Source organism: Phoenix dactylifera, chromosome 14 (assembly GCF_051530095.1).
Source record: "Phoenix dactylifera cultivar Ajwa chromosome 14, Ajwa_hap1_PhDact_Kaust_v1.1, whole genome shotgun sequence".
Classification (NCBI taxonomy): domain Eukaryota; kingdom Viridiplantae; phylum Streptophyta; class Magnoliopsida; order Arecales; family Arecaceae; genus Phoenix; species Phoenix dactylifera.
This window is the reverse complement of record NC_143203.1, coordinates 307,000-379,088: the sequence shown is the minus strand read 5'-3', so window position 1 is coordinate 379,088 and position 72,089 is coordinate 307,000. Positions and strand designations below refer to the sequence as shown.

General features: G+C 38.9%; 1 protein-coding gene and 2 long non-coding RNA genes across 7 annotated transcripts; 1 reads left to right on the top strand and 2 right to left on the bottom strand.

Moving 5' to 3' along the window:
• Positions 1-18,215: 18,215 nt before the first annotated feature.
• Positions 18,216-19,976, top strand: LOC148700007 (uncharacterized). Its single transcript, XR_015973140.2, has 3 exons — positions 18,216-18,405; positions 18,929-18,983; positions 19,843-19,976. It is a non-coding gene; the product is annotated as an uncharacterized LOC148700007 (long non-coding RNA).
• Positions 19,977-20,763: 787 nt separating this feature from the next.
• On the bottom strand, positions 20,764-56,049 carry LOC103713299 (kinesin-like protein KIN-14J). 5 transcript variants are annotated; one of them, XM_089927094.1, is made up of 8 exons: positions 55,558-56,049; positions 22,525-22,804; positions 22,248-22,398; positions 21,857-22,083; positions 21,753-21,790; positions 21,483-21,646; positions 21,285-21,398; positions 20,764-21,086 (listed from the first exon to the last, which is right to left on the bottom strand). In XM_089927094.1, exons 1-8 carry the CDS (start codon positions 55,910-55,912, stop codon positions 20,967-20,969), a joined length of 1,449 nt encoding a protein of 482 aa, XP_089783220.1. In that variant the 5' UTR covers positions 55,913-56,049; the 3' UTR covers positions 20,764-20,966. The 5 variants fall into 5 exon arrangements, with proteins under 5 accessions (XP_089783220.1, XP_089783223.1, XP_089783219.1 ...); XM_089927097.1 differs by lacking the exon at positions 55,558-56,049 and adding an exon at positions 23,188-23,345; XM_089927093.1 differs by having other exon boundaries at positions 21,753-22,083; positions 55,558-56,046.
• On the bottom strand, positions 45,746-46,937 carry LOC148699961 (uncharacterized). Its single transcript, XR_015973042.2, has 3 exons — positions 46,681-46,937; positions 46,486-46,578; positions 45,746-46,396 (listed from the first exon to the last, which is right to left on the bottom strand). It is a non-coding gene; the product is annotated as an uncharacterized LOC148699961 (long non-coding RNA).
• Positions 56,050-72,089: the final 16,040 nt, after the last annotated feature.

The following is a 72,089-nucleotide window of genomic DNA, read 5'->3' as shown; positions in this document are numbered from 1 at the left end:
CAAAGAAGAAGAGGAAGCAAGAAGAAAGGAAGAAAGAGATAAAAAGCAAGAAAGCCTTGACCAAGGAAGAGTCAAGCAAGAAAATAAAAGTGAGAAGCAACAATAATGATACTAGCTCCAAAGAACTACAAGAGGTAACTAACTTATGCTTTATGGCACAAGAAGATAAGGTAAAATCTGAATCTGATTTCACACCTAATGAATTTCAAGAAGAATTCTCTTATGATGAACTATTAAATGCTTTTCATGATTTGTATGGTGAATGTAGAAAATTAGCTACGAAAAATAAAAATTTTAAAAAGCTAAATCTGGAAATGTCAGAAGAAAGAAATTCTTCCGCTAAAATGAGAGACAAATTAAACTCTGAGAATGAACGCTTAAGATTAAATTCGGAAGAATTGATTCAGAAAAATCAGAATTTAATTAAAGAAAATCAAAACTTAAGTGAAGAAGTTAACCAATTGAAATCTTTTATTAACAAATTCACTGTAAGTTTAGAAAGATTAAAAATGATGTTTGAAAGCCAACATGCTGTTTTTGATAAATCAAGACTTGGTTGGATTCCTTTGCTCAATAATAAACCCCTAAAGAAAAAGGTTATCAATTCGCCAAGCAAACCATCAAATAAGATAACTTATTTCAAACATAAAAATATTGGGCATAAAAACTTTACCTATGGTTCTAATACGAATAAATCAAATGGTAAAGTTATTGCAATTAAACAGATTTGGATTTCAAAAGGAACCATATGCACTAACCCTCAAGGACCCGAGCAAGCTTGGGTACCCAAAATGAAAATATGAGGGTATAGATGTAGGTGTGCCAAGCTACCCATGGAACAAATGAAATTTTCATACAAATGGGTGCATTGACACATAATTAAAGATAAGTCTAAATTTATTCATTAGATCTAGTATAAGATTTAACATTCTACATCGTGTATCAAAATTATCCTTTTATAAAATTACGATACTCTCTGCATCAAAGTTTTTAAATGCCTCATATGTTAAATCTTATCTCAACGATTTTAGCATGAAACTTTCTAGTGCTTGCATCATGATAAGAAAACAATGAATGGATATATATATAACCTTCTTCTTCAAGTTTACAAAATCTAAATTCCCTCTATAGTATAAACTCTTGATGCTGATTTCATACCTTCATGTTAAAACTTTATTGAGCATAATACTTATGAAATCTTATTTCATTATTTGTGAAGGTATGAGTATAATTTATCATTATATCACTCATTCCTTATGTGATTATTTGAAATATATTATGATTTACTCCATAAGTCGCATGTATGCATCATATGTTTCAATCATAAATGATTAATGTGTCGTGATCATAATGGGAATTCTACTAAAAAGTTTTATAACAATGGATTGTTTTTCCTTTATAAGTAATTCTCAAGACTATTCTAAAAATCTAAGATTAATAAATCTGATCTTTAAAGTGTTTCATTTAGTATAATCATTGTATCCTTGATTGAATGATTAATATCCTTACAGAAAATTATCTCAAATACTACTGATTAATGTTAACACGTCATGTTTAATCTGAGCATAAAAATATTCTAAAAGTATGAATATTAATTCCTTTGAACCATCTCCTATAAGTCAAATATAAAATCTTAATAAATCTAAAAGAAAATTGCCTATCTTTCTGAAACAAGATTATTTGTATTGAAAGCCGAACCATAACCAGAATTGTGATAGAAACAACTATTTAAGATAATTTGATTAAAACTTAACTGGTATATCTTATTGATAATTATCTTAAGCAAATAGAATCTAAGCTAAATTGCTTCTGAAAATAAGAAATTGGTTTGACTTTGATAAATCTTCTTATTGCCTCACATGGGTGTCCTTGAACCATATTATTTAATAAAATTATCTCTTTAGTTCAAGTGACTTGTGCCTGCTTATATTTAGGCAATCTCTTGAAGTAAAGTGACTCAAATTCAATTATTGTTATGTCTTATGTTGAGTCATCTAGTTAAGAAATATGTTGTATGAATGTTTTTGTATCCTAGAGAACCTAATGAATTGCCTTCAAGAAAAGAAAAAGATTTTGCTAATGATACAGGATTTGTGAGCAAGAAATTTCAACTTGAAGGACACCTCGATGAAAGATACAATAAACATTCTCTTGGAAACAAAAAAAAAGAGGAAGATTTTCTTCAGCCAAGGGTGTAAAGAATCTAAAAGGTATTTGGCTTGAAGAATGCTAAATGCACTGGTAATCTAAACTCTTCTCTTGTGAGTTAGTTGAGCAAAATCAATAGTCTGAAATTATATGGTAGCATGATTAAACCCTTAATTGCTGATCATCTTGATATCATGCTTCATTCTCATGCTAGTGATGATTGTTTCATGGTGTGATTAAATTGAAGTTTACTTTTTCCTATATAATGCATAACCATGAAATACACAAGTTTATGCCTCAAATCTCTAATTCAAAATAACTTGTGATAAGCTATGAATCATTGGGCATAATGAAAATGCTGTTTGCATGATATACATGCATATGCAGCATATAAGATTATTTCTTTATTCTGCTCTTTCATGTAAATTACTTGAGAATAACAAAAAGAGAGAGGGATAAAGAAAAAAAAATGGATATTATTCAAGAGAAGTAAAATCTAAGTAAAGACAAATACTTCAATCTTAAGAAAAAGCAAAACAAGCATAATACATTCGGCACAATTGTGAGACTAATATGAACATTTCTTTGGAAGAGATAAAATCCGTAATTAATTACAGAAAAAGTTTGAAGTGAACATTTTAAACCTTCTATATTGCTCATCATAGGGATGGTGTCAATGGGGAGGCTAGTAGTAGTACCCGACACTATTTGACCCAACTATTCGGTGTAGGGCATATTAGGGACGGCACAAGAGGGAGGCTAGTGGTAGTACCTCGTGCCCCTTCCAACTCCACCGGATAGGGAGCAAATAGAGTATAGAGCATAGAAAAGTAATACCAAAAGAAATGAAGATTAGAATGTTCACTAAATGGTTAAATGAAGAAATTCAAAAATAAGAAAATGAAAGACAAGATAAATGAAAGTATATAAAAAGCTTGTGAAAAGCCAAATGAAGTTTCGATCACTTGAAAACACACCTTAAGGATAAAATCAGTGTAGAATTATATATAAATAGGGAGAGTTTATTTGAAAAGAATAAATTTTGATCCTTGACATGCTTGCTCTTAATGTTTTAATACATGATGTTATGACTTAATGCATATTATGTTTTGCATGTGACATGATATTTTGAATTATGTGTCTTCAATATTCAAATAACAAAGATCTTTCCTAAATATAACTGGTAATGCTTCAGGCCTATAAAATTTGATTGAAACATGGTATTACCAACAACAACATCATTCTGTTTTAATGAATATATTTTGAAAAATAAAAGAAAAGCATAATTTGAATTTGCAAATTAGGCAAAATGAATTGATTCTGATTTATCTTTTATCTTGCCTAACATTAGAACATCATGTCCTCCAATTTGTACCAAAATTCAATATGAATTACAAAGATTCTGGATGTGCTCTAATGTTCTTGAAATATGTATTTTCAATCGTAATGATTTAAGATGAGCTACAATGAGAAGATACATATCTCAAATTACAACTTTGAAAGCCTCCTTGAGAATCTTTATGAAATTCAGAATCTGATTTTATATAAAAGCTTAAACTCAATATGAATTTCTAGATAAAATTACAGCTTAAGAAAAATAGAATAATTCCGATGCCTTGATTGCTTGCCCCGATACGCATCTGAAACATATCATTTCTTATCTTCAAAGTGTACTAATATTGGTCTGAATGATGTGTCTTTTGATGATCTTGATTGCAAACAAATATTTTTAATATATGATTTTATTTTGATATTGAAAAGATTTATTGTGCTTCATATATACATTGCTGAAAAACCTTAATTAAGAAATTGAGTTCTATAAATACATATACTTCAATGATCATCTATATATTTTTTCCTCTTCTACATTGTTAAAGACTTTCATCAAAATATATATGTATATATATTATTAAAAGAGTGAATGATCTCAAGTCTAGAAATATTTCAGCTCACTCAAATGATTCTTCAAAGAAAGAAAATGTAAATGCTTTTGAAAGAATTTGAGCTTCAAATGAATCATTTTCTGATTAATATTTCAGTACATTTTCTCAAAGATTAAGAGGAAGCATAACTTGTTCTTAAAAGATTAAAAAGAGTGATTGCTATAAATTTTGAATAATTCTAGATCACTCTACATTCTTGATATCATAAAGGTTCAGTTTTATTCACGTTTATCATTAAAATCTGAAATTCAACAAAAGATAAGAATAATTAAAGAAGAATGCATCTTTTAAGGGGGAGCTTTAGATATATCCTAAAGTTACTTTAATTTGATGCATACCTTGAATTTTATGGATTGATTAATTAAGGGGGAGAAAGAAAATTTCAGAGGGAGAGATCATATAGAACTTAATCATGTAAATTCACAACTAAAGATAAGAGAAAGAATACTAAATGTAAAGTGGTATTAAACTTTGTGCTTCATTGAATATCTTTTGAAAGTTGGATTTTTATCTGTACTTAATTGGTAAATCACTTGTTTTGAAAACTAAGTGAAAAGGATTCCATTTGTCTTAGTATTGGAAATTTACTTTGGAATCTACTAATGAGCTCTTATTGGCTTGCACTTTAATGTTTCAATCATGAGCCAATTCATTTTAATTGATTTTGATGCTATGATCTTTAAAGGAGTAAAAGAAAGTCCTTAAGAGAGCTTTAAAAGAATCTTCAAAGCCCTGAATTTTATGTATCCTACATTGCATAAATTCATGTTTTGGTATCTATGTCCCAATACTTTTATATCATGAAAGAACCTTGAAGTCATTAAGAATTAACGATTCAACATAATTTTATATTTTTCGAGTATATAAGTTTTGATCTTTATCTGCTCTTATACTATACTCTGAAAATTAATTAGATTGCTCTCATTTTGCAAATACTTAATATATTTAAAAAAAAGTTGGATTTTCATTCGTGCCTTTCCTTGAATATTATTCTTGATACTCCTTGAAATAACTTGAAAAAGATTCCACCTACACTTGATTTCAAAACTATCTTTGGAATCTACATTTAGAGATCACTTACGGCTTACATCCTAAATATCTCATTCCTAAAGCCAAACAAATAGAAATAAGATATCACTTTATTAGGGATCATGTGCAAAATGAAAATATATGTATTGAGCATATATGCACTGAAAAACAATTAGCCGACATATTCACAAAACCCTTGAGTGAAGATAGATTCTGCACGCTAAGGAGAGAATTAGGCATATGTGATCCTTTTTATTGAAGAAATATAAAAGGGAACTAGTAGTCTCATGATACATTCTTCCAATTTCTAAAATCCCATGAAACATGAGTCAAACTTATTATCTATAGATTCCTTACTCATGTATCATTGTCCCATAAAGAGTTTATAAGGATTGGAAGCAAAGAAAACTTTTTAGAAGCAAAAAGGAAGAGAAAAGAAAAATTCTGCACTTGGGTCGACCCAACCCAGAATAGGGTCGACCCAACGTTGAGTCGACCCAAGAAATTTCTTGAGTCGACCCAACGTCGGGACCCGAGAGAGCCGTAGCCAAGCGATCCGGGAGAGTCTCACGATCTTGTTTAGAGCCTAGGATATGTATCTAGTTCTCATGTGTATTTTGTGTTTATCATGCATCTTTAAACTTTGATTGAGGAACATTGTATTTGCTTTTGCTTTTGATATATTAAAATGTTCCTATTTTGATCAATGAAGATTGAAGGTTGTTGTTTGTTGCATCTTTCCCATGTATCTTTTTGATGATAACAAAAAGGAGGAGAAGAAAAGAAAGAGTATTTAATTTGAGAAGAAAAGAAAGAGTATTTAATTTAAGAAGTAAAGAAAGAGTATCAATTTTAGGAGAAGTGAAGATCTTAGGGGAGAAGTAAAGAAGATATTGTTCAGAGTAAACAAAGTAATAAAAAGGAGAGAAGTAAAGATATCTTTAGAGCAAAAGTAAAGAAAGTTAAAGAAAAGAGAAGTAGAGAAAAAGAAATAAGAATTTATGCAAGAAAAGAGAAATAATTGGGCAAACAAATTAAAAATCATATAAGAAAGCTTATACATCTAAGGGGGAGCAATGTGTAACAATGAAATTGATTAAATCAAAAATTTCTATCAAATTTCAGAATTTGGCACATATAAATTCAGAATTTGGCACGCACCTCTCGCACCCCGATACATAACCTGAAACTCATATTTTATCTCAAATTTTTGAAGTTTCATCGCTAATGAATTATAAATGAAAGGGGGAGCAATTCAAAGAGTCAAATTGGCAACATTTAAATGATATAGGGGGAGATTTCACTCTTATATATGAAAAGCTGAAATTCAGCAATTTAAACCCTTTTATAAACTGTTTTTAAAGACAAGTATCAATAGGCTTATACTCTTTATTTTGTAATCATCAAAAAGGGGGAGATTGAGGATGATAGTGTTATTTTGATGATTAACAAGCAACTATCTAGAGTATATTATAAGTTAAATTGATACTTCATAAGTTCATTACTCTCAGTATATTTGTATGAATTGATATAGAGACATGTCTTTGTTCATTTGAATGAATCTAACCTTGAGAATGCAGCAAAGTGTGGATTGAGTCGACCCAAAAGTTGATTGGGTCGACCCCGGCACATCAAGAAGTCATTTGGCACACTTCTGCAAAATTGGCACAGATGAACAGTGAGTTGGGTCGACTCAAGGAAAGCATGAGTCGACCCAAACATGAAGAACCCCAAAACAAGACAGAAAAATGGTTCTCTGGATTTACTGAGAGGGTCGACCCAAGAAGAAGTTGAGTCGACCCAAGTAAACCTTGAGTCGACCCAAAGAAAGGTTGAGTCGACCCAAGTGAAGAAAAGCTGAAATTCAAGATTCTGAATTTTCTGAAAGTTGGGTCGACCCAAGAAAAGTTTGAGCTGACCCAAGGTTGGGTCGACCCAAGAAAAGTTTGAGCTGACCCAAGGTTGAGTCGACCCAAAGAAAGGTTGGGTCGACCCAAGGGAAGGAAGGCTGAATTTCAAGTTTCTGTATTTTCTGAGAGGGTCGACCCAAGGAATGTTTGAGTCGACCCAAGTGAAGGTTGGGTCGACCCAAGGACAGGTTGAGCCGACCCAAACACGGGCTGAACATAACGGCTAGTTGTGCAGAAATGCTTTTTGGACTCCCAACGGCTATAAACGGCTAGTTTCTTCAATCCAACGGTCAGAAAGGACTATTTGGAGGTTGGAGAAGTATTTAAGAGGGAGTATTCATCAGAGGAAGCAAGCCTTTGGGAAAAATACATCAAGTGCATTCAAGAGAGAACCCTAGCAAGGCAAGCTTCATCCAAGTGCTTCATTCAAGAATCAAATGAAAGGGGTTGAGCAGATTCAAAGAGGCATCAAGAGCTCTATCCTCCCTTGAAGAGTGAAGCATCCTTGACAAAAGAAGAGAGAAGCCACTTCAAAGCGATAAATATCTTCTAACTCTTCTTTGTAGTTTATATTGTTTCATTTGCTCATTTAGGAGTTTGAATCTTTCTTTTTGTTTGTCAAACTACTTGTTGTAAGGTTTGTTGGTAAGCCCGTAAAACCAACATTGTAGGTTGTTGGTAAGCCCGTAAAACCAACGTAGGTTGTTGGTAAGCCCGTAAAACCAACGTGGTTGTTGGTAACCCCGTAAAACCAACGTAGGTTGTTGGTAAGCCCGTAAAACCAACGTAGGTTGTTGGTAACCCCGTAAAACCAACATAGGTTCTTGGTAAGCCCGTAAAACCAATTGTGAAGGTTCGTTGGTGAGCCCGTAAAACCAACATAGGTTCTTGGTGATCCCGGAAAACCAAATTGTAAAGGTTTTGGATTGTGAGCCCGGAAAACAATCCTACTGTAATACGAGGGGTTATAGTAAAATTCCCAAGGGGACGCTTGGGGAGTGGACGTAGGTGCCTTGGGGTGCACCGAACCACTATATATCGCTGTGTTTGTGTTGTGCTTGTTCTTATGCTTATTCTTGCTTTATCTTTCATCTTTACTCTAGTTTAATTCATTCAAGTAATTTATGAAAGCATTCACCGCTCTTAATTAAGAAAGCATTTAAAGCACCAAAAATTTAGAAAAACCCAATTCACCCCCCCCCCCCTCTTGGATTGTCACCTTGGGCAACTGTCTCGTATCTTCCTTAATGGCTTGAAGGCTCAAATACTGACCCTGGACCAAGTTCCTCATGTGAGACATCTCCTCTCTAACCTCTGCAATCATCATCGATACGGCTGCTGTGGAGGGGATGACATCAGTGGAATGAGCACTAAGTGGACCTCGCAGCTCTCTCACTATCTCATCTCTCAGCTCCCGAAGCTGCTCAGGGCTGATCCTGACCTCTAGGGGCTGCTGAGGTGGTGGAGCTGTAGATGGTCCAGCTAAAGTGGATGGTTCAGTTGGGAATGAGAGACCAGAAGTGGATGGAAAAGTAAGAGGAGCTGTGTAGTGGTCCTGGTCATGGTCAAGGCTAGGTGAATGGTGAGTAGTAGGGTCAGATGGTGTGGATGAAGATGTTTTCCTAACCCAGACACCCTCTACTTTATGGAAGCCCATTCTGTGAAGAGTCCCCTCACCTATATGATCAGTGTACCTGAGGGAGCGTGTGGGTTCTTCCTCAAGGATAGGAACCTCTAATTTCCTAAAGATAAGTGTAAAGAGCATACCGTAGGGAAGACTTAGCCTAGGCTTATCTAAGGGTTCATAGAGATACCTATAGATTAGCTTTGGAATGTTTAGGGGAATGTTATGTAGAATGTAGAACATCAATGCTAGGTCCTTTTCTGAGACAAAGTCAAACCGACCAGTCTTAGGAAAAAGGGTCCTAGATATGATGCTCAGGAGGAGTCGCATTTCAGCCGAAAGCTGATTTGCAGACACCTCCTCTATGGGGAATTGGGGTGGTCTCTCTAAAATGGCCGTAAGGGCCTCTGTCCTGTCTGTGGGATGTGTGGGAGCGATCCCATCGCGAGACAAGTGGAGGACCCTAGCAATGAGATCTTCTGAAATGAGAATGGGGACATTGGCTACTACCCCTTGGACACCACGGCCACCCCTTGTGACGGTCCAATAAAATTTTCTAACTAACCCTGGGTAGGTAGGGAGGTCAAGAAAACAAAAATATTCTAAGTTTTGGGCTCTAAGGTGATGCTCTAGGTTGAACCCTTTCCGGGAGAGGAAGTCAAAGTTGACTCATCTTCCAGTAGAGACAACCCTCCCGGCGCACGGTTGCGAGGAAACCGTCCTCGGCGGAGAAGGAACCGGAGGTGGTGGCCTCACGGGTTCGTTTCTCGCCTTGGACCGTCTCTCGACGCCGCTCGCAGAGAGAGATCTCTTCCGGCTCGGGACAACTGCTTTTCTAAGCATTTTTGACCAATATGGAAGGATGGACTCGAAGGATGGAAGAAAACAAGAAAGAAATGATGGGAAAAAAGGTCGGGGACGATGTAGGAGACGACTTTAGGTTTTTGAACAGTGGCGGCCAAGAATAGAAGTGGAGAAAATGATATTTCACTTAGGGTTAAAAGTCGGATTTCCGACCTCGAGTCGACTCCTGAATATGCGCGAGTTGACTCGACCTCGAGTCGACTCCTAAACATGTGCGAGTCGACTCGCCCACGAGCCGACTCTAAAATTTATTCGAGTCGACTTGAACTCTGGCACATAACCAAAAACTCAGTTAATTCCATGCCAGAGGAGAGAGATATGAAAATTTTTTGAACTTAAGGAATGATTTGATGACCATAGACGAGAAATCCTATATCCAACTTAAACTAATCATCAAAATCAATGAATTATAGCAGAGTATCACAAAAATGGATCAATCACTCCTAACCCTCTTCTAAGGATACAAAATCGATCTTCACTCAAGAGTTTTGTGAGGATATCAGCAAGTTGATCATCAGTACAAACAAATTCAAGCATCACATCACCATTTAACACATGATCTCTTATGAAGTGATGTCTTATCTCAATATGTTTAGTTCTTGAGTGTTGAATTAGATTTTTAGTTAGATTTATGGCACTTGTATTATCGCAATTTATGGAAATCTTATCTTGTTTAATGCCATAATCTTCAATTTGTTGCTTGATCCATAAAATTTGAGCACAACAACTCCCGGCAGCAACATATTCGGCTTCCGCCGTGGATAGTGCAACTGAGTTTTGTTTCTTGCTAAACCATGAGATTAAGTTCTCTCCTAAGAATTGACATGACCCGCTGGTGCTTTTTCTATCAAGTTTACACCCAGCGAAGTCAGAATCAGTGTACCCTATTAAGTTTATGCTTGATTCTTTAGAGTACCATAGACCTATGTTTTTTGTTCCTATTAGATATTTAAAAATTCTCTTAACTGCAATTAGGTGTGATTCCTTAGGATTAGATTGATATCTAGCACACATGCATATACTAAACATGATATCAGGTCTACTTGCTGTAAGATATAATAATGATCCTATCATACCTCTATACAGCTTTTGATCTACTGATTTACCTGATTCATCTTTGTCTAGTTTGCATGATGAGCTCATGGGAGTGCCAATTGACTTGTTTCCATCCATATCAAACTTCTTTAGCATTTTCTTGATGTATTTAGCTTGATTGATGAAAATTCCTTCCTTGGATTGTTTGATTTGAAGTCCGAGGAAGTAGTTCAATTCTCCCATCATGCTCATCTCAAATTCACTCTGCATTAATTCAGCAAACTCTTCGCAAAGACGATTGTTAGTAGCACCGAAAATAATATCATCTACATAAATCTGCACTACTAACATATTTTTGTTTTTCTTTTTCAAAAATAGGGTTGTATCAACATTTCCTCTAGAAAATTTATGGTCTAATAGAAATTTGCTAAGTCTTTCATACCATACTCTAGGGGCTTATTTTAGACCATAAAGAGCTTTATTTAGTTTATAAACATGATTGGGGTATTGATGATTCTCAAAACCAGGAAGTTGTTCTACATAAACCTCCTCATAAATATATCCATTCAAGAAGACACTTTTTACATCCATTTGAAATAATTTAAAATCTTTATAACATGCAAATGCTAGTAACAATCTAATTGCCTCAAGTCTAGCCATAGGAACAAAAGTTTCATCAAAGTCTATACCTTCTTCTTGATTATAGCCCTTTGCTACTAGTCTAGTCTTGTTCCTAACCACAACTCCATTTTCATCAAGTTTATTTTTGTATATCCATTTAGTTCCTATTATTGAGTATTCAGTGAGTCTTTCAACTAAGTTCCATACTTTATTTCTTGTAAATTGGTTAAGTTCCTCTTGCATAACATTTATCCAATTTACATCATTTTCAGCTTCTTCAATATTTTTAGGTTCTAAATGTGAAACAAATGCAAGATGATTATTTAAGTTTCTGAGAGAGGCTCTAGTTCTAACAGGTTGAGATGGATCATCTAAGATTAACTCTTTAGGGTGACCATGAGCATACCTCCAAGCTTTTGTAAGCCCATGTTCGGCAATTACCTCTTGGCTTGTTGAAGTTTCTTCAACTTGCTTGGGTTCATCCTCTTGTAGAGTCATGTGATCCATCTTTTCTTCAATTATTCCTGCATCATCATCAAATACTACTCTCTTCCGGAGGAAGCATCATTAGACTCATCAAAAACAACATGAATGGATTCTTCAATAACAAGGGTTCTTTTGTTGAATACTCTATAAGCCTTACTCGATGTAGAATATCCCAAGAAGATACCTTCATCAGATTTGGAATCAAATTTACCTAAGTTATCTTTGCCATTATTATGAATGAAACACCTACAACCAAACACATGAAAGTAGTTTACTTTGGGCTTTCTATCTCTCCAAAGTTCGTAAGGTGTTTTCTTTATAATTGGTCTTAATAGAACTCTATTTATTATATGACATGATGTGTTAATGGCTTCTTCCCAAAAATACTTTGGGAGGTCACTTTCACACAACGTGGTCCTAGCCATTTTCTCTAGGATTCTATTCTTTCTTTCCACAACTCCATTTTATTGTGGTGTCCTAGGTGCAGAGAAATTATGAGTTGTCCCCTTTTTACTACAGAATTCATCAAATAAATGATTTTCAAATTCCGTTCCATGATCACTCCTAATTGCTATAACTGAACTATTTTTTGTATTTGTTACTTCCTTGTGGAATTTCTTAAAAACAGAAAATGTTTCATCCTTATGAGCTAAAAATATGACCCATGTGTATCTAGAAAAATTATCAAATATGACAAGTCCATACTTGTTTCCACCAAGGCTTGTGGTCTTAGTTGGTCTAAAAAGGTCCATGTGAAGTAGCTCAAGGGGTCTAGTTGTAGAGACACAATTTATGGACTTAAAAGAGCTTCAAGATTGTTTGCCAAATTGACATGCTTTACAGATTTTGTTTTTCTCAAATTTCAGCTTTGGTAAACCAATCACGGAATCTCTTTTAACTAATTTAGATAATGTGTCCATGCTTGCATGACCTAATTTACGATGTCATAACCAACTTGCATCACTAAGCTTAGTATCATTAGCTACTAAGCAGTGGTTGTTTTTAGCAAGATCATCAAGATCTACTACATAAACATTGCCATGTCTTAGTCCTTTAAAAACTAAACTATTGTTAGTTGAGTTGGTTATGATGCACATAGATGGCTTAAACAATACATCAAAATCTTTATCACATAGTTGACTAATGCTAAGTAAATTGTGCTTAAGACCATCTACAAACCGAACATTATCAATAAAGGTTGAAGGTGTGATTTGTATCTTACCAATACCCATGATGTGACCTTGGTTATCATCTCCAAAAGTCACCACACCTCCTTTCTTAGGTTCTAGGATGAAGAATTGCTCCTTGTCACCCGTCATATGTCTTGACCAGCCACTATCCAAGTACCAACAGTTTTTATTGAGCTTGGCTGCAGGACACTCCTACACAAGAAAATCATATAGTCTTAGGTACCCAAGTTTTCTTGGATCCTTCAAGGTTAGCTTTGTTGGTTCCTTTTGGAACCCAAACCTTTTTAATTTTTCTTTTAGCTTTTATTTTTCTATGGTCACATACATTAGCTTTATGTCCTACTTTTCCACAATAGAAACAAGTTACATTTTTAGTTTTACTTTCTCCGACTTTTATAAAAAAGTTTTTAAGAAATTTTTGATTATTCTTTGGCTTATACCCTAAACCAGCTCTATTAAACACATCTCTTTGATTATTAAGAATCATTTCTAATTTTTCAGAGCTATAAGTGAACTTCTCAACAATAGGTTTATATTTTTCAAGTTCTTTTGTTAAGTTTAGTTTTTCTGTTTTTAGTAAGCTTAAATCTTTTGTAAGGTTTTCTTTTAGAGTTTGATTATTGTTTTTAAGTTCTGAAATTTCTTTAGTTAGTCTTTCTTTGTCTTTAATTAGGGTACAGTTCTTTTGAGTTAGCAATTGGTTGCTTGTTTTAAGTTCTAAGTTCTCCTTAATAATGGAATCCTTTTCCATAATCAGATTGTCATTTTTATGACTGTAGGATTAATTAGTTAGCCTCAAATCTTTGTTTTAAAGATTTATTGATTTATACTCATCCATTAGCTCATTAAAGGCATCATACAATTCTTCAAAAGTAAAATCTAAATGAGTTTCAGATGTTACCTCATTTTCATTTGCCATAAAGCAAAGATTGGCCTTTTCCTCTTGTTCCTCATCTGATGATGATGATGATTGATCGGAGTCTGTCAAAGTGGAGACAAGAGCTTTCTTCTTCTTGTATTTGCTGCCCTTCTTCAGTAAGGGACAGTCGACTCTGAAATGTCCCGGCTTCTTGCATTCATAGCATCCGATTCCCTCACTTTTCTTTTCCTTACCTTTATCCTTGTTGTAGGAACTTGAGGAACCTCTCTTCTGATGAAAGGACTTCTTCCGGTTGATGAATCTTCTGAACTTTCGCACGAGAAGAGCCTCATCTTCATCTCCCTCATTGTCTTCTTCTTTGCTGCTGCTACTGCAAGATAGATCCTTATTAGAAGAAGTAGATTTGAGGGCCATTACCTTTTTCTTATGAGAGGATTCTTCTTCGCTATGTTGTTTCATTGTGAGCTCATGCGTCATTAGGGATCTAAGAAGCTCCTCGAGTGGCAGCTTGTTCAAGTTCCTTGCTTCTTGGATTGCCATGACTTTGGCTTCCCATGATCTTCGTAAAAAGCGAAGAATTTTCCTGACAAGATCACTGTTAATATAACTTTTGCGAAGCCTTTTTAGTCCATTGACAATATCAGTAAATCGAGTAAACATGCAAGAGATGGTTTCATTAGACTCCATTTTAAATAGTTTATATTTATGAACTAGCATGTTTATTTTTGATTCTTTAACTTGATTTGTGCCCTTGTGGGTCACTTCAAGTCTATCCCATATCTCTTTTGCAGAATTGCAAGTAGAGATTCTATTGAATTCATTAGGATCTAAGGCACAATAAAGTACATTCATTGCTTTGGCATTTAGTTGTGCCTTCCTTCTATCGTTATCATCCCAATCTTTTTCTAGTTTGGGTATGGCGATGTTATCTACATAAATAGAAGGAGTATATGATCCATTAACTATGATGCTCCAAACATCATAGTCTTGGGCTTTGATAAATATCCTCATCCTAACCTTCCAATAGGTGTAGTTAGTTCCATTGAACAATGGAGGCCTATTGGTGGATTGCCCCTCACTAAGGAAAGATTCAGAAGGGGTTGTCATTTTAATCTTTTACTCTTTTGGAGATTGGAACACTAATCGATATAAGAGCACCTACTCTGATACCACTTGTTGCCCAAGGAGACAACCCAAGAGGGGGGGTGAATTGGGTTTTAATTAATTATTGACAAATTAAAAACTTAATGAGTAATTAATTAAATCTATTGCAAGCAGGTTAAATAGATTACTAAATGTAGTGAATGGAGAGAGGGGAAGAGACAATTAATCAATACAAACTCAAAAGACTTTATAGTAGTTCGGAGCCAACTCATGCTCCTACGTCCACTCCCCAAGCCGCACTTGGAAGTTCACTATAATCCCTAGGATTACAGTCGGTTGTTTTACAAGTTCACAACCCAACTTGTTGTTTTTGCGAGACCGCAACGAATTCGGTCGGTTTTCATAGGCTCACCGACTAAAACCACCCGATTGTTTTTCCGGGATTACAATCAAACCCTTACACCGTTGGTTTTAACTTTAGATCACTAACAAACCTTACAACCCTTGATTCAATCCCCTGATTGAACCAAATAAGAAAAACAGTTTAGGAAAAGATACAAGGAAAGCTTCTTAAAAAGCAAATATGAAACAATATGAATAGAGTAAAGTTAGAAGCCCTCAAACAGATTTCGGAAGAGGAAGAAAGAGCTTCTCGAACTCTGAGTCTCCCCTTTGAGTGCACTAAAGATTTGATGTCAGAAGAAGAGCCTTGAATGCGAAGGAAAAACTTCTAGGAATGAATTGAATGCGTTTCTTCCTTCTTTTGCTTGCCTTTTCTCTCAATGGACTCTTGGTAGTTGGAAATGCCTTAATGCACAGATGGAGTAACTCTCTTATTGTCTACTACTGTTTACTCTGGCTATTTAAATAGTCCCTTTTAAAAAATAGCTGTTAGACACTGATTTGTAGTCGTTCTGCATAGTCTGCACCTCCTAACAATGTATCCGTTGGGGTTGGAGTCGACTCGCTCGATCTGGAGTCGACTCGGCTGTTGTTGGAGTCGACTTATGCTTTACTGGAGACGACTCACCCACTGTTCAGGATTTGAATTAAAGTGCCATCCCAACCATGGGTCGACTCGGTCCAAGCCTGGAGTCGACTCGCCAAGATCTGGAGATGACTCGGCATTTTGGAGACGGCTCGTTCTCAGGATTCCAGAATCTATTTTTCTGCATTTCTCTCTTGAGTCGACTCGAATCCTCTTGGAGTCGACTCGTACTTTGTTGGGGTCGACTTAACTGACTTGGGAGTCGACTCTGGAACACTTGGAGTCGACTCGTTCACAGGGTCTCCGAAAATAGTTCTTTGCCTTTTGGACTTGCTTTCCTCTGGGAGTCGACTCGGACATAACTGGGAGTCGACTTGCCAAATATCAGAGTCGACTCGTAACCTTTTGGAGTCGACTCGGTAACAGGGTCTAAAAACCATCGTTCTGTCTTTCTGTCTGTTACCCTTTGGAGTTGACTCGGAACCGTCGGGAGTCGACTCGTCAAGCATCGGAGTCGACTCGAAGCCTTTTGGAGTCGGCTCCTGACAGGGTCTGAAAACCATCTTTCTGCCTTTCTTTCTGTTCTCAGTCGGAGTCGACTCGTAGAGTATCGGAGTCGACTCGAGCTCGTGCCAGAAACTCTGAACCATTTGGAGTCGACTCGTAATCTTCCGGAGTCGACTCGAGAATCAGCCCTTGGTTCAAATTGGGTTCAATACTTGTCAAACCTATTTTGAACCAAAGCTTGAGGCATTTAATTGAAAATATACAAATATATGCCTGAAATACTAGATTGAATTCATTAGTATAACATAAAATATACTCAAATGCTTTGAGCTCATCAAAATCAAATAGAGGTTTAATCAATCACTCCATACATAGTTTTTCTTTTTTTAAAAAAAAATAGAACAATGTATGATTTAGGTTGGGGGGTATAAGTTGGAATTTTTGATTTTTGATTTTTTATTCTAAAAGAAGTTTTACTTCAATTAGAAAAATAAAAATAAATGAAAGTCTAATTTCTATGCATTAGTACTAGAATGATAATACACAAAGTATATAAAATCTAAAAAACTCAATGGCTAGTCGGAAGTAAGACAATTTTAAGTTCTTTTTATTAAAAATTCTTTTAGTAAGTTGTAAGATAATTTTTACTTTAACATTTCGCAATACACATAGCCTGCACTTCTAAGAGTTAGGTTCAATATTATGTTGTTAAATCTGGTAGCAACCTTGAGTCCTGATGAATCATCCACAACTCATGAGTAAACTAGAATATTACAGATAAAACCCATAATGTATTAAAATAAACATCCACAACTCTCGAAATCCTGCAAGATAGGATAATTTTAAATCAGTGATTATGTTCTATCAGACCAATTCTTGAAAACTACTAGCTTTAGCAGTATTTTGGAGATCCAAAGCCTTAGTTTGTGTATGGTCCAGATTTTACCGAGCACTCAAGTATAAATAAGTCTTACAACTTCCTAATAGAAACTTAATGACTTCAACTTAAATTGCATACTACCCTAGAATTTGGGCTGACTTAATAATTAAAACTTTATGTACTTTTGAAATTTTTGTCATTTATGCATTTGAAATTAGATTTTAGAAAAAAGATAAAATAAATTTTTGGGTAGAGATAGAAGTTTGTGGGTATCTTCGCTAAAAACCCTCACGAGACAAAACTCGTCTACTAGGGTCACCTAGAGGTTTAAAGGCTTATTGCATACGGTAAATTCAATCGCGATTCCTGCGAAAATGAGTTAATTTTTTTTTTAAAGTTTCTATTTTTAGTTTGCTCAACTAGCAAAATGTAGATTAAGGGGTATGATAAGTGCTAAATAATACATAAGAGAGGAGTAAAAAAGGAGGAGAAGCTAGTCTTGATAGAAGAATCCCTCTACGCTGCTGTTGCCCACATCTACATGGAAGACTAACCTCTTCACTAGGGCAGGATGAAGCCCTAACAAAGGGACAAGAGTTTTGTATCTTTAATTTTGTTTCTTGAAGTTGTATGGATTTTTTGTTCTTAATGAATATCTTCTTTTATCTCATATTTAATTTATGTGATCTTAAGTATGATATTTATACAACTATTTTTCATGATCACTAAGTAAATATAAGATAATCCATGCTTAAAGAAGATGCAATATCCTACCATATTAGTTTAGAATAGACATCTCATACCAACTAAAGATGGATTTTTCTAAGTTTTTATTTTATTGCTTATGTGAGACCCTGGAACTAGGCCCGGTCCACTTGACCGGCCCAGTCCCAACACTTGGCCTCACGTGCAACGCACGTGAGGCAGCAACGGGATGGATTCTCTCCATCCCGAAGAAGAAGGAGGAGCCCTGTTTTAGGGCTTCCTTCTCCTTCTTATTCTCCTTTGAGCCCACCGAAGGAGAGCCGCCGCACGCAAAGGGGGGGAGGGTCTTCTTCGTGTGGCCACCGAGAGAGAGGGAGAGAGAGAGAGAGGGAGAGAGGGAGAGAGAGAGGAGCCACGGCACCGGGTGGCGGGTGGTCTCCTTCTTCTTTTCCGTCGGAGAGGGGGAGGCACCGGTCTTCGTCGGGGCTGAGGTAAGAATCTCTCACCTTCTTCTCCTTTTCTTCTGAAGCTTGGCCACGATGTGTGGTGGGTTGGGGCCGGCCGATCGCCGGATTTGGCTCCAAAACGGCTGCCCTAGCCGTCGGCGTGTTCGCCGCCGCCAGTCGCCGGGGGTGGCCGGGCTTGCTCCGCCACCTCCTGCTGCTGCCAAGGCCAGCCACCGCGGCCGCCTTGGGTCCGACCGAGAGGGAAGAAGAAGAGGGGGCGGGGGCTCACGGGTCCCCTGTCTCGCCGAAGAAGAAGAGGGGATTCGGGAGAAGAAGGGAAAAGAAAAAAAAAGGAAAGAAGAAGGAAAAAAAAAGAAAAGAAAAGAAAGAAAGAAAAAAAATAAAATATATAAAAGAAGGGTGGTTTACGGGTATGAACCCGGATCCGAACCTGAACCCGGGGTGCTAGACACTTCGGCAGGGTCGGCCCTGGGAGAATGTTAAAATTTAGGTTTTATATATATATTGTGATGAATTTTAAAAGAAAATTATGGTTTTTGAATATTAGGTGCTGCGAGGGATTTGCGGAATTAATTGGATTTGTTGTGGATCGCGTTCGCAAGGTAAGTGATGTAACCTCTTTACTAGATTTATCGGCAAAGTAAATATCTGTTTTACGAATCGAATTATTTGTGATTACGAATTTGATGCATGGATTATATGTATATTTTTAGAATATTGTATGACTCTGATTGGACGTGTTTGCTTCTGGTTTGAATTATGTATATTTTTAGAATATTGTATGACTCTGATTGGACGTATTTGCTTCTGGTTGAATTGTATTTAATTTCTCTGACATTGTATTTTTCGGCTTGAAACACTGAACATAATGTAAGAAAAGATAATGACTTGAGATAGATTCATACTTGCAGTCGAGCTATGTTGAGGACCCTGCCAATGGGGGCTAATACATTGGTACCGCAAGAAGAATAGTCGGTGATATGACCCTGCCACAGGAAACATGTGGTCATAGTCCTTGGCTGTTGAGTTGAATCTGGTAAATTGAAAGAGGTTAAGATATGAACGATATTTGGTTTTGACACTGTATGTTTTTATAACTGAAATATGAAATAGAGAACTAATTGAACTATCGACCTGGCTATGTTGAGGACCCCGCCAATGGGGGCAGATACGTTGGCAATTGACTATCCTGAAGGACTCACCGCAAGAAGATTAGTCGGTGTTGATGACCCTGCCACAGGGAACATGTGGTCATAGCCCAGGATCGACAAGATGAATTGAATATGTGAAAGAATCTTGAAGCCGCGAAAAGAATCTTATGAATTTAAGAAATATTTGACTTATACTTTGGAACTGCATATCTATTTATTTTCCACATATTATTGCTTAATTTATCTAGCTAGGGTGTTCATTACTTACTGGGCTGTCTAGCTCATTATACCCTCTCTTGTTGTTTTACAGATTTCGAGAACTAGTCTATTGGGGATTCAAATTGGGAGAGCGACTAGAAGGATTGTGGCACAAGTTATCTTAGATTAGGATTATTTAAGTTGATTTGTTATTATGGACATTTATTATGATTGGTGGACTTTTATTATTTTAAGCACTAGGTTTTCGCATGTTGGGAAATGATTATTCCGCTGCATATTTAGACTTGTGAGACATTATGACTTGAGTTAGTCAATGGAATAAGATTTCAATTTATTCTGTTAAATTATTTTGAAATTTCATAATTGAGGTGTTTGGTTTAGATGCCTTGCATGCTCGTGAGGAGAGTTTCCTACGAGTGTGCGGCGGTTGGCGCGACCCCCGACCCGCGATCTCGGGACGGGGGCGTGACAGCTTATAAAGCTTGTAGCCAATTTACATGTTAATCCACGAACGAATTAAAATAAAATTAATCATTATAGCTATATTAGTGGTAAATTCCTTGCCCTAAGTTCTTCTGTTCATATCATTTTCAATTGCATTTTTTATTAGATTATCGTAGTTTAATCTTCTTCACAAACTCTTCTTTACATTTTTAAGAAACCAACTGTTTCCCAATTTCTGTGGATCGATACTCGTAATTAGCCACTATCCTACAAAATACGTGCTATTAAATCGTCTTTAAAGTTGACTATCACAAATGTAATTGTCCAAATAAATTTTATAAGAATCTTTTTTGGGTTCCATCATCTTTGCCAAGTTAAAAATCACAACTAAAATATTCCATTCCATAGTGAGGAGGAAGCCGGGTTGCATAATTAGATATCCCATGTTAATCACCTACTTTTGAAATCATTATTTTAAATCATTATTTAGCACTAACGGTTGCATGTGCAATACATGTGGGCAACCCATGGGAAATGGAGGCCGCACTGGGTTGGAGTTATGGAGAGCTTACAACAGAAATGTGGTATGATTTTTTTTCATCATTGTGACTTTAGAGGCAATTAAAAGCAATATTTAAACATATAGAGGTGATGGAAGATAAAAGAATATGATGTGATATTTTTATCCCTTAAATGGGTCATCTGATCTCCACACAAGGAGCAAGTTTGGAGGTAATCTAGGTTGCCTGACTGATCTGAACCACTTCTTTCTTAACGTGGCAAACGGTTAGTGATTTTGCTCAAAGGAGGCCTCTCCTTGATGGGAGCCGGTGGTGGCTTGGAGAATTTGGCAGTCTGTCTGGAGGCCCTCAGGTTCTCAAGATCTCTAACCTGCCACCATTCATCCAAAAAATTCATCCAAAAGAAAATAAATTCCCCTATATCCACACAAAACTTAAAACACCAAGTAAATAAAATTCATTTCAACAGAATCTTTAAAGTGATCCTTCCGATAGTGCATCAGAAGGTTGACACGGGAGAACTTTAAAATATGTTAAAATTAAGTTTTGTTCTTCTATTGGAGATTACGTTTTCTTGAAGAGTTTGAATGACATACTCCTGTGATGCATATTTGAGCTGCATCGACTGCAAGCTTTCATTTAATCTTGCTGTTTCCTTTTCTTCCTGTCGGAGCTTCTCTGCCTGTACAAAAACTATTCAGATCAACTACTCTAGCTTAAAGTAAACCCCCTTCTATCTCACTTCATTAGAACATATAAGAACTACCATCTGTTTAAGCTTGAAACTTTCTGCTGGATCTGATTGTTTACGGGCAGGGCCATGCTCAACTCCCCGGACTCGACTAGCAAAATTTAATAAGCAGAGTGTTTCTCCCAAATCTGCTGAGCTTGGGCTGATCTGTGCAAACATAAGAGTCTTGCAATCTCCTCCTGTTGTAATTTACATTGCCAGTGCATTCAATGTGCATGCATTATTTTGTCATGCAAACCATAAAACTGGTATCTAGATTTTAAGAAACATTAACATGCATCTTACCTAGAGAGCTTTGGAGCAGACGGGTAAGCTTTGAGTTCCTGTATTTGTGAACAAAAGAGAGGAGTGAGAGAGAGAGTGAGCGAGTGAGAGAGAGAGAGAGAGACCTGTATGGAATATGGGGGTTCTTTGAGGCAAGAGCAGAGATAACATCTCCTAATGCCAAGAGTGACTTATCGATGAACTGACACTCTTTCAACCTCTGGCCCTCAACTTCAGTCTTTGCAACACGTTCACTTCCAGCTATATCCACAAGCCACATGTGGCTCCTGCTCCTCTGCCCACTCACCAAATTCTCACTCTTGATAGTCACCCGAACCATGCTGCAATGAAGCTAATGTCGTCGTAATGTGAATATTTCAGAGAGAGCTAACATGCAACACAGCATTTTTCTCTATAAATAATCACAAATCTTCACTTCCAGTCAGCAAGAAGGAATGTTCACTTTTAGAAACTAGGCCTCAATGGATGCATTTAAAAAATGCAGTAGAATCTCACCAGTGAGAGCTTGTTTGCATTGGTTGACCCAACCGATCTGTTCCTTGCTCCAGTTTTAAGCATCTCCCACACCTCATCTATGCTGCAGATCTGAGCTTCAACCAACCCAGGCACATCCTGTATTCCGGCTGCCACTTGCTTTATCTCCAATCTTCATGAAATTTATTAAAAAAATAACCAGAATAAAGTTACAATCTTATTTCAGGTTAGAGAATTATAGTCCAAATAACAATCAAGCACTCCATGATATTTTCTAGCACAAGAAAGGAATTTTTACTTCTTCACAGGTTGATCTGCATTGTCTACCAGAGGATCTCTGATCTTCTCATTATAGACCTCCAACATGCTCACAGAAAGTTCATATCTGATTATGGAGCTGCTTTCCTTGGAACACTTGAGCAGTTCCTCCAAAGCTTTGTAGTTAACACCCCCGTTCTCTGTTGTTCCTTCCATCGTAAATGTATTCCCACTACCTGTCTGCCCATATCCGAAAATGCACATATTGTACCCATCTAGTACTGATTTCACAATTGGCAAGGTCTCCACAAAGACAGCCTCTGCACAGACAACATATCAATCATTAGATCAAAACTCTAAACTGAACTGAACATTTGAAACTAAAAAGACGATCACGGCTTTGTTTCTGGAGAAAACATGCAGTTTGAGGATTTAATTTGTTATACAAGGAATCTGCTGCATGTAATTTTTCTTTCATCTTTGGAATCTTTTTTCATACAAATAAGGAATTGAGGAATGACTACGATAACCAATCACTTTCTACCAAAAACATACATGGAAACTATCTACATGAAACAGTGCACGAACCACGAGGAATCCAATAATAAATTTTAAATTATTTCTTTTACATTTCAGGTGTCCATAGCAATCGTGTGATTCATATGAATACTCATTACCTTAATCATCTACAGAGAAACATTGCCTTGATCATCTTTAGGTCCAAAAACATGATCAAATTTAAACTGCTTTTTGGAGGAGTCTAAACAGATGATCTGCAATTCAGTATCCTGTGATGGGTCAAGCTCTACCACAAAAGAATAACCTTTAGAGATCTCTTCTGAGCTTAATGGCCTGCATCTGCAAAAAAACCCTTATGTTGCCCTTCAGCTTGATCAGTTCATTATGTAGGCACTTCCTTTCAGCGCACTCTTCTGAGTACTTCTGCTTCAAGGTTTCGTATTTAGGCTCGCACTCCTCCAGGAACTTATTTTTTAGCATTTCATAATTATCCCGTAGTTTTACAAGTTTATCACTCTGTTCGTGGTGTCTCTTCATCAGACTGTTATACTTAGACCCCACACAAAAGAGAGAATTTGAATTTGAACTGATTAGTAGGTGATCATCCAAAACTTTACCAGTCCTTCAGAAAAGGGAAAAGAAAGTGGCCGAGATACCAAGAAGCTGAAGAGTAGAAGAGAGATCAAGAACAGAAATTCCCTTCAGAATAGGAGATGCGATGAGGCAATCATCATCCTTAAGCATCTGGAATAAGACAAGGAATTCAAGAAAAAGGACTTAAAATATAGAAAAGAAAAGGAAAAATAAGAAATTGCTGTTGCGCTGCTCCAATTACTAGGGAGAGGAGATCAATCACCTGATCCAGGAGATTAATGCAGGAATCAGAGTGGGCTTCTAAGGTTCGATCTCAAAAAGATTACAAGGTTCTTAGATAAATCTAAAAAAAGAAGATAACGAAAGAAAGAAAGGGGATTCGGGATTGAAGGATCGAAACCTTGAATTTCTTGAAGGGGTTTGGATTTCTCTTCCACTGCGTTCGGTGCTGCTTCGATCGATCGCAGGGGAGACATTGCGGGCAAAGCTCCATCGCCCATCATTGTGGCCCGGAAAAAAATCCTCAGATCTTTCCAAGGGACAGAAGAAAACCCTCCTCGAAGCTTCTAAGCGCGCAAGCGAGTGAGAGAGAGGGAGAGAGAGTTCTAAGCACTTCTAACGGATCACAATAGAAAGCAATATAACGGATGTCCCCATCTACACCCCCAGTAACACGTAAGACATGTAAAATGCACCTAAGAAAAAGAAGCAATACTCCACCCCTATCAAATTGATACAAAAAGATATTTACAGCCAATTTGACTTTTTAGGTTTCAATTCATAAGATATGAATGTACTTCCTTGTATCAAACCTTGCCCTCTTTCCTCTTTATCTGCATTTATTTCATTACTCTTATGAGAACTTGAAGCAATTTCCTATTGCAGGAACTTAAATTGCATAACCAAGTCTCCTTACACCTTTCATGTTTCATTCACGCTAAAAACTTACCCGAGATTATCTTGTATAGTCTTTAAGATTCATTGTAGATCAAGGAAATGTTGAGACACAGTTGCTAAATGTTCTCAGGTGAAATCAATCATACTTTAATCCATCAAAGCAAACCAGGGACAAGCTTGTTAGATAAGTTTAAGATAGAATTATCTATTTGGCCTTTGTAGTACACAGCAACAATCAAAGCAACTCTCATGAATGTTAGGATGATGACATCAATTCAAGGAAAAAATCACATAGTAAAGGCACAAGGCAGCTTGCACCTTAAATGGCTTTTATTGAACATACTGGAAGCTAGAATTATGTTAAAAGTGTAACAAAACTTCAAAACATTGTTAAAGCAAGAAAGACAACAGAAACAGGGTAAATCTAATGAAAAAGACCCTACCTGAACAAGTTCATACCTTTGGCATTTCCAATGAGGTATCATGATAAGAAGTGGCTTCATTTGTCGTAGTTTCCTTGGGAACATCAACTAAACTACCAATTTCTGCATTTTGTTCCACAAAGGCTTCACTTGTCTTCTGTTCCACATTGGTTTCTGTTTGAGCCACATGCTTATCTATGTTCTGAATGTCTTCATATGGTATTTTTGAATCAACTGATTGCCCAACTAGGACTGAAGCAGCCTCCTGCGAAAGGCTAATTGATTCATTCGGCAAAGGCTCCTCTGCAGGTGCTAGCTCTGGAACTTCCCTCTTGATCTCTGAATCATTAAAATTGCCAGGTTCATCGTGCCTCTCAACAATCTCCATGTCAGCTTTTGATGTGCTCAGTTTTTCATTATTTTGATGAACTGTTTGTTCAACAGAATGCTCGAGAATCTCTGACATTCTCACATTGTTTAGCTTACTAGAATTTAGTGAAGATGCTTTATCTGGAAGTTGAATATCTAAAAAGCCAATTTTGTAAGTTGTCATAACAGCAGCGCCAACAACAACACTGCCAAGGACAATGTTTGAGATATGGTTCCCTGAATTAGGAGTTTCTTTTGCAGGAGCAGGTCTCTGGGTTGAACTTCGGTGAGAAGCATTTGAGTATTCATATCTTGACGAAAGGAAAAAGGGCATCTGCTCTCCATGATAATAAGGATGAGTTAAGCCGATAATACATGAAACTACATCAGCAAATGTCTTATTAATTAAGAAACAAAAATAACCAAACAAAAGAAAGATACAATGAGTAACCAGCAGAAGCATTGAATGGATTCTCACATTATGTATGACAATTTCATTGTGAAAGAGGCAATAAGCTATTACAATAGCAATTTTGGAAGTTCACCATTTTTTGCAACTCCATCCATCAAATCCAAAAGACCCTTGCGCTCACTTTGTACTTAACACTCACCGGAATATATTTGTAACTGTGCCACTTAAGCACCCACCAATCAGTAAACATATCATGACATGCAGATTACATGCCCAAGAATTACATAGAAACAGTTAGCCCTTAGTTTTTCCCAAAATTCAATATAAATTTTTGTGCTTCTTGTTGCATTATGTGTCACAAATCCATGAAAAGATGATGGGAGAAAACACCTTGATTATATGCCCAAGATTAAAATAATTTACATATAAGTGGTCAGCGCTTATTCACGAAGTTCAAAGCATGTTTGTATTGCTTCTGGTCACAATACATGTTTGAAATTTTGAATACTTCTATAGTTCTATATCCTTATATGTTTCATGGCAGTAAACTTTCAATTAAGGCCACGATGACATCTATTGGGATGCATTGTTGCCAAGATTCTAGCTTAACCCCTCATTATCATAGCCCAAAGCCATCCCTTCATACTTTCAACATGCCATCATCTTCACTTAAACCATCACATATGCCTTAACCTCCAAACCACCTCCGTCATACTTTTCCATAAAGCCTCAACATTGTCATAACCTTCTCTAGACTGTGATCTTTTAATTCCCACCAATCTCTGGGCTTAACCCATCCCAATCTGCAAATATTTCCCTACACGCTCTTCATTTCAGTCAACTACCATAGGCATCAGTCCATAATCACCTTGAATACAATGCCAGTAAATCTACAATTCAGCTCAAAGATCTCTTGCTATCATCTTTTCCCTCCATTCAATCACTCAATGCCTGAGGAAGCCAATGCCTAGGGAACCCAATAAGTCTTCTATACGGTCCTCATTTATCTAATATACAAATAAGCAGCCCAAGAAATGTTGCAATGGCATAGAATACCGGTCAACAATGATGAATCTACAAACAATGGGGCGATATCAGAGATACAAGAATGTTGATGGATAAACCAAAGGATGCTTCGGAAAGCATATAGGATAGGATATGGGAATAAAATTAATGGTATTGGCATGTACACAAACAGCCAATAGATGCCCTCATAATGCAAGAAGCTTAATTTTTAAGAAGGCCTAGCAGTAAGTTGAGAGAGAAAGGTTACATCATAAAGCATCAAAAGGAAATGTCACTACTTGGTCCAGATTAGAACCAATTCTTATAGACAAACCCTTACAAATGGGTTAAGAATTGCTAGTTTTGGTTATGTTATGCATCCTATGAGAAGGGAAGAACTGCTTACATCTTGAGCTATTAAATTAGATTACAGGAAAAGAAACTGGTTGCATCTGAACTGCAATTTAGTGTTTTAATGGCTTAATTCTATATGTTAATAATAACTTTTTCTAATCAGTTACATGTCGTTAATATTTCTTTTCAAACAGTGTAGCTTCGGAGATTCGATCCATCATTGATGATGAAAAGACAAAAATTGAGGACAGGTAAGAAAGAAGCACTTTACACATATTCTTTAGTGTTACTTTTGAAAATTATTAGTTTTATGATGTCTTTTGTCTGGATAAAACTGTAGATCAATGATTATTTGATTCTTGTAGTGTCACGCCCCCGGCCCGAGATCGCGAGCCGGGGGTCGCGCCAACCGCCGTACACTCGTAGGAAACTCTCCTCACGAGCATGCAAGGCATCTAAACCAAACACCTCAAATATGAAATTCTAAAATAATTTAACTGAATAAATGCAATCTTATTCCATTGACTAACTCAAGTCATAAGGTCTCACAAGTCTAAGTACGCAGCGGAATAATCATTTACCAACATGCAGAAACCTAGTTCTTAAAATAACAAAAGTCCACCAATCATAATAAATGTCCATAATAACAAATCAACTTAAATAACCCTAATCTAAGATAACTTGTGCCACAATCCTTCTAATCGCTCTCCCATTTTGAATCCCCAATAGACTAGTTCTCGAAATCTGTAAAACAACAAGAGATGGTATAATGAGCTAGACAGCCCAGTAAGTAATGAACACTCGAGCTAGATAAATCAAGCAATAATATGTGGAAAATAAATAAATATGCAGTTCCAAAGTATAAGTCAAATATTTCTTAAATTCATAAGATTCTTTTCGCGGTTTCAAGATTCTTTCACATATTCAATTCATCTTGTCGATCCTGGACTATGACCACATGTTCCCTATGGCAGGGTCATCAACACCGACTATTCTTCTTGCGGTGAGTCCTTCAGGACAGTCAATTGCCAACGTACCCCATTGGCAGGGTCCTCAACATAGCCAGGTCAAAGTTCAGTTTGTTCTCTATTTCATATTTCCGTTATATAAAAGAAAACATACAATGTCCAAACCAAATGTTGTTCATATCTCAATTTCTTTCAATTTATCAGATTCAACTCAACAGCCAGGAACTATGACCACATGTTCCCTGTGGTAGGATCATATTACCGACTATCCTTCTTGCGGTACCAATGTATCAGCCCCCATTGGCAGGGTCCTCAACATAGCCCGACTGCAAGTCTGAATCTATTTCAAGTCATAATCTTTTCTTACATTATGTTTAGTGTTCCAAGCCAAAAGGTACAATATCAGAGCAATTAAACACAATTCAAATCAGAAGAAAATATGTTCAATCAGAATCATACCATATTCTAAAATACACATATAATCCATGCATCAAATTCGAAATCACGAATAATTCGATTCGTAAAACATATATATAGTTTGCCGATAAATTTAGAAAAGAGGTTACATCACTTACCTTGCGAACGCGATCCACAACAAATCCAATTAATTCCGCAAATCCCTCGCAGAACCTAATATTCAAAAACCATATTCTTCTTTTAAAATTCATCCTAATATATATATACAAAGACTTAAATTTTTAATATCCTCCCATGGTTGGCCCTGCTGGAGTGCCTAGCACTCCGAGTTTGGGTTCATGCCCGTAAACCACCCCCTCTTTATTATTATTATCATCATTATTATTCTTTTCTTCTTCTTTTTTTTCTTTCTTCTTTTCTCTTTTCTTTTTTCCTTCTTTTCTTTTTCTTCTTTCTTCTTTTCTCTCTTCTTTTTCCTTCTTTTCTTTTTCTTCTTTCTTCTTTTCTCTCCCGACTCCCCTCTTCTCCTTCGGTGAAACAGGGGACCCCATGACCCCCTGTCGCCGCCCCCTCTTCTCTCCTCTCGATCGAACCCAAGGCGGCCGCGGTGGCCGGCCTTGGCAGCGACAGGAGGTGGCGGAGCAAGCCTGGCCACCCCCGGCGACTGGCGGCGGCGAACAGGCCGACGGCTAGAGCAAGCTGTTTTGGACCCAAATCCGGCGATCGACCGGCTCAAAAACCCCATACACCAAGGCTAAACATCAAAAGAGGAGGAGAAGAAGGCGAGGGACTCTTACCTCAGCCCCGACGAAGACCAGTGGTTCTCCCCCTCTCTGACGGCAATGAAGAAGAAGAAGACGCCCGTACGAACCCAATAGCCCTCTCTCTCCCTCTCACTTTCGGCGGCAACACGAAGAAGACCCTCCCCCTTTCTTCCTTGCGTGCGGCGGCTCTCCTTCGATGGGCTCAAAGGAGAAGGAGAAGGAGAAGGAAGCCCTAAACTAAAACAGGGCTCTTCCTTCTTCGGGATGGAAAGAATCCATCCCGTTGCTGCCTCACGTGCGTTGCACGTGAGGCCAAGTATTGGGACTGGGCCGGTCAAGTGGACCAGGCCCAGTTCCAAGGTCTCACATGTAGTATGCTGAAGTGTGCCGTTATGGGCATGTTAGTATAGTTTTTGGCGCATGCCTTATTTACTTGATAATGACTCTTTGCTCAACTGCTAATATAATGCACAAATTACACATTTTGATCGTACTGATTTGCTTTTTCCATGGGAGCAGGCAGGGTATTCTGAAGGCTCTTTCAAAGATTTCTAAAGAGGTGTTTAAACAATAGTTTGATCAACTATAACATAGATATTAGAAGATTATTTGCAGGAATGATGCTGTTAAGCTTTAGTTAGCAATGGTCTACTAACATGCAAGAAATGCAGTGTGCGAGCTCTCTGAAGAATGAATATGCCAAGTTTCAAGCAGCCTATGAGAACTTTTGCAAGGAAAAAGTGGCACATATGCAGAATTTGAAAGGCAAGTACAAATTCCTCCGTTCAAATAAGCATAACTTCTATGTTTGCTCTTAGCACTTTATCACTTTGTCTTGAACACTCCCAGCAAATGAAATGCTCATGCGACCTTTCATTGTCTGCCTATTATGCCAAATATTTTGACCACCAAATATGTTGTAGTCTGCATTTATCAGAAGGAAATAAAAGTGGCAACATCAAAAGCATTACAGGTCAAAAGATCTGATATATCGCTTGTCATTTTCTACAAATGACTCCGCCAATGCAGTCAAATTGAAGAGGTGGATGGAGGAGAAGAATATTGTAGTATTTTTCACTAAGGAATGAAGAGGACTTTTCTCTATATTAGATTTCTTCAATTCTCTTCATTATAAAATGACTCAAATAACAACCCTTTATAAAGAGGATTTTACAAGCCTTCAAGTAACCTCTATACAAAATACTAAGAGTCATATTTATGAATGACACTTCGGTTTCATTCATGATGAGGAATTCTAAGTAACTTTCATAGATAAGATAAAAGGTCTTTTTGGAAACACAAATGTCTTAAATAATATCTCTTGAATCAATGCACAATTAAGTTTATCTATTTCCAACACCCCCCTTTAAACTTAATTGTCTTCCATCCTTCATACCAAGCAAATCTTTGAATTTGTTGAAGAGATCAACTCCAAGTGGTTTAGTAAAAATGTCCGCAACTTGATCATGAGTCTTCACATAAATAAGCTCCACATCTTTGTTCTTCACATACTCCCGGATTGAGTGAAAACGAACATCTATATGTTTGCTCCTTTGATGATAAACTGGATTCTTCCCTAAAGCAATTGTCGACTTGCTATCAATGTAAATTTGTGTAGCTTCATTTTGATCAATATTAATCTCTTTTAGCAAGCTCCTTAGCCATATTGCATGACTAACACATGAAGATGCCGCAACATATTCTGCTTCACAAGTTGAGAGAGTAACAATCGCTTGCTTCTTAGACATCCATGAGAATGCCGTATTACCCATAAAAAATACAAATCCGGAAGTACTTTTTCGGTCATCCAAGTCTCCACCCCAATCACTATCAGAATAGCCTTCAAGTTGAAAATTATTAGAATAAAAATAGAATAAGCCAAGGCTTAGAGTACCTTGAACATAACGTAGGATCCTCTTTGCCGCCTTCCAATGAGATGATTTTGGTTCCTCCATGAACTGACTCACCAAACCAACGCCATATAGTATGTCCGGTCTTGTACATGTCAAGTATCTCAAACACCCTACCAAGCTTTTGTAGAGTGTAGGATCAATCACCTTGCCTTCATCATTCTTGGACAATTTTACACCACAATCCACTGGTGTGTTAATAGGATTGCAATCTTCCATCTTGAACCTTTTAATCACTTCCTTTGCATAGTGCTCTTGGGAAAGAAAAATTCCATCTTCTAATTGATTCACTTCCAAACCAAGAAAATAGGACATAAGTCCCATGTCGGTCATTTCGAACTCCTTTGCCATTGCTTGTTTGAATTCTTTGATCAATTGTATAGAATTGCCGGTGAAGATAAGATCATCAACATATAATGAGACAAGTAATTTGTTCCCATCCTTCTCTTTGATATAGAGAGCTTGTTCATAGGGGCATTGAACAAACTCATTTGCCTTGAAATAAGCATCAATTCTTGAATTCCAAGCTCTAGATGCTTGCTTCAAATCATAGAGCTCCCTTTTTAATTTCAACACTTTGTCTTCTTGTCCACTTCTGACATAACCTTTGGGTTGCTCAATGTACACTTCTTCATTCAAATAGCCATTAAGAAAGGCTGATTTGACATCAAGTTGAAAAATCTTCCATTTGTTTTGAGCCGCCAAAGAAATCACCAAGCGAATGATCTCCATTCGAGCAACGGGAGCAAAAACCTCCTCATAGTCAATTCCGGCCTTTTGCTTGTAGCCTTTAGCCACAAGCCGTGCTTTGTATTTCTCCACTTCACCTTGTGGATTTCTTTTGACTTTGTAAACCCACTTTACTCCAATTGGTTCAAGCCCACTTGGTAGAGAAGTAAGCTCCCATGTCTCATTTTTTTCTATGGCTTCTATCTCTTCATTCATGGCTTTCCACCACTTCTTATCTTTGATAGCATCTTCAAAAGAAATTATTTCTTCATTAGCAAAAAGACAAATAAGATTTAAGGGAGTTGTCACCTCATATAAATCTTGAATGCTTCTTGTCTTTAATGGTGTTGAAACATCTTCAACCGATGAAGTAGGAGATGAAGGTTGTCACGCCCCGGATCCGGACATGATTTTTTTTTTATTTATATTATGCGCCCCAAATCCGGTTTATGACACGGCCGTGCTATTGTAGGTTGCTTCCCATAATAGCACGAAGCCCATGATAACAATTTTATTTCATGAAATAAGACCAAATCTGATCAAATTTATTTACTAATCATAAAAAAGCAAGTACAGAGCATCTAAATCAAATACTTGAGTTTGCAATATTACAACCCAAACTTATTAACATAGATACTTCTAAGAATCCCTGTAACTATGCTTCAACTCCAATTTTCATTTACTCTTTCCCGCTCTTAATCGCCTTAATTATCTGAAATAAAAAAAAACAACAGGAGGGGTATGAGCTTGCGGCTCAGTAAGTAACCATGTACTATCTTATTAGATCAAGCATAATCTTTCTCATGCCAATGCATCATTTGAAGAATATAACAGTTATAGCAAAATAAAGCATTTCAGAGATGATATATTCAAATCGGGTCATAAACCAATGTATGCTCCAACCATGCAAGTTCATAAACATGATAATGCAAGTCATATAAAAATGTTGCCATTCATCCATACTTTATAAATCTTACTCTCAGACGGATGTGCTGCTATGGTCACTATAATCCCGTGACAGGGCTCGTATTCGTAGTCGACGAGTTTTATAACTTGTTCATATTCGTTACCAACTTTAACCCGTTGGCAGAGGGCCATATTCGTTGGATGCTAGCTCCAGGGGGGTCGACTGACCTCTATTTCTAGAGGTGGGCATAGCTATCTGAGAGTTCATAAATCATTATTCTTTTTCATTAGTCATACTTTCATACATAGGTTGGAAAATGACAAATGGCATCGTAATGTATAAAATTCATGATCATGCCACAAATCTCATTTTCATGCGATTTATCATAACCATAATTCATCGTAATGTATAAAATTCATAATCATGCCACAAATCTCATTTTCATGCAATTTATCATAACCATAATTTATACTAAAATATTTATGAAGGATGCAATTTGATCAAACTTATGAATCATATGCTTGATCCTACTTTTAAGAAAATACATCATAACAAATATATTTTTTTATTATTTTATTCTTACAATTAAACAGTAATTTTTAAATTAATAAGATCAGTGCCAGGGTTACTTACCTCAATTCGCCCACACAATCCTAATCTCGTCCGTCAAATTCTCTGTACCTATCAAACAGTTCTAGATGCATTATTAAATTAAAACTCTAACATAGACCTGAATAAATCTCAAGTCCCAACCGGATAATTTGGACTAAAATCCTACTTATTCACTATTTATTTACGTATTTTCTTTTTTTTTCTTTTCTTTTTCTTTTCTTTTCTTTTCCTTCTTTTTTTTTTATTTTTTCCTTCCCGAAACTTCTTCTCCTTCTTTCTTCTTTCTTTTTTTTTTCTTCTCCTCCTCTTCTCTTCTCCCGACTTCTTCTCCTCCTCCCTTTCTTGTTCTTTCTTCGCTCGTGAAGGGAGGAGGGCGAGCTCGTCGGAATGCTCGGGAGGAACGGGCAGCGGCCGGCGGCACCCCCGGCGGGCCAACGGCACCCGCAGTGCCTGCGGCGCCCGTGGCCACAGCCGCTCCTGGGGCCGCGCTCGCAGCCCGTGGCCATGGCATGCGGCCGGCGGCAGGCGCCTGCAGAAGCATGGTCGTGCCTGCGGCCGGCGCCCACGGTGAGTCTCCACCTTCCCTTTCTTCTTTCTTTCTTTCTTTCTTTCTTTCTTCTTCTATTTGATCTATCCTCCCGAGTGGATCGAGAGGAGGAAAGGCAGTAAAGAAAAGGAGGAATGGATGGATCTTACCTCACTAATGAGAGCAGGGGCGCGGGTGGTGAAGTCCGACGAGGAGAGGCGCCGGTGGAGGATACCGGAGGTAGAACCCAGCATGAGCGAGGACGGTGGCAAACATCAGGCTGCCGGAGTGTCCAGATCTGGCAACATCCTGGTTCGAGGGCAAGGAGAAAATAGGGAGGAGGGGCTTCTCGGATCGGATGAGCTATTGGGGGCTTTTGTAGCCCTCCCCAGGGAAGGAAGAAAATGGCCGTGGCTCGTTCACCGCCGTGATGCTCGCGGCGGTTGAGCGGGATCGGAGGCCATTCAAGAGGCCACGACATTTCCGCTACATTCTCGCCTCCGTTACCCCAAGGAAGAAGACCAGAGGATCGCGTTGCGATCCCTGTCTTGGTCTCTTCTTCAGCCATGAGCTAAAATCGGTGGGGTCCGCCGGCTTCGGCCCGATTGGTCCATTTTGGGCCGGTTATTACAAAGGTGGTGTTGGAACTCTAATTTGCCCCTTGATCTGCTCTTCATCTTGTATCATCACCACATTAGTGTTCCAATTCCAAACGCCGTCTTCTTGAAACTCCACATCTCGGCTTACAATGACTTTCTTCTCCTTTGGTTCATAAAGTTTATAAGCTTTGGATCTTGCATTGTACCCGATGAAGATGCATGGTAAGCTTTTATCATCTAACTTGCTTCTCCTTTGATCCGGAATATGTGCATAAGCTATGCACCCAAACACCTTCAAATGAGAGATATCAGGCTTGTATCCACTCCATGCTTCTTGTGGTGTTACTTCTTCCAAGTTCTTTGTGGGGCATCTATTAAGCAAATAGACCGCACAATTGACAGCCTCGCCCCAAAACTCCTTCGACAACTCCTTTGTTTTAAGCATGCTTCGGACCATGTCAAGTATAGTCCGATTTTTTCTTTCCGCGACGCCATTTTGTTGAGGTGAGTATGGAGCGGTCAAGGGTCTCCAAATACCATGAGTTTTGCAAAAAGCTTCAAACTCCTTGGATGTGAATTCTCCTCCACGATCTGACCGCAACGCCTTAATAGTATAGCCACTTTGATTCTCCACCAAAGTTTTAAACTCCTTGAAAGCTTGAAATGCTTTTGACTTCTCCTTCAAGAGATACACCCATGTTTTCCTGCTGAAATCATCAATAAAAGTTAGAAAATAGCGACGACCTCCAAATGAGCTTGGAGTGATTGGTCCGCAAATGTCGGTGTGGATAAGTTGAAGTGGTGTTTTTGCTTTGTTGTGAGACTTCTTTGGAAAGCTCCTCCTTGAGTGTTTGCCAAGAACACACCCCTCACATATATTATTAGGGACATCAATATAAGGCAGCCCCTTCACCATTCTTTTACTTGAAAGAAGCTTTAGAGCACCGAAGTTTACATGTCCGAACCGCAAATGCCAAAGCCAAGATACATCCTTCATACATGCACTTAGACATTTAGCAACAATATGATTTATGTTTAATACAAACATGCAGTTATTTGACATAGAAACATGAGCAATCAATTTATTTTGTTTCCTTAGATAGAAGCTTCCTTCCTTTAGTTGCATATCAAATCCTCTCTCCAAGAGTTGCCCATGTAACAACCCAGAATCTCACCCAAAATGGCTAGCCGAAAGATATTATTTGGGTTCCTTGATCCTGTATAAGTACCCAAGATCTACCCAGCGAATAACTGATGTGGGACTAAACACACGCCCGCACGGGTCCTCACATACTCCCCCCGTTCAAGCCCTGACGTCCTCGTCAGGCTAAGGGTTCAAATCCATTCAAATTTAATCACAAACACCACGATCGATCTGTGGTCAACCCCAATGGATCCGTGCTGCAGTGTCCCCTAGTCCACATAAGTTATGTGCCGGGTCCGCTCTGATACCAAATGTCACGCCCCCGCCTCTGCGAGGCACGTGAGGCACCTAGTGCCTACGTGGGGGCCACATGAGGGGGGAACACGGGGCTCCCCTGCCAGATATTGTCCGGTTCTGGGGCTTCACGCAAGCGTCCTTCACCCCTCCCCGGTTTTGTTTTCCACCCAAAACGCGTCTGCAGGATTTGGAGACACCTGCCTCATATGCCCAGGCTCTGGAATGAGTCTTTCCGATGTGGGACTATTGGGCCTCACACCCTTTCCACCATCGGACAAGAGCCGTCCTCGGCTCTGATACCATTTGTAACAACCCAGAATCTCACCCAAAATGGCTAGCCGAAAGATATTATTTGGGTTCCTTGATCCTGTATAAGTACCCAAGATCTACCCAGCGAATAACCGATGTGGGACTAAACACACGCCCGCACGGGTCCTCACATATTCTGTCACGCCCCGAGCCCGAGGCGCGGCAGACGCCGCACGCCCGCACGGCGGGCCGCACAGGCGTGCTAGGCATCGGATCATATCAAAGCAGATACAAATATTCAAAACTGACATAATTATTTAAATTGTTCAAAAGCAGACTTACAAAATTTCAAAATAGCATATGCCAACATAATTCAAATGTCCAAACTAAACTAACTAAAATGTCAATAACTGAAGAATCATCGGAAACCCTAACGCACTCCCCAATCCCGTGTGATCAAGCCTCTGGATCTGAAAAATGAAGAAAACAGAATAATGAGCTACACTAGCCCAGTAAGCAACAAAATACCCCAGAGTGGGGTCAGAGCATATCAGATCAAAATACAGGATAATGTCTGGAATAAATCATAAATAACATCATTTGTTGTTTTCAAAACTTATTATCATTTTTCCAAAAACTCTTATACCAGAATCTCAACATAATAGGCTACGGCCACGTAACCCAGTGGCATGGGTTGCACAAGGTGCCAAACACCACTATTATTATGCACCGGTGGTACGGTGTCCAAATACCACTATTCTAATCACCGGTGGTACGGTGTCCAAATACCACTATTCTAATCACCGGTGGTACGGTGTCGAAACCGGTTCCTCACAGATTACAAGTCGACAGGTCCAACGTATAATCCCCATTGGCGGGGCCGGAACAGAACAGAACAGATCATAGCCATGCTGAGAATGCATATATATATATATATATATAAATATATTTCATGGATTTCAAAGCATATAACATGATTTTCAAATAAAATTTAACATGTCTGACCCATTTTACTGAATGTAAAACATATATCAAAACATAATCAGTTTATTAAATAATTCAGAAATCACACTTGAAGTATTAAGTTGCTTACCTCTTCTCGCTTAATTCCTACTTCAGGTAGGCGGATCAGGTTCACCTGTTAACATTTAATTAATTTCTTTGTAAATTTCAGAGCTAAGCAAAACCAAAAGTAATACTACTGGACATGGCTCAACAGGGCTCAGAGTTGGCCCACAGTGGGCATGGCCCGATAGGGCCCTCATCGGATATGGCCCGATGGGCCCTTATAGACTCGGCGTAATAGGGCCCTCCCAAAGTTGGCCTCTAATTTGTTCATTTATGTAATAAAAGCCTTTGCAGGGACTAATATTTAATTACAGAATACTATTCTATAAAGCTTGAATGGACTAAATAAATATAGTTCGGGACCTTTATGTAATAAATCTTTCTTAGGGATCAAACATAAATTACAGAAGGCTCTTTTGTGCAATAATATACTATCAAGGGCTTAACTACAAAATTTTATTTATTGGCCAAATGGGTTCGGATTTCGGGTTATGGGTTTCAAGTTTCGGATTCCGGATTTCGAATTTCGGGTCTGAACTGGGTTTCGGATTTTTTTTTTTTTAACCGGGCCCAAGTTGGGCCCACAGTGAACCGGGCCCAGGTCGGGCCCACGGTGAACAGGGCCCATGCTTGGCCCTGTTCGGCCCGTAGGGCCTTCTTCCTCCCCAACCCCCCTACGGTAGGCGAAGACTGAGAGGGAGAGCGGAAGAGGAAGGGGGTGGCGGGCTGGCCGGAGGCCACTCCTCGGTCGACGGCCAGCCGACCGCAGTGGCGGCCGGCGGCCGTTGCGGTGGCCGGGGTCAAGATCAACCGAGAACGCTCTCGGTTGATGGGGCCAAAACAGAGGGAGGAAGACATTGCTTTCTATTTGGCATGGAATCAAGGGCAAAAGAGGAGGGCTTACCGGCGGTGGCAGAGGCATTGGGATCTCGGTCGAGGCTGCTCAATCCGGCGATCAAGCGGTGGCGACGGCGACGCTTTCCGAAAGGGAAGTGGATCCCAAAACAGGGGAGGGCACGGGTGGTGATGGTGGTGAATCCGGCAGCCCACCAGCCACTTGGGAGGCAAGAGCAGAGGAAGAAGAGGGAGGAGAAGGAGAAGAGAGGGCTCGGTGGTGCTCTAGGGCAAGAAAGGGGGGGTTTATAACCCTATTTCTACAGCTCGGTGGGGCGAAATCAACGGCCGCTCGTGCGGCCGTGGGGTGGTCGCGGAATGACCGCGGGGCTGCCGCGTAACGCCCGCGGTGCCCCGCCCTCGCTGCGCCCGAAGAAGCCGGAGGGGATCGCGTCTGCGATCCCCTGCTCTGGCCCCTTCCAAAAAAAGAAGAAGGGGCTGAAGTCGGCTTGGGCTGCCGACTTCAGCCCGTATCTCACAGCCCAATACTAAGAATATTGGTTTTCATATCAGGCACATAATAGACATTGGAAATAAACTGTTGGCTTCCATCTTTGAGTTGAATAAGTATCTTACCAATGCCCTTCACCATTACCTTGGAAGCATCTCCAAATGAGACATGGCCATTCACCGATTCATCAAGCTCCATGAAAATTTCTTTGTGCCCCGACATGTGGTTACTTGCAACGGAGTCCAAGTACCACATATTTTGATTGATAGCATCTCCTCCTTTTCGTGCTAGTAGAAGCACGTCATCTCCATCATCTTCTTTTTTAACATAATTGGCTTTCTCATGAACTTGACTAGATTGATTAGAGTAGCACTCAAAAGAATAATGCCCAAATTTGTTGCAATTGTAACATTGAACTTGACCCTTGTCATACCTTCGGCCTCTACCTCTTTGTCCTCTTCCTCCACGATTTTGGTTGCCTTCCTCAATATTGTTGTGGTCACCACGGCCTCTACCACGACCATAAGATCCACCTCAACCTCTACCATGAACACGTCCTCGGCCACGACCACGGCCTCTTTGGCTACTTTCGCCTCTTGACTCCTTTTTGTTATTGATGGAGAGCTTGCTTTGTAGAACTTGCTCCAATGGCTCTTGTCTTCTCTTTAGTATTCTTTGCTCATGGGCTTGAAGTGAACCCATAAGCTGATCTACCATCATAGTGTCCAAGTCTTTGGACTCTTCAATGGCCGCCACAACATAATCAAATTTGTGGTCCAAGGATCGTAGAATTTTTTCCACGACCCGATTATCATCAAGTGTCTCGCCGTTCCTCCTCAATTGGTTCACAACGGTCAACACCCTTGTGAAATAGTCCGACACAACTTCGGACTCCTTCATTTGCAAAGCTTCAAACTCGCCTCTCAAGCTTTGGAGGCGAACCTTCTTCACCTTTTCTACACCTTTGTAAGAATTTTGTAAAATCTCCCATGCTTGCTTGGAATTGGTAGCACTAGCAACCTTCTCAAAAGCGGCCTCATCTAGGCCTTGGTAGATGAAGTAGAGAGCCTTCTTGTCTTTCTTCAAAGTCTCTCGTTGTTGCGCCGTAAGAATATCTCTATCTTCGGCTTCTACATAGCCTCTTTCGACGATGTCCCAAATATCTTGAGATCCAAGCAACGCCTTCATTTGGATACTCCAATTCTCATAGTTGGTATTGGTAAGATGAGGAATAGAAAGCACTCCGGTAGCCATGATCTAGCTCTGATACCACTTTGAAGAGGTGGATGGAGAAGAAGAATATTGTAGTATTTTTCACTAAGGAATGAAGAGGACTTTTCTCTATATTAGATTTCTTCAATTCTCTTCATTACAAAATGACTCAAATAACAACCCTTTATAAAGAGAATTTTACAACCCTTCAAGTAACCTCTATACAAAATACTAAGAGTCATATTTATGAATAACACTTCGGTTTCATTCATGATGAGAAATTCTAAGTAACTTTCATAGATAAGATAAAAGGTCTTTTTGGAAACACAAATGTCTTAAATAATATCTCTTGAATCAATGCACAATTAAGTTTATCTATTTCCAACACGAATCCCCTCATTGATGAGGCACCTGAACAATGTCATTTTCATTGCAATGTGGATTATTAGATTAACTATATTTGCAGTATGCGTAACATTATTCTCTGGCCAACTGTGTCTGGATCTGCTGATTGGCACCCCTCTCCTCAGCACATGCACTAGGGAAAGGTCCCAGTTTCAAATCTGAATGGTGGCATTCTCACTGTATTTCTCTCAAAAAGAAAAAAAATATCTGAAAGCTTCCATTGAACACTTTTGGAATCTCTATGCAAGCTTCAATATTCTCTGTTAGCAAATGAACAACTATTACGATGTTGTCCTTTTCAAAGTTTTGTCTCTTGCAAAAGAGTAGAAAGTGTTGCATTGAAAAATTGTTCTGTAAACCCAAGGAGAAGGTTTTGAAAGAGAAGGATTGGCTTTTGCTGTCTCCTTTGTTTCATTATCGGAATTTTGCTTTGGATCCGGTAACTTCCCTCACCTTCATTTGGAGGCACTGTTGTCTCTTTCAGTAGATGGTGGCCTCTGCCCTCCTTTCCCTCAAACAAAAAAAAGAAAAAAAAAGAAAAAAAATGGGAACACCTATAGTTCTAAATCCATTAGACTACAAAATTGCCTATTAACTTTGAAGATAAAATTCTTTTAAAGTTAAAACCTTATAGCTTAATAAATGTACCTTTTGTACGCCCCAGAGCTCTCCGAGGACATATTTGTCTGTCCCATAATAGGACACATATTGCTCTCATCTATATTCATCTTCTTCAATTTCTTTAATCTGTTTTTTGAATTTTCAAGCATCTTTGGGGATCCATGCAGTCCTCAAGTATTGAATCAAAATGACATCAGTAAAATGATATGCTTGCATTCAAAATGAGTTGGTATTTGTCTCCTGGTCCTGTTTTCCATAGGAGGCAGTACCTTTCTTGACAGAAATCTAGCAAAAAAGTTAAGGATATTATATTGTGGTGCCCGGAATTATTATTATTATCATTATTATTTTAGCAATGCATTATCTACCAATCTGATATGCTGGTTAAGATTTTTCTCTCTCCCTGATGATTCAACAAAACTCAAGTTATATACCTTTCTTTCATTTCAAAGTATTATGTATTAGTTTGGCGTATTCTGCAGAATTATTTTCCAAATATGAAGATGAAAAGGATAAACTATATGCCCGTTACGAACAATAGCGTGAGTAACAATGTTCTTTTCCAGTTACGTGGAATCCATCCATCCTACTCTCAGCAGATGTTCAATGCTTTAGATTTCTTCTCGAGTTTTCAGGGAGGAAGGAAAAGGCTAATCTGTCTGAACTTGAGAAGGCTTGTGCTCAGAAGATTGCCAGAGCAGAAGAATCTCTGAAAAAGAAGAAGCAGGTATATGAATATGGGATGTTTAAGTTAGCAGACAGTCATTTGTGATTTTCTCCTATCATCTATTTGTTTTATCTGGTTTTATTTGCAAAATTATCTTGATGTATTATAATTTTCATCCTAAGAGTGAGCCATGGTGCAACAATAAAGTTGTTCTATTATGACCTGAGGTTATGGGATCGAAACGCAGCCTTTCTATATATAGGAGTAAGGTTGCATACGTTTGACCCTTCTGAGACCCTACAATAGCGGGAGTCTCGTGCATTGTTATACCAATTTTCTTATATATTATGCCTAGGTGTTTAACAATCACTTATGCATGCTATACCAGAAATACGAATGCGGTTTCCATATAAAACTTGTGTATAAAGATGTATCAATTCGAAAGAGAAAAAAAAAAGGGGAAAAGATTCAACTGTAGATTTTTAATCTAATACATTATTTTCAGAAAGAATCTGCTCAATATATTTGATTTTCTGTTTTGGACATATAGACGTGTTGAAATGATTGCATATTCTTTTTTCTAGTGATGTAATTTCAAAGTTTATGCATGTATTCCACTTTCCCACAATCTACTTTCCAATGATGCTACTTTATGTCAGTGTGATCCAGGATGACAAATCTTTCAGCATATTACGCAAATCTCTTGGCTCATTTCTGGAAGGCGCATCCGATTCTGATTCTGGGCCTGATGAATGAGCCTTGATCACCAGTAACTGCTCTTGGATATGGGGAAGCATAAAATTCTGTATATAAACCTTATTCTCTCTTCTTTTTTTTTTGGTAAATGAACCTTATTCTCTTTGACACCATCTATCTTCTTCAACTGAAGATTTTGCCAAATTGTTGGATGGTGAATTGGGATTAAAATTTGTCAATGGTTCCTTGGCTCTAGATTCTGTTTTGTTAATATAAGAAAGGGGTATCTACAGTAATCATCACATTGCCTGTTTCTAATTTTCCAGGACCTTGACTACTGAAACACTATGTTGGTAAAGGATGTGATTAAATCTTTTGACAAGGACATACCAGGAATTGCACCAACCATTGACTTGTGTGAACCACAAGACATTGCACTCATCTTCAATAGCTTACATGAATGATTTCATCATCTCAAGCAAAATTATTCCTGTTGCGTGAAGAATATACATGTTCTGAAAAAGGTTTTGTATCATCAGTTGGCAATACATTATGGGTCTACTCCATTGGCTAGAATAAAGTAATTGAATGTCAATGACTGGATAATATCTTTCATAGTTTTAAGATTTAGAAGATACAGTTTTCTCAGAACAAGTTTTTAGATTTTTAAGGAAGATTTAAGTGCCAAATTAGTACTCTTTTTGCTATAGCTTTAATATTTTCTTTACAGAACGTAATCTTACGGTACCGTATCTCTCTGACCAAATATTCAATTATGCTTCTCTTGCATGTGGCTTCTGTAATGGCATGATTGTTTTCTTGAACAACGAAAGTTGTTTGTTTTTTTAGTTCCCAATTTTTTTAAGGTACAGAAATTGTGGATTGCTTTTCCTTTTTTTTAGCTCTCAATTTCTTTAAGGTACAGAAATTGTGCATGGCCTAGGTAGGTCTGGTATTCATTGAACTATTTGAAGGCCCAATACAGCACCAACTGTTGATTACGCATTGAGATACATTGTAATTCATAGATGCAGTGCTTTAGTATGAACCCATTTGGCATCATATTTTGATTTATGATCTGTCTGGCTGCACTGGACTACCGAAAAAATGTTTCCTAATTCCTTGGACACAAGCTTGCTAGAAAGTTATGCAGTACCTTTCTGTTTCCTAATTCCTTGGACACAAGCTTGCTAGAAAGTATGAACCCATTTAGTATGAACCCATTTGGGATCATATTTGATTTATGATTTGAGTAAATAAAATCAAGACAATATAAGCTTTTCAAGTCAACTGAACTTCAAAAGAGCTCGCTGAAGAAAAATCACTGGATTTAATCAAGCTTGAGAGGACTAATGATCTATAATAAGATAAACTAATGATCTATAATAAGATACTAGGAGCTCAGATCCTATTGTGAATTGGGGTTGCCTAAGTGGTCACACCTGTCAATTTAGCTTAGAGGTTCGGGCTTCAAGTCTTGGGGGGTGCATCAGCATCTTCAGGTATTTGAACTAGGATAATCATAATGTGTGCAGCCTTTCTTCCTTTCTCTTATAAGAAGGGTAAATTCTAATTTATCTGTCATCAGTCAGGCGAATAGTGATGCTTATAAACTACATAAATACAACTATTTGAAAAAGAAAATTTACATTCTTCTGGAATGGAGCACCATCTAGATGGTTAGCAGTCTGAACTCCAAACCACACAGCATGGTGCACTATATCTAAATCTAACGTGCACAACAAAATTTCAACATAATGATTTGGCTGGCAAAAGAGCCCCCTAAATGACTTGTTATTGATCAAGGGCCTATTAATCTGCACCATCTTTTATGCCTCACATTGCCCACATGGGCGAGGTTCAGGCTTGAAAGCTCATCAGCCGAGCAGCTGGTCCGATGCAGAAGGAACAGTTGGATCACCATCATGATCCATGATTGGCGAGCTTTGAGATTTGTGATATCAGGGAGCCCCAGAACTGCATCAAAGCACATGCCCGTTACAGATCACGACGGTAATCTAATGGTCGATAAAAGTGCTGCATTAGACCACCAGCAGACCTAAACCACTCCCATTAATCTAAAAGCATTCCACTGCCAAGCTTGTATTAGGACCATCCAGTTGCATGACATCTCAAATTTTACTAGCATGCTCCACAGAGAACATGCACAAAGGCATTTTCCTCTATTGATTTTGAACCCAGAAGATAGGGGAGAGGCATGATTTTCAAATATTCACTGCAACCTCTTGGATGCTCATGACCTATCAAATCTCCAGCATTTTCCAATTTTTCGATTGATGATAATGAAATGCCTCGAGGCTATGTATTGTTCCCAGCCAAAAAAAACCTTCAAGTCAGTATTGCTCCTCTTCTCCTCTTAACCCTCTCTCGGTTTTCTATAATTCTATGCTGTTGTTTCTGCTTGGACCTTTCGGCCGCAGCTGAACCTCCTTGGTTGCTAGAATCAGGAATCTGTGCGGAATGTATGGTGTAGTGGATGTTTTAAAGAAACACTCGTATCGATGGTAATTGCTAATGTTCTTAACAAGTTGATCTAACAGTCTGTTAACTCTTATTTTAGATAAGTCAAAACGAAATTAATGAACGAGTTTTCCATGGAGTGTGGTTGTTATCTGATGCATGTGCATCAACAGGGCACCCTAACATAATTTCTCCACACTCAACTGGCATGCAAGTAAGAAATTTGCTGTAACTCTTCTCCCCCCTGTTGCCCAACATAACACGAGAGAACAAAGATTGCACAAAACAGTGAGCGTTTTGATGGATATAAGATTTCATTCTTTCATGCACCATATGTTCTGCAAGCCTGGGCAGAAGGATAACATATTGATGCACTACAAGAGAAAAAGATATCTCCCGGCGCTTTGTTTTGTCTTTACCGACGCTTTAAAGCGTCGGTACATTTCCTTCCCACGCCCCCTAAAGCGTGGGTAAGGCGTCGGGCAGGCGGGCGTGGGCTCGGTTTAGGCCGACGCGTGAAGAAAGCGTCGTCGGTCTATGCCGACGCTTTTAAGCGTCGGCGAAGGTGGCCTATGCCGACGTTTTTAAGCGTCGTTAACTATGCAGTTAGCTGACGCTTTTAAGCGTCGGCAAACTTGGACCAACCTCGGCACTGTTGGACTACACAGACGCTTTAAAGCGTCGTTAAAGGCGTGCCATTTTTTGCCAGTGTTGTGCCGGTCGCTTTTGCCGACGCTTAAAAGCGTCGGCAAATAAATTTTTTTTAAAATTTTTTTTTATAAAAGTAATTTTTAATACCCTGTACACATTAAATTCTAACAAAACAAATACACTAAATCACATATATAACAAAATACACGTCACAAACAAGAACTTTGATTACATTCATATTATAATATTTGATTACATTGTACTTCAAAAACATTCTAAAAATATACATCTCAAATTTCTAAGTACACAATCTACGATATGTATCAAGGATCGACGGCATCATCATCTCTACGAGTAGATGAAGTATCATCAACCTACAAGAAAAAAAAATATTTTAGAAACTAAAAATATGAAAGTCATCACGCTCATACAAGAATACATTATAATTACATAAAATATTCAAATAGATTTAGTTATGTACCGGAGGAGCAAATCTCTGCAAAAAGGATGAAATATGGTCAAGCTGATCCTGCAAAGATTGTATCTTCAACTCTTGGCTTTGCTTCAACTCCGCCATATCAGTCATATGTCTCTGCCTCATCTCCTCTATCTTTGTCTCATATGACTGCTTTATTTGTGCCATCTTCGTCTTCAAACTACAAACTTCTGTAGTGCTAGTACCTTGTCTTGCATCTTGGGTATATCGGCTCACTACAGATAGCTGAGTGGGAGTAACTCCGACACCGTAACCCCTCACGCGACCATAACGTTCTGGGCCCATCAATTCGGGATAGACCTGAGCCTCGACGCGACTGGCCGTGTCGGATGATGATGACTCCCCGACGCGCTCTGAAATAAGATTTGTAGCTCTTTCCTATATCTCTCTCTCAAAAAAAAACAGTCACATTAATATTTTAAGAGAAGTAAAATTAATAAAAAAACTATGATCAAATAAAAAATGAATACATACAACTATATCTCTCGACTCATCCCATACAAAGCTGCCATCTCGGTGAGTGTGGGTCATCTTATAAAACTCTACCTCACCAGGCTCCCTTCCATGCTCTACTATCTACATATACGGAAAATATATTGGCAAACTATATATCATGATATGTGCTATATATTAGTAGAGTTTCAAATAGTTTCAAAAAAACTTACGAATTCATTTCTACGTCTCGCATAACTCTTCGAGCCTGAAGTATGAGGAACTGCTTGAGATGCTCGTGCAGCTCTACCAATATTAGAATATGTCTGCCAAAATAAAATCACAAAGTATAATATTATTCAATATATATATTTGCAATCTATATTAATAATAAAGATAATATAAGATATTGAAACAATATATGTGACCTGTCCTTTTTCAGAAAACCAGTAGTGAACAAGCTCCCTCCACTGCTGAGGGTATACATCAGGAGTCACACGAGCAACCTCCTCCTCTGTCATACCCTCGCGCTTGAAGTCCGCCTTCAATTTTGCTTTATATTCTTTCCATTTGCGGTTGAGGGACTTTAGCAACCAATCATGGCTCTCTGGAGGAAGTACAAACTTACCCTACAACAAGATACAGAATGTTATAATAATATTAAACCTCAAAAGTAAAATTATGGTAGTAAGCAAATTAACATACAGAAGGTGTCAAATTAAAAAGAACAAATTTAATTCATTACCTGTATGAGTCTAAGAAGTTCAACCTTATACGAAGGAAGCATGTCATTCTACTTCGTATAGTTGAGCGGACACAGCTGACCCTTGCGTGCAACCGATCCTAAAAAGCTTGATAGAAGACTTCCAGCTTTATTGATGGGCTGCCCCAATTCGTTGCATCGGATGATGATCTTCTCACCCGAAGGAAGCTTCCACACATCCTTTGCTTGAGTGGGTCCCCGTCTCGTCCTCACTGTCCCTTGTCCATCTATTTAAATTAAATAAAATGTTTTAAAAAGTTGAAGACAAATATGAACATAAAATTTGAACTTTAAATCGAATTACCCTAGATCCGGAGCTCATCCTCCAGACAATCAGCAGGAGGCTCGCGCTGAGATCCTAACTCGTGCTGCTGGGACTGCAGGGACTGATCAGAAGTAGATCCCACCTGAGAATGCTGGAACTTCACATCTCTAAATCGTCTCCCTCGGGGCATATTGTTACCTGGTATGCACAAAAAAGAATCAATATTTGGTTAAATGATAAATATTGCACAAAATTAACCTTTTGAGGCTTGAAGGCTCACAGTAGTTGCTACGATACCGAGGAAACCTGCACCAAACTGAACAAGATCAAGGTCAAAACTGGATGCAACATATTAATTAACAACCAAAAAGAATGATAGCTTGGATGCAATAGCCAAAACCATCTTAGTAATTTATTTTCAACTAAAATAATTGCTAGGCTTTCTCTAATGTATTCTAGCATAACGTATGACAATGAACGGGTGGTTCATTCTGGCCTTTATCTTGTAAAAAGTATCAGTTAAGTTCATTTTTCTTTCTTAGCAGAATTTCTCACTTCTCCTACCTCCAACCAGATTTGCACATTTTGTGATAGAAACTCCACTAAAACAACAGAGGTGAGGAAAGCCAACTTCTAGAAAGACTAAAACCCATTATCCAGAGGCTGTGACCAAAATGGACTTGAACTGAGAAATAGCTGTTTATTTCAATGGAAACACACAAGCTTGGGTGATTAAAGGAAAACAATAATCGGTAATTCAAACATTTCCTACATGTTTGCTATTCATTTTATAAATATACACAGATTTAACTAGACTACAGCTAGCAGAGGGGCAGTGGTCTCACAGCAAGCCAATATGAGATGAGATATCATAGAGAGGCTCCCAAACCACATGAATCTAGACTTCCATTTAACTTGATCAAACTACAAAAATGATATAATCTGAGACTCCATTTTATGAATGTTAAAAACAAATCCACGCTAGAATGACTGACAATATACTCATAAGAAAACTAGCAGTAACATTACTTTAACTGATAGCATTGAATAGAAGATATTGATTAAAAGTCTCACTGTTGATGATTCAATAATACTAGCTATGCCTCCGGCGACATAATCATTCAGTAGGACATCAAAAGCAACTGACTCGTCCTCCCAAACAGAAATGCTATCATTGCAGACCTCAGAAAAATACTCTCCTACAAGAAATATTGTTGCAATCAGCAATCAAGTAAGAAAAACTTACCAAAAGCAGGTCAGTTAAATATAGCATACTCTCAAATTCTCTTAAATATAACTTGTGGGTATAGAAAACTACAATGGGAAAAAAAATCTCCATGAGGGTTTTCATAATAAAAAATAATAAACAAAATTCCAGCTTCCAAAAAGCAGTTTACTGATTAAATATATAGAGGAAAGTTGCAAATCCTCAATGGAAAGTTCAAATATAATTTCTAATAATCTTAAAGGATAAACATAGTTATTGAATTACATGCTATCTTATCTCCATTCCATAATCTAATTCATAATGCTGGCAATTTTGCACTTAGTAAGCTGGCAAATAAGCTTTCCAGCCTTTTAGAGAAAATACCCATACAAATCTTTCAGAGATTGCTTTTAAAAAAATATAAATACATAATACCTACACATAGACCTTCATAAAATTAAATTACCAAAATGAATTTCTTGCTTATCGCCTCATTAGATGTAGTCCTGTAGATGGCTTAAGAAGCCTCATTCTTGACCCCAATCTCAAATCCTTGAAGGACGTCCCATTAGAATGGGAACTGTACAAACTCCATAAAACATATCACAAACAGCTTGCTGATTAAAATCCAGAAATAGCCAGAAGAATACAATAGCAAAAGGGGAAATTGTGAATCACAAAAATAAATTCATCAACATAGAAATTCAACATTATAGCTTCAACTCATACAAACGTCACAACAGAAGATATTTTGTCAAACATTCTTGTCCATAAGTATTACTTCTTCAGATGAGTGGAAAGAAAATCACAATAATTTAAGAATTTATACCCCTTACTTCTTCAGATCGGAACTCCTCGGGCCATGTTTAATAAGTTGTGCCATGTTCGGAACTCTTCAGATGAGTGGAAAGGAAATCCACGAACACCCGAAGAAGAGGAGGATGAGAAGGAGGAGAACAAGCGAGACGGTGGGAAAGGAGGGAGGAGGAGAAAACTACCTCGGGCGGAGCGGATTGGGGTCGGTCAGTTGACGCCGGAGAGGAGGTAGGAGTCGGACGGTCCGCGCCGGAGAGGAGGAAGATGGGGGCTAAGGCAGCGCCGGAGACGAGGAAGATGAGGGCTAAGGCAGCGCCGGAGAGGAGGAAGATGAGGGTGCTCGGGAGTAGTTAGGGCAAGTATGCGGGCTCGGGGTCGGCCGCTGGGGTTTAAGTTGGCTTCGGCGACGCTTATAAGCATCGTCTTAGGACAGCCCTTTACGACGACGCTTTTAAGCGTCGTTCATTGCCTCAAATTACCGACGCTCCCCAGAAGCGTCGGAAAAAGGGGGCGCAGGAGCAGACTTTGCCGACGCTTTCTCCTAGCGTCGGCATTTAAAGGTCGGCTTTTTTCTCTTTTACTGTAGTGATGATAGCATCCTTAAAAATGAAAATGAATTTCAGACAAAGAGCTTTGATTACATTCTATACTAATCAGAATATTTGCAAGGAATAAAGATAGCTAATACTAGAAACTGTCAACGGCAGCTCTAAAGCTACTTAAATACCAGAACCAGTCCATGTCAGTGAAGTGTTTTTTTCAAGAAAGTGTTGAATTCATGATTCATTTATGAACATTAGGTGTATGTCTATCATCCTTCATGCAGTAAATGAGCAAAGTGGGGAGAGAATATTATAATGTTTACCATGGGATGTTAATTTCCCTCAATGATGCAGTCTAGTTAATAAACGGGGCCACAAGTTTATGAAGAGGTGGATGGAGGAGAAGAATATTGTAGTATTTTTCACTAAGGAATGAAGAGGACTTTTCTCTATATTAGATTTCTTCAATTCTCTTCATTACAAAATGACTCAAATAACAACCCTTTATAAAGAGGATTTTACAACCCTTCAAGTAACCTCTATACAAAATACTAAGAGTCATATTTATGAATGACACTTCGGTTTCATTCATGAAGAGGAATTCTAAGTAACTTTCATAGATAAGATAAAAGGTCTTTTTGGAAACACAAATGTCTTAAATAATATCTCTTGAATCAATGCACAATTAAGTTTATCTATTTCCAACACCCCCCTTTAAACTTAATTGTCTTCCATCCTTCATACCAAGCAAATCTTTGAATTTGTTGAAGAGATCAACTCCAAGTGGTTTAGTAAAAATGTCCGCAACTTGATCATGAGTCTTCACATAAATAAGCTCCACATCTTTGTTCTTCACATACTCCCGGATTGAGTGAAAACGAACATCTATATGTTTGCTCCTTTGATGATAAACTGGATTCTTCCCTAAAGCAATTGCCGACTTGCTATCAATGTAAATTTGTGTAGCTTCATTTTGATCAATATTAATCTCTTTTAGCAAGCTCCTTAGCCATATTGCATGACTAACACATGAAGATGCCGCAACATATTCTGCTTCACAAGTTGAGAGAGTAACAATTGCTTGCTTCTTAGACATCCATGAGAATGCCGTATTACCTTGAACATAACGTAGGATTCTCTTTGCCGCCTTCCAATGAGATAATTTTGGTTCCTCCATGAACCGACTCACCAAACCAACGCCATATAGTATGTCCGGTCTTGTACATGTCAAGTATCTCAAACACCCTACCAAGCTTTTGTAGAGTGTAGGATCAATCACCTTGCCTTCATCATTCTTGGACAATTTTACACCACAATCCACTGGTGTGTTAATAGGATTGCAATCTTCCATCTTGAACCTTTTAATCACTTTCTTTGCATAGTGCTCTTGGGAAAGAAAAATTCCATCTTCTAATTGATTCACTTCCAAACCAAGAAAATAGGACATAAGTCCCATGTCGGTCATTTCGAACTCCTTTGCCACTGCTTGTTTGAATTCTTTGATCAATTGTATAGAATTGCCGGTGAAGATAAGATCATCAACATATAATGAGACAAGTAATTTGTTCCCATCCTTCTCTTTGATATAGAGAGCTTGTTCATAGGGGCATTGAACAAACCCATTTGCCTTGAAATAAGCATCAATTCTTGAATTCCAAGCTCTAGGTGCTTGCTTCAAACCGTAGAGCGCCCTTTTTAATTTCAACACTTTGTCTTCTTGTCCACTTCTGACATAACCTTTGGGTTGCTCAATGTACACTTCTTCATTCAAATAGCCATTAAGAAAGGCTGATTTGACATCAAGTTGAAAAATCTTCCATTTGTTTAGAGCCGCCAAAGAAATCACCAAGCGAATGGTCTCCATTCGAGCAACGGGAGCAAAAACCTCCTCATAGTCAATTCCGGCCTTTTGCTTGTAGCCTTTAGCCACAAGTCGTGCTTTGTATTTCTCCACTTCACCTTGTGGATTTCTTTTGACTTTGTAAACCCACTTTACTCCAATTGGTTCAAGCCCACTTGGTAGAGAAGTAAGCTTCCATGTCTCATTTTTTTCTATGGCTTCTATCTCTTCATTCATGGCTTTTCTCCACTTCTTATCTTTGATAGCATCTTCAAAAGAAATTATTTCTTCATTAGCAAAAAGACAAATAAGATTTAAGGGAGTTGTCACCTCATATAAATCTTGAATGCTTCTTGTCTTTAATGGTGTTGAAACATCTTCAACCGATGAAGTAGGAGATGAAGGTGGTGTTGGAACTCTAATTTGCTCCTTGATCTGCTCTTCATCTTGTATCATCACGATGTTAGTGTTCCAATTCCAAACGCCGTCTTCTTGAAACTCCACATCTCGGCTTACAATGACTTTCTTCTCCTTTGGTTCATAAAGTTTATAAGCTTTGGATCTTGTATTGTACCCGATGAAGATGCATGGTAAGCTTTTATCATCTAACTTGCTTCTCTTTTGATCCGGAATGTGTGCATAAGCTATGCACCCAAACACCTTCAAATGAGAGATATCAGGCTTGTATCCACTCCATGCTTCTTGTGGTATTACTTCTTCCAAGTTCTTTGTGGGGCATCTATTAAGCAAATAGACCGCACAATTGACAGCCTCGCCCCAAAACTCCTTCGACAACTCCTTTGTCTTAAGCATGCTTCGGACCATGTCAAGTATAGTCCGATTTTTTCTTTCCGCGACGCCATTTTGTTGAGGTGAGTATGGAGCGGTCAAGGGTCTCCAAATGCCATGAGTTTTGCAAAAAGCTTCAAACTCCTTGGATGTGAATTCTCCTCCACGATCTGACCGCAACGCCTTGATAGTATAGCCACTTTGATTCTCCACCAAAGTTTTAAACTCCTTGAAAGCTTGAAATGCTTCTGACTTCTCCTTCAAGAGATACACCCATGTTTTTCTGCTGAAATCATCAATAAAAGTTAGAAAATAGCGACGACCTCCAAATGAGCTTGGAGTGATTGGTCCGCAAATGTCGGTGTGGATAAGTTGAAGTGGTGTTTTTGCTTTGTTGTGAGACTTCTTTGGAAAGCTCCTCCTTGAGTGTTTGCCAAGAACACACCCCTCACATATATTATTAGGGACATCAATATAAGGCAGCCCCTTCACCATTCTTTTACTTAAAAGAAGCTTTAGAGCACCGAAATTTACATGTCCGAACCGCAAATGCCAAAGCCAAGATACATCCTTCATACATGCACTTAGACATTTAGCAACAATATGATTTATGTTTAATACAAACATGCGGTTATTTGACATAGGAACATGAGCAATCAATTTATTTTGTTTCCTTAGATAGAAGCTTCCTTCCTTTAGTTGCATATCAAATCCTCTCTCCAAGAGTTGCCCAATACTAAGAATATTGGTTTTCATATCAGGCACATAATAGACATTGGAAATAAATTGTTGGCTTCCATCTTTGAGTTGAATAAGTATCTTACCAATGCCCTTCACCTTTACCTTGGAAGCATCTCCAAATGAGACATGGCCATTCACCGATTCATCAAGCTCCATGAAAATTTCTTTGTGCCCCGACATGTGGTTACTTGCACCGGAGTCCAAGTACCACATATTTTGATTGATAGCATCTCCTCCTTTTCGTGCTAGTAGAAGCACGTCATCTCCATCATCTTCCTTTTTGACATAATTGGCTTTCTCATGAACTTGACTAGATTGATTAGAGTAGCACTCAAAAGAATAATGCCCAAATTTTTTGCAATTGTAACATTGAACTTGACCCTTGTCATACCTTCGGCCTCTACCTCTTTGTCCTCTTCCTCCACGATTTTGGTTGCCTTCCTCAATATTGTTGTGGTCACCACGGTCTCTACCACGATCATAAGATCCACCTCGACCTCTACCATGAACACGTCCTCAGCCACGACCACGGCCTCTTTGGCTACTTTCGCCTCTTGACTCCTCCTTTTTGTTATTGATGGAGAGCTTGCTTTGTAGAACTTGCTCCAATGGCTCTTGTCTTCTCTTTAGTATTCTTTGCTCATGGGCTTGAAGTGAACCCATAAGCTCATCTACCGTCATAGTGTCCAAGTCTTTGGACTCTTCAATGGCCACCACAACATAATCAAATTTGTGGTCCAAGGATCGTAGGATTTTTTCCACGACCCGATTATCATCAAGTGTCTCGCCGTTCCTCCTCAATTGGTTCACAACGGTCAACACCCTTGTGAAATAGTCCGACACAACTTCGGACTCCTTCATTTGCAAAGCTTCAAACTCGCCTCTCAAGCTTTGGAGGCGAACCTTCTTCACCTTTTCTACACCTTTGTAAGAATTTTGTAAAATCTCCCATGCTTGCTTGGAATTAGTAGCACTAGCAACCTTCTCAAAAGCGGCCTCATCCAGGCCTTGGTAGATGAAGTAGAGAGCCTTCTTGTCTTCCTTCAAAGTCTCTCGTTGTTGCGCCGTAAGAATATATCTATCTTCGGCTTCTACATAGCCTCTTTCGACTATGTCCCAAATATCTTGAGATCCAAGCAACGCCTTCATTTGGATACTCCAATTCTCATAGTTGGTATTGGTAAGACGAGGAATGGGAAGCACTCCGGTAGCCATGAACTAGCTCTGATACCACTTTGAAGAGGTGGATGGAGGAGAAGAATATTGTAGTATTTTTCACTAAGGAATGAAGAGGACTTTTCTCTATATTAGATTTCTTCAATTCTCTTCATTACAAAATGACTCAAATAACAACCCTTTATAAAGAGGATTTTACAACCCTTCAAGTAACCTCTATACAAAATACTAAGAGTCATATTTATGAATGACACTTCGGTTTCATTCATGAAGAGGAATTCTAAGTAACTTTCATAGATAAGATAAAAGGTCTTTTTGGAAACACAAATGTCTTAAATAATATCTCTTGAATCAATGCACAATTAAGTTTATCTATTTCCAACAGTTTAATCAAGGTGATCAAAAGAGTCTGGCTATAAATATAGAAGGACAGGAGATCTCCCCAGACCACGAAGGATTTCTTTTACAGGCTTCCAAAAAAAAAAAAAGTTTCATCAAATAAACCATATATCAAATCTTCAGAGAAGGTTGTATGAAATCTTTTTAATGATCTCTTCAGAGACATCTGATAGAGGAAAAATAAAAGGAAGACTTTGAATAAATCTCTTGCTGCTTTTTTTATTTCATCACTCCAACTTTTATCCTATAACTAAAAAGCTTATAACATTAATATGTTGCACATATATATTTTCTAAGTGGTAGTTCACATGCAGGATAAAGGTCTTGATTACAATATCTCATGCTACTGTTCTCTTCATTCCAGCAAGAAGCTTATATATTGAGAGCTCTTAACATTAAAGTAAACAAAATTCCCAAGTGGCAGTCTGCATTCAGGATATTTATTCATCAAAGAATTTATGATTGTTCTTCACCATGCCTTGATTTTTTCCTATAATAGCAAAATTGTGCCTCAATCTACACTTTCCATGTAATTAACTAATTTTTCTATACTACAATAGCAAATTTTTGCATTGATCTATGCATATGGGAAACCTAACTAGATTTGCACGTAGCACAAAATCAAGATTACATTTTCCTAGCGATTCTAGTATGACACAACGCAGTGCAAGAAGATAAAAAACTCTTGGCAATTGGCATCGCAGTAACCAGCGCCTGTATGTTCTTATCACCACAATAAAAGTGCAAGAAGGGTACCAAGATCATACTTCTGAGTTGCCGATTCCTCCCATTCTCCTGAAGATCATAGACGGAAGCCACAATCCTCTTCTGCTCCGCTCCACTAAAAACTCCAGTATGAAGCTCGAGCCCCTCGAGCACATTGATCCACCGGCCATCGACCCTCTCCATGTGTTTGAAGTCCTTCTTCCTCACTACCATCGAGAACCTTATCGCCTCCCTCTGATCCCTCAACACAGAGAAAAGAACCTTCATTACAAATGTTTCTGCAACAATATCACTGGACAATATATGAGGAGTCTTCTTCTCTGTTTGGATCGGGCCGCCGTGCACGGTTCGCAATGGAAGAGATGGGAGAACTACGGGTTGGCAGACCCAAGGCATCGTACGACCTTCTCTGCCGTTCCACTGAGTTTCTTTCCTGCCTGCCGCGCCGTCCTCTCACCAACCCAGCAAATTACTGCCATCATACGGTAACTTTAATCATTAGCCTCACCTCGTAAAAACTCATGAGTGCCTGTGAAAGAGAAACTTTCACAAGGAGAAACTTAGGTTTGGCCTTTCGTAGGCAATCATGAGAGCCTACTTCGATTAGATATTTTAATATTTTAAAATTTATGATTTCATGTAAACTGATTACTCTGTGTGTGAAAATGCTAACCATGATAATATTTTTATATTTCTTTTTCCCTACTCTGGTTATACTGGGTTTCCATACATGACGTCTCCCCATCTCCGTTGCCTGGGATGGGAGATAAGAGACGTGATATTTTGTGACGTGAAGTAACACAAACCATAACAGCACAAGACTGTACTCTGTCTGGGGGTACTCCCCCAGCCCTTCAAAAGGCCGGCCACAGTCACGACTCCTTACGAAGAGGACCGCCATAAAAATGGCCACCCATTAACCGATGAGATTCACGGACTGATTAAAAACATAATCCTTCCAAATAGCATTTATTTTTCGAAAAGCAAATAAAGCTGCATATTGGATTACCTCCTTCATGGCACGACACTTCTATGAACTTATTTGGACAAGAGCCGCTGATATCTCGATCTTCTCTCTCATATCATCTTTTTTACTTTTGACTTGTCTGACCGTACTCATATGAAAACTATATGAATTGTTGCTTGTACCAAAAAAAAATGCCAAAGATGTACTCACGTTAGAGTTATATGAAATTGCCGTTTTCACCAAAAAAAAAAAAAAAAAAATGCCAAAGCCCTCGTCGTCGCTCCGGACCTCGACTTTGGCCCCAGCACCAAAGCCCCCGCCAGCGGTCCTCCCACCGCTCGAAGATTCTCCTCCTCTCCGAGACCTCTGTGCCATTCGGTTTAGGGTTAGGATTTCATTTGTTATGGGATTTTTCTTCTTTTTTTTGGCAGAAATGGAACAGGTAAAAATCTGCAGGAGATGAGGTGAAGTAGCAATGGAGACGAGGAGCAGGGGAGGGGGCGGGGTTGCTGGGAATCCGGTCACCTCCTGTGCTTACCGATTTTGTCTCTTTTTGTTGCCGCCGCTGCGAATTCGAATCGAGGGTCATTGAGATATTAAGGCTACAACGGTTATGTTATCATAGATGATTGATTTGTTTTGAACAATTCATATTTGGCAATCTATCAAATTTCAGCGAAAAATATACAGTGGCTATTAAGAGGCCACTATGCCACCGTAAACACATGTATTGCTGTAGCTCCTACAGTGCATTGAATGCCACTGTAGCTTGCGAGTTTATCACTCCATGAAAGAATCAACCACAGGAATATGAAATCGTATTATACATGACCATGGATTAAAATGTTCATCGCCATTCTTGAACAGCCATAAACTTAAAAGTAGAAATCAACCACTCCATTGAATTGCTAGCATGTAATTTTCTTTTAACTTTGGTGTATACCTCTATATTGTTTCCGGTTACATAAAAGCAGAAAGAATCTCTATAAAGACTCGAGCTTCCAATTTAATTCTAATGGTTGATTACAATTGTTGGGGAAAAAATCTCAAGTCATACCGCCACGGAGGCGCTCGACCAAAGAGCGCCGACCAGAGAGCTGCTCGGCCAAAGGGTGCCGACCAGGGAGGTGCTCGACTAAGGGGCGCCGACCAGAGAGAGCGCCAAGAAGAGGCGCCCAGCCAAAATAATCAAAGTAGGGATGCTCGGCTAAAAAGAGCCGACCAGAGGACGCCGATCAGAGAAGCGCTCGAACTAGAAAGTGCCGACCAAAGACAAAGCGCCAAATAGAGGCGCTCTGTTAGAAGGTGCTCGCCTGAAGGGCGCCGACCAGGAGTACTCAAGCAGCCCCGCCACAGGGCGCCCCATTGGGCGACCAGCTCGGCTCGGCACCCCTGCCGAGCCGATGCCTTAACTAAATGTTCAACCTCCGCCTAAAGTCCAAGGGACTTGACAACTTCTACAGCTTGCAACCTGCCGCTATCTCCAAGCCGTCAAGGCATAAGATCTCCGCAGGCGTTCGGCACGACCTGCCATTAATGCATGAGACTCCCTCAAGTCTCCGATGCACTCAGTCATTTAATGAACACGGCCCAAGACGATCTCCGGATCACTGAACCATCAGAGCGTATGGCTCTACCTGACCGCCGGTTCATTCGGTAATAAATGCACTTACCATCCACGGACCCCAGGCCCACCACGGCCGGCAGTTCAACAACTCCAACAGGCCCGATCGACCATGACAACTCCCTGGTTCCGGTCTGATTCGGTCCCGTTCGCCACTACGCCATTAATGGGCCAAATCGTGTCCAATTATTACAAAACAGGACAAACCTCCTGTCACCTCCCAGGTAACAAAAATCCTTCTATAAAAGGAAACCTGGGGGGAAGGAAGCACAGACACAATTGATGACATCATCCCCTTCATCTTCTGGATCTTATCCAAATATCCTCGGTGTCTTCTCCACATACTCTCTTCCCTGCTCTCTCCACATACTGGCCCCCTCTGACTTAGGCATCGGAGGGCCGGCGCCGGGGAGCCCGGCCACCGGTTTTTCTTGCAGGGCACGCACCCACGCCCCACGGTGGAGGACGCAGCCGGCCGGCGCACCGCCGTCCGCCCCCTGTAGCAGCGGAGCTCCTCCTTCCCCAGCTTCACGGTGGCCCCCGGGTCCAATTTCCAGCAACAACAATTATTGCAGGTACAAAGATATAGGATAACCAGGAGTAGTTCACATTAGCCATACCGACTCTTTTGAACCCATAGAAAAGAAGATTGTACTTGAAAATCTAGAAAGCTAAAAACAGAATAAAAACAAGAAATCAATTTCTGGTGATCAAGATGGAAGGATGCAGAGTTTTTAAAAAGACTAAGATACCCGAGTATCTCAGCTTTTATGTAACAATCAGGATATCTAAATAATGGCTAATGCAGTAACAAAGAAAGATCAACTATCATCTTGGCATTGTGTACAGTAGACAATATCCATGAAAAGAACACGTCCCAATAGTTTTAAGTTGATCATAACATCTTGGCTGATATCAGTGGACATCCAGCTGATACAGAAAGAGAATGATTTTATCCAAACAAAAGACCACAGATGTATGATGTCATGCCCACATCGATGCAGTGTATTGTATTGCATTGTATTCAATTGTATTGTGTGGTGACAAGCCATATCAGCAAGTGCCCGACACCGGTATAGACTTATATATCATCCAAAACCTTGGCTGTTATGGAATACCATGTGTCACATTGACTTGCTGGCACGACTCTAAGATAATAAATATTTTGTAGAACATATGCAGGATTGAATTGTAGGTGATAGGGGATAGAAATACTACAAGGCATTGAAAGGCCAACATATGAAACAATAAGAAAGTGCTAACTTGAAGCCATACATACCTGGGAGGAATAGCTGATCCACTGCCCATCCTCCCATACCTGGCAGGATCTCATTTCAAAACAATTAAACTCCATCTCCTCTTCATGATGCTTCAACTTGACAATGCACTTGGACCCATTAGAAATCTGAGTAACAACTCCTAGCGACCACCCGCCATGCACCTCAACAACATCATGTAACCCAAAATCCTCATCTTCTAATGCAAGGGGAGGTGCAGGCCTAATGTATCGAGCATCAACACACTACAGAAAAAAGTGATCTTTCTCGGCATTTTTTTTCATCCTTTACCGACGCTTATAAGCGTCGGTAAAGATCGGTCCGACGCTACCCAAAGCGTCGATGATATCTGAGTGGAAAAAGTTTTTTACGACGCTTTTGAAAAGCATTGTAAAAGGTCGGTTTTTGGCAACACTTAAAAGCATCACTAAAAGCCTCAATGCCGACGCTTATAGCCTTAATTTTTTTTTAAAAAAATTATTTTCTTCAGTAGACGAGCCGCTGGTGAGGATGAAGATGAGCCGGAGCTCGATTCCTCAGTGGCCGCCCTAACCTTGGCTTCGAAGCTAAGAAAGTGGAGATCTTGAGGCCACCATCTAGCATCTAGCATCTGAAAGGGAAAGAAAGTGGGGAACGGAAGTAAAGAAGAGGAAAAGAAGGGAAGAACCTGCTGAGAAGCATCTAGCATCTGAATCTAGACTCATCGTCCACGAGCACCACCAGATCTCTGCCCATCATGCCAGGTCTGTCCTGCGATTGGATCTAAGAAAAGACTTAGACCTAGATTTAGGACAAGAGGGAAGAGGTCGGAGAGATGGAGATGATCAAAAGAAATTTCACCTGCTCTAAGAAGAGAAACCGGATACCCATCTTCGCCGGCTGCAGAGCTCTATCTCTCTTGGGAGCGGTACGGTGGAGGCCGGGGTCCTTGAATGTTGCCCAAGGTGACAAGCCAAGAGGGGGGGTGAATTGGTTTCTTTAAATTTTTTACTATCTTAATTGAGTCAATTGACGAGTGAGTGAAGTTAAAGCAATACACAATGCAAACACACAAGAAGTATAGTGGTTCGGTGCTCTCCTAAGCACCTACATCCACTCCCCAAGCGACCTCTTGGGAATTCACTATAATCCCGCGGATTACAGTTGGATTGTTTTCCGGGCTCACAATCCAAAAATCTTTACACTTTGGTTTTCCGGGATCACCAAGAACCTATGTTGGTTTTACGGGCTCACCAACGAACCTTCACAATTGGTTTTATGGGTTCACCAACAAACCTACACCGTTGGTTTTACGGGCTCCCCAACAAACCTTCACTATTGGTTTTACAGGCTCACCAACAAACCTTTACAAGGTGATTAAAAAGAAGAAAAAAGTTGAAACTCCTAGATGAGCAAATATAACAATTATAAGCTACAAAGAAGAGTTTAGAATATAGTTATCGCTTGATGAGACTTCTCTCTTCTTTGTCAAGATTGCTTCACTCTTTAAGGGTTGATCGAGCTTTTAATGTTCCTTAGAATCTGCTCTACCACTTCCTTTTGACTCTTTGAGTGAAGCATTTGGATGAAGAAAATTAGGGCTCTTGTCTTTCTTGTATGAGGTTTGATATTTTGCAAAAGGATGCCTTCTCTGATGAATAGTATCACTTTAAATAGTTTTCCTCATCCATTGGACACCCCCATTGGTTAGACTTCAAAAACTAGCCGTTACTTGCTGTTGGTAGGACAAAAAGTACTTCTGCAGAACTAGCCGTTATGCTTCTGCCCGTGCTAGGGTCGACCCAAACTTTCCTAGGGTCGACTCAAATCACTGTTCATCAGACTTGGGGTCGACTCAACTTTCACTGGGATCGACCCAACTTTCACTGGGGTCGACTCCTGCTACATTGGGGTCGGCCCTCTCAGAAACACAGAACCTTATATTTCAGTCGTTTTTCACTAGGGTCGACTCAACACTTTTTGGGGTCGACTCAAGGTACAGTGGGGTCGACTCAAGTTCCATTGGGGTCGACCCTCTCAGGAATTCCAGAGAGACAGCATTGAACGACACAACCTTGGGGTCAACTCATGTTCAGTTGGGGTCGACTCAAGCATTCCTGGGGTCGACTCAAGGAAAGTTGGGGTTGGCCCTCTCAGTAAATTCCAGAGACTTGTTTTTTTGAGGCTTGAAGATGGGGTCGACTCAAGCAAGCTTGGGGTCGACTCAACTATTGTTCATCTGTACCATTTTTGCAGAAGTGTGCCTGATGGTTCCATGATGTGCCGGGGTCGACTCCACCAATCTTGGGGTCGACTCATTCCACACTTTGCTGCAACTTAAGGTTAGATTCATCCATACAATCAATGAAATATACTTCAAGCAATTTGGAATGTATGCCATGGTGGTGCTACATTCTCTTAACAATGAAAATTACTATTGTCCCCTTAAGAGTACGTTTCACTTGAAACATTGCCGAATTAGAATTTAGAATTCATTATCCCTTTTCTATCGCAAATTTTATCTCATTATTAATCATTGAAATACATCTTGATCTCATTCTTCTAATGTACCGAGAGTGACGAACTCAGTAATGATGTATCATGTTAACTTATAGTATTTAATTAGATATTCCCTCAATGGTTGTGTTAATCATCAAAATACCACTATCATCCTCAATCTCTTCCTTTTTGATGATTACAAAATATTGAGTATAAGCAGATTGATACTTATCTTAAAATTAGTTTTAGAAGAGCTCAAGTTGCTGAATTTCAGCTTTTCAAATTTGAGAGTGAAGTCTCCCCCTTTTTCATCCAAATATTGCCAATTTGAACTTTTGATTTTCTCCCCCTTTCTTTTATATTTGGTTAAAGATGAAACTTCAAAAATTTGAGATAAAGCAAGAGTTTCAGGTTATGTATCGAGGTATGAGAGGTATGTGCCGAATTCTAAAATTTGATTAAATGTTTAGACTTTAACATTTTCATTGTTACATATCGCTCCTCCTTAAGTGTATATTATCTCTTATTATAATTTTCAAACTTGTTTGTCAACTTATTGCAACTTCTTTCTTTCCTTACTTCTCCTCCTTTTTGTTATCATCAAATAGGTGCATGGCAATAGATAAGTAGATGCAGTAAATAATAAACAGTCACGTTTCATTGATCAAAATGGAACATTGTAGTACATTAATGTCAAAAATACAATGTTCTTAAATCAAAGTGCAAAGTACATCAACAAGGCAAGATGCATATGAGAGCTAGATAACTTCTAGGCACTAATCATAATGCTAACACCAGCCTAGGGGGTATCTAAGGGCTGTGATCTAGTCCTCATCCTCCTAGTATAAGTGGCGAGGGGAGGTCGAGCCTGATGGGACTGAGTCTGGCGTGGACCTCGCTGAGCTGGATGACTCTATGCCGAAACCTCCGACTCAGCTGCTCGGGGCACAGATGGACCATGAGCCTCTCTCTCTCGCCATAATGCTCCTACCTGCTCTCTGAGATCGCTAATCTCAGCAGTCATGATGTCCATCCTGCTCGTCAATCCATCAGAGAGAGTCCTCGCCTGAGCTGACACAAGCTCAGTCATCCTACTCCAAAACTCCTCTATGCACCCCGTGGGTACGGATGACGATAGGCCAGCCTCTGAAGGTGTCGTAGGATGATCCTCAGGTATCTCAGCCTCAGGGATGGGGTCTCCAACCTCTGGTGCATCACCCTCTGGTGCATGTATCCCTGCTCCTCCACGCACCCACTGCCTGTTCACCTTCTCATAACCCATGCGAACTAGGGACCGTGCAGTGTAAGTGTCAGTAATTAATAGATGCCTGGAGATCTCTTCCTCTACTGATATGTCATGCTGTCGAAAGACTAAGGTGAGTATCATACCATAGGGCAGGGAGACTCTCGAATTGCATATAGCCTTTCTCATCTGCCTGATCATCATAGCTGGAAGGTTCAGGAGAATGCCCTGAATAACGTGCTCCATAATGACCAGATCTCGCTCAGATATGAGATCAAATCTTCCACTTTTCAGAAATCAAATCTTACCTATGAAGTTGTGCAACAACCTCAACTCAGCTGATAGAGAGCTCGCTATCACTTTTTCGGAATAGTCAAAATCATCGTTCTTAAGGATCAACTGTAGAGCTCTCAACTTGTTTTCCGACCTTTCTGGAGTTGCACCTTCGCAGGGGAGATGGAGCAACTCACTCAAATTTTCTTCTGAAATCCTAACCCGTACACCTCGGACTTCAGACATAAGCCCTCCCATTCCAACTTTTAGGAAGGCATAGAACTCACGAACCAAGCCCGAGTAGGTCGCCAAATCTAGGGAGCAAAGATACTCCTATCCTTGCCTTCGGATCTAATCCCCCAACCGGAATCCTTCTTGATCCAAAAATTCGGAGTGGATCCTTCTCCCCGTGGTTACCGGTCTTCCCGCATATTTAGCAAGTTGAACTGAAGGAAAAGGAGGTGGAGGAGGCTCAACACGTGTCTCACCTTGTGAGGGAACTGTAGATGAATCTCTAGCATGTCTATCTACAATGGTTGGGCGTGAGACTCTTCCGGATCTCTTAGCAACGGCTCGTTTGGATCCCATTTTTACCAAATCCTTCCTTAGGTCTTGATCTAACGGCGTAGAGAAGCAATCTAGCACTGTTTGGAGATGAATGGAAGGGATTGGAAAGTGGAAATAGGGTTTTAGGAAGAGGATAAGATGAAACAGTGCCCTAAAATAGCTCACGGGTCCCTCTTTTAAAAACAGGGTCCCGCCATTGTGTCGACCCCAGATTTTTCTTGGGTCGACTCAACATGGGGTCGGCCCCATTCTGGCTCGGGTCGGCCCCAGTTTAGAAAATTTTCTTTCTCTTCCTTTCTTTTTTTTAAAAAAATTCTTCCTTTCCTCCAATCCTTACAAATTCTTTATGGGACAATGATACAGGAGTAAGGAATCTATAGATGACTAGTTTAACTAACGTTTCATGTGTTTTTCGAAATGGGAGGAGAATATCATGAGACAACTTGTTCCTTTTATATCTCCTTAATCAAAAGGATCACATATGCCTAATTCCCTCCTAAGCATGCAAAATCTATCTTCACTTAAAGGTTTTGTGAATATGTCAGCTAATTGTTTCTCAGTACATACATGCTCAATACATATGTTCCCATTTTGCACATGATCTCTAATGAAATGATATCTTATTTCAATGTGTTTGGCTTTAGAGTGCTGAATCGAATTTTTAGTAAGGTTAATGGCACTAGTGTTATCACACTTTATAGGAATGTTGTCTAGTTTAATTCCATAGTCCTCTAGTTGTTGCTTGAGCCATAGTACTTGAGCACAGCAACTCCCGGTAGCTATATATTCGGCCTCAGCCGTTGACAATGCTACCGAATTTTGCTTTTTGCTAAACCATGATATTAAGTTATTTCCTAAAAATTGACATGTTCCACTAGTGCTCTTCCTATCTAATTTGCAACCAGCAAAATCTGCATCAGAATATGCAAGTAAATCTAGATGGAGTCTCTAGAGTACCATAAACCTATGTTTGTGGTTGCTCTCAAATATCTAAGGATTCTTTTGACAGCACTTAGATGTGACTCCTTAGGATCTGATTGGTATCTAGCACATATTCCCACACTAAACACTATGTCTGGCCTACTAGCAGTAAGTTAAAGCAAAGATCCAATTAATCCTCTATAAAGCTTTATATCTATACTTTTTCCTTTTTTTATCTTTGTCTAGCTTACTAGTGGGATTCATTGGGGTGCCTATTCCCTTGTGATTTTCATTCCCAAACTTCTTTAATATTTTCTTTGTGTACTTAGTTTGATGAATAAAGATACCTTCCTTAGTTTGCTTAATTTATAATCTGAGAAAGAAATTTAGTTCTCCCATCATACTCATCTCGAATTCTCCTTGCATTAATTTTGTGGAGTGATTGATTATAACCCTATTTGATTTTGATGAGCTCAAAGCATTTGAGTATATCTTATGTTTACTAATAAATTCAATCTAGTGTTTCAGTGAAAATCTTGTAAATTTATGGTTAAGTGTCTCTAGATTTGGTTCAAGACATTTTGGATAAGTTAAGAAGTCAATTTGAACCAAAGTCTGAGACTCGAGTCGACTCCGGGATTTTACGAGTCGACTCCAAGCGTATCAGAAGCACTGGCACAGGCTCGAGTCGACTCCGGAACATTATGAGTCGACTCCGACTGAGAACAGACAGACGAACAGAAAGACCCAACTCAAAACCTGTCAGCGAGTCGACTCCTGAAGAGCGCGAGTCGACTCCGATGCTTGCCGAGTCGACTCCGGAGTAGTATGAGTCGACTCCAGGGAGCTACAGACAGAAAGACAGAGAAGTCATTTTGGACCCTGAGAGCCGAGCCGACTCCTGAGGAACGCGAGTCGACTCCGATGGTTGGCAGATCGACTCCAAAGGAAGCGAGAGTCGACTCTCAGTGTTATACAAGGCAAAAGTCAGAGAGCAACTTTCGGACACTGAGAGTCGAGTCGACTCCCGCAAAACCCGAGTCGACTCCGAGACAGCGCGACCCTAAAAAGACAGAAGACAGTATTTTTGTCTATGAGACGCGAGTCGACTCCAAGACAGTTCGAGTCGACTCCAAGGCAGCGCTACCTCAAAAAGACAGAAGACTGTTTTTCGGATACTGAGAGCCGAGTCGACTCCGAAACAGTCCGAGTCGACTCCAAGACTGCACAAGCCAAAAGACGGAAGATCGGGAGTTCGGGCTCTGAGCGCCGAGTCGACTCCCAGAATTTCCGAGTCGACTCGAGTGAGCGAAGTTGAAGAATACCTCTATGGATTCCTTGGAATGAGTCGACTCCAAAAGTGCCAGGTCAGCTCCAGATTTTGGGGAGTCGACTCCGGGTTAAGTCGAGTCGACTCCCAGTCGAGAAGACCACTTTAATTCAAATCCGGAACAGTTGCCGAGCCGACTCCAGAAAAGCATGAGTCGACTCCTGCTACAGCCGAGTCGACTCCAGATCGCGCGAGTCGACTCCAATCCCAACGGACACATTGTCAGGATGTGCAGAATGTGCAGAACGGCTAGTAGATTGTGTCTAACGGCTAGTTTCCGTGGGGAATGGCTTAAATAGCCACAGAGAACTGTAGCACCGTAGAGAAGTGACATTCCACTCTAAAAAAACAAGAAATCTTCATCTGCAAACTGATTTCAACAGAAAAGAAGGAAGAGGGCCATTAACTCCATTCAACCAACTCTTCCCAGCATTAAAGAAGTCTCCTTCAGCCTTCAAGTCTTCAAGACATTCAAGAGGAGACCCAGAGTTCGAGAAGCCCTCCTCTACATCGTCATAAACTAGTTTGAGGGCTCTTAACTTCTCTATTGTTTATATTGCTGAATATCTGCTTTCTTAGAAGCTGTATTTTTCTCTTTGTTCCTTCTATCCATTTGTCCTTTACTTGATTCAATCAGGGGATTGAATCAAGGGTGTAAAGGTTTGTTGGTGAGCCTAGGTTGAAACCAACGTGTAAGGGTTCGATTGTGATCCCGGAAAAACAATCGGGTGGTTCTAGTCGGTGAGCCAGAAAAAACCGACCGAGTTCGTTGTGACCTCGTAAAACAACAAGTTGGGTTGTGAGCTTGTAAAACAACCGGCTGTAATCTGAGGGGTTATAGTGAATTCCCAAGTGAGGCTTGGGGAGTGGACGTAGGAGCAAGGGTTAGCTCCGAACCACTATAAAATCATTGTGTTTGTGATTGTCTTTGTGTCTCTCGCTTTCATTTCATTCACTGCACATAGCATCTAATTAATCAACTTGCAAAAAGTATTAATTAGTATTTCACAAACCATTTAATTGCAATAATTATTTTAAAACCCAATTCACCCCCCCTCTTGGGTTGTCTATCTGGGCAACAAGTGGTATCAGAGCCGGAACTCTTTTATCCAAAATGACAACCCCATTTGGATCTTCCCACATTGAGGGCCAGTCCACCCAAAGACCCCCATTCTTTAATGGATCCGACTACTCATATTGGAAGGCTAGGATGAGAATATTTATCCAAGCCCAAGACTATGAGATGTGGACCATTATACTAAATGGACCACACATCCCATCCATTTATGTAGAGGGTGTCACTGTACCCAAACTTGAAAAGGATTGGGATGACAATGACATTAGGAAGGCACAACTCAATGCCAAAGCAATGAATGTGCTTTACTGTGCATTAGATAGAAATGAATTCAATAGAGTCTCTACTTGCAATTCTGCAAAAGAGATCTGGGATAGACTTGAAGTGACCCACGAGGGCACAAATCAAGTAAAAGAATCCAAAATAAATATATTAGTACATAAGTATGAATTATTTAAAATGGACTCTAATGAAACAATCACTTGCATGTTCACTAGATTTACTGATATTGTCAATGGCCTAAAAAGCCTTGGCAAAAATTATACTAACAGTGAGCTTATCAGGAAGATTTTTCGGTGTTTACCAAGGTCATGGGAAGCCAAGGTGACAGCAATCCAAGAGGCTAAGGATTTAAACAAGCTGCCACTCGAGGAGCTACTTGGATCTCTCATGACGCATGAGCTAACCATGAAACAACACAATGAAGAAGAGTCCTCTCACAAGAAAAAGGTAATAGCATTAAAATCTGTGTCTACTAACAAAGATTTGTCTTGCAGCAGTAGCAGTGAAGAGGAAGATAATGAGGGAGATGATGATGAGGCTCTCCTTGTAAGAAAATTCTGCAGATTCATCAACCGAAAGAAGTCCTCTCATCAAAGGAGAGGCCCCTCAAATTTCTACCACAAGGATAAAGGTAAGGAAAGAGAAAATGAGGGGATTGGATGTTATGAGTGTAAGAAGCCGGGGCACTTCAGAGCTGAGTGTCCTTTGCTGAAGAAGGGGAGCAAGTACAAGAAAAGGAAAGTCCTTGTCTCCACCCTATCGGACTCCGACACATCATCATCATCATCGGATGAGGAACAAGAAGAAAAGGCCAATCTGTGTTTTATGGCTAATGACAATGAGGTAACATCCGGAACACATTTAGATTTTACTTTCGATGAATTATATGATGCCTTCAATGAATTAATGGACGAATATAAGATAATAAACCTTAAAAACAAAGAATTAAAACTAACCAACCAAACTCACCTCCGTAAGTATGATACATTAGTTAAGGATAAAGATGTTTTTATTAAAGAAAATTCAGAACTTAAGACAAGCAACCAAATCTTAATTCAAAAGACTAATACCTTAACTAAAGATAACGAAAGGCTGAACAAAAAAATATTAGAACTTAAAAACAATAAACATATCTTAAAAGAGAGTCTCACAAAAGACCTAAATGATCTAAAAATAGAAAAACAAAAATTGACACTAGAACTTGAAAAGTACAAGCCTTTTGTAGAAAAATTTACATATAGCTCAGAAAAATTAGAGATGATACTTAATAGTCAACGAGCTGTATTCAATAGAGCTGGTTTAGGGTATAAACCTAAAAATAAGCAAAAACTCCTTAGTAATTTCTTTGTTAAAGCAGGGAAAAGTAAAACTAAGAAAATAACATATTTTTGCTGTGGAACATTAGGACATAAAGCAAATGTGTGGGATTATAAAAAAGAAAAAACTAAAAAAAAAATTAAAAGGGTTTGGGTTCCAAAAGGAACCAACATTACTAACCATGAAGGACCCAAGAAAACTTGGGTACCTAAAATTGTATGATTTGCTTGTGTAGGAGTGTCTTGCAGCTAAGGTCGACAAAAATTGTTGGTACTTGGATAGTGGCTGCTCAAGACACATGACGGGTGACAAGGATCAATTCTTCACCCTTGAAGCTAAGAAGGGAGGTGCTGTGACTTTTGGAGACAATAACCAAGGTCACATCATTGGTATAGGTAAAGTACAAATTATCCTTTCAACTTTTATTGATAATGTTCGATAATGTTGATGGTCTTAAGCATAATCTACTTAGCATTAGTCAATTGTGTGATAGAGATTTTGATGTTTTGTTCAAACCATCCCTATGCATCATAACCAACTCAAATGACAATAGTTTAGTTTTTAAAGGAATAAGACGTGGGAATGTGTATGTAGTAGACCTTGAGGATCTTGCCAAACATAACCCATGTTTAGTTGTTAATGAAACTAAGGATAATGATGCTAGTTGGTTATGGCACCGTAAGTTAGGTCATGCAAGCATGGACACAATATCAAAACTAGTTAAAAGAGATTCCGTGATAGGTTTGCCAAAACTAAAGTTTGAAAAGAATAAAATATGTGAAGCTTATCAATATGGCAAACAATCAAGAAACTCCTTTAAATCCATAAATTGTGTCTCTACCTCTAGACCTCTAGAACTACTACACATGAATCTATTCGGACCAACTAGAACAACAAGTCTAGGTGGAAATAAATATGGTCTAGTTATTGTAGATGATTTTTCTAGATACACTTGGGTCATGTTCTTAGCTCATAAAGATAAAGCATTTTTAGTTTTTAAGAAATTTCATAAGGAAGTAACAAATGCTAGAGATACTTCAGTCATAGCTATTAGGAGTGACCATGGAACCGAATTTGAAAATCATTTATTTGATGAGTTTTGTAGTAAAAAGGGGATAACTCATAATTTTTCTGCACCTAGGACACCACAACAAAATGGAGTTGTAGAAATGAAAAATAGAACTCTAGAGGAAATGGCTAGAACCATGTTATGTGAAAGTAACCTCCCTAAGTACTTTTGGGGAGAAGCCATTAATACCTCGTGTCATATTTTAAATAGAGTTTTATTAAGACCCATTATAAAGAAAACACCTTATGAACTTTGGAAAAACAGAAAACCAAAAGTAAACTATTTTCATGTCTTTGGTTGTAGGTGTTTTGTTCATAATAATGGGAAAGATAATCTAGGAAAATTTGACTCTAAATCTGATGAAGGTATATTTTTAGGGTACTCTACAACTAGTAAAGCCTATAGAGTTTTTAATAAAAGAACCCTAGTTATAGAAGAATCTATACATGTTGTTTTTGATGATTCTAGTGATATCTCTTCTAGCAAGAGAGTTAATCTTAATGATGATGCTGAAATTCTTGAAGAAAAGATTGATGAGATGACATTACAAGATGATGAACAAAAATTAATTGGAAATGCATCATCAAGCCAAGAGGCTATTATGGATCATGGGCTGACTAAGGCTTGGAGGTATACTCACGGGCATCCAAAGAAATTAATTTTAGATGATCCATCTCAACCTGTTAGGACTAGAGCATCTCTTAGGAACTTAAATAATCATCTAGCTTTTGTCTCACATTTTGAACCCAAACACGTAGAAGAAGCTGAAAAAGATGTAAATTGGATAAATGCAATGCAAGAGGAATTAAACCAATTTACTAGAAACAAGGTATGGAACCTAGTTGAACGACCCTCTGAATATTCAATTATAGGTACCAAATGGATATATAGAAATAAGCTTGATGAAAATGGAATTGTAATTAGGAATAAGGCTAGATTAGTAGCAAAGGGCTATAATCAAGAAGAAGGTATAGATTTTGATGAAACCTTTGCTCCTGTAGCTAGATTTGAGGCAATTAGATTATTACTAGCATTTGCATGCTCTAAGGAGTTCAAATTATGTCAAATGGATGTAAAAAGTGCATTTTTGAATGGATATATTAATGAGGAGGTATATGTAGAACAACCTCCTGGTTTTGAAAATCATCAATACCCCAATCATGTGTATAAATTGAACAAAGCACTTTATGGTTTGAAACAAGCACCTAGAGCATGGTATGAAAGACTTAGCAAATTTCTACTAGAACATGAGTTCTCTAGGAGAAATGTAGATACAACACTATTTCTAAAGAAGAAAAACAAAGATATGCTAGTAGTGCAGATTTATGTTGATGATATTATTTTCGGTGCTACTAACAATCGCCTCTGCGAAGAATTTGCTGACTTGATGCAGAGTGAGTTTGAGATGAGCATGATGGGAGAACTGAACTATTTCCTCGGGCTTCAAATCAAACAATCTAAAGAAGGGATCTTCATCAATCAAGCTAAATACATCAAGGAGATGCTTAAGAAGTTTGATATGGAGGAAAACAAGTCAATCAGCACACCCATGAGCACATCATGCAAATTAGATCAAGATGAATCAGGTAAATTTGTAGATCAAAAGATGTATAGAGGTATGATAGGATCTTTATTATATCTTACTGCAAGTAGACCTGATATCATGTTTAGTGTATGCATGTGTGCTAGATATCAGTCTAATCCTAAGGAATCTCATCTAATTGCAGTCAAGAGAATCTTTAAATACCTAATAAGAACAAAAATATAGGTTTATGGTATTCTAAAGAATCTAGCCTGAACTTAATAGGATACACAGATTCAGACTTTGCTGGTTGTAAACTTGATAGAAAAAGCACCAGCGGGTCGTGTCAATTCTTAGGAGAAAATTTAATCTCATGGTTTAGCAAGAAACAAAACTCGGTTGCATTATCTACTGCTGAAGCAGAATATGTTGCTGCCGGAAGTTGTTGTGCTCAAATCATGTGGATCAAACAACAATTGGAAGGTTATGGAATTAAACAAGATAAAATTCTCATTAATTGTGATAACACAAGTGTTGACCCCCTAATGGGTTTTAATGAATACAAAACACTAGAGTATAATTCTCTTTATAATTAACAATTCATTTGAGCATTTCAAGTGTTTAACTA

What these genes read in the sequence shown, in the direction of transcription:
- LOC103713299 (XM_089927093.1), bottom strand. Translation starts at nt 55,912, where the DNA reads ATGCCTTGGGTCTGCCAACCCGTAGTTCTCCCATCTCTTCCATTGCGA. An exon ending in GAGGAATCGGCAACTCAGAA is followed by an intron (nt 22,805 to 55,557) that starts GTATGATCTTGG and finishes TTGTCTGTGCAG; the next exon opens with AGGCTGTCTTTGTGGAGACC. An exon ending in TTCAAACTCTTCAAGAAAAC is followed by an intron (nt 21,087 to 21,284) that starts GTAATCTCCAAT and finishes GAATGGTGGCAG; the next exon opens with GTTAGAGATCTTGAGAACCT.